General features: G+C 31.5%; 3 protein-coding genes across 5 annotated transcripts; 1 reads left to right on the plus strand and 2 right to left on the minus strand.

The window, feature by feature from the left end:
• Positions 1-1,544: 1,544 nt before the first annotated feature.
• On the minus strand, positions 1,545-11,649 carry LOC145242273 (uncharacterized). Of its 2 annotated transcripts, XR_013862681.1 has the most exons (3): positions 11,298-11,649; positions 3,849-5,097; positions 1,545-1,976 (listed from the first exon to the last, which is right to left on the minus strand). XR_013862681.1 is itself a non-coding variant. In XM_080105289.1 (2 exons), the coding sequence occupies exon 2, from the start codon at positions 4,769-4,771 to the stop codon at positions 4,139-4,141; it is 633 nt and encodes a 210-aa protein (XP_079961415.1). In that variant the 5' UTR covers positions 4,772-5,097; positions 11,298-11,649; the 3' UTR covers positions 1,545-4,138. The 2 variants fall into 2 exon arrangements, 1 of the variants encoding a protein (XP_079961415.1); XM_080105289.1 differs by having other exon boundaries at positions 1,545-5,097.
• A 2,534-nt stretch (positions 11,650-14,183) lies between these two features.
• On the plus strand, positions 14,184-27,882 carry LOC145242269 (uncharacterized). The gene is made up of 2 exons (XM_080105281.1): positions 14,184-14,240; positions 24,394-27,882. Exon 2 carries the CDS (start codon positions 24,759-24,761, stop codon positions 26,037-26,039), a length of 1,281 nt encoding a protein of 426 aa, XP_079961407.1. The 5' UTR covers positions 14,184-14,240; positions 24,394-24,758; the 3' UTR covers positions 26,040-27,882.
• Positions 27,883-39,354: 11,472 nt separating this feature from the next.
• On the minus strand, positions 39,355-57,369 carry LOC145242272 (uncharacterized). 2 transcript variants are annotated; one of them, XM_080105288.1, is made up of 2 exons: positions 56,707-57,369; positions 39,355-41,957 (listed from the first exon to the last, which is right to left on the minus strand). In XM_080105288.1, the coding sequence occupies exon 2, from the start codon at positions 41,386-41,388 to the stop codon at positions 40,546-40,548; it is 843 nt and encodes a 280-aa protein (XP_079961414.1). In that variant the 5' UTR covers positions 41,389-41,957; positions 56,707-57,369; the 3' UTR covers positions 39,355-40,545. The 2 variants fall into 2 exon arrangements, with proteins under 2 accessions (XP_079961414.1, XP_079961413.1); XM_080105287.1 differs by having other exon boundaries at positions 56,698-57,369.
• Positions 57,370-72,089: the final 14,720 nt, after the last annotated feature.

Here is a 72,089-nt window from a genome sequence, read left to right on the forward strand (position 1 = left end):
TAGGGTTATAATCTATATTAATAAAATAGTAGATTATATGTGTGTCTGTGAAAATATTTAATCAATAAACTACTGATCACATTGCACTGAAATTAACAGAAAATAGTAATCATATACACAGGACGATTTATAATGAGTAAAATCTGTTTGGATGGTAGAAATTACTTCTGAGCTAATGATATAAACAATACAAAAGTTGTGGCACCAAAGATGCATAACGTTATACACACGCTTTAACATGTAGACATTCAGAACCCAACACATAGCAAGTAACATAAGACAAGTAATAACATGACTCCTGTATTTTTTTAACATCTATTTCTGTGTAGTTACGGAATCAAATGTGATCAGTACTCTCTCTCTTGCCTCTATACTCTTGAACATTGTTTCAAACGTGCTCTTAAACACCTCTCTCTCCTTTTTATAGTCTTTTTCTTTTTCCTTATCATGACGTTGTTTTCCACAAAGCTCTGTATTTGCATGTGTATTTGTATTCTGTTACAAATGCACTGAATATGGTTTATCATGGTATCGTAATGTTTCAAACGCTCAAAAAGAATATTGAGATGTCTTTAATGTTCAGTAAGCACTTATCAGATTTAGTTGGGGGGCAAAAATTACAACTGTTTAAAGAAAGAGCAAAATCTGAAATGAGCGATAAGGTAGTGATTGGAAACAGAAGTTGTGTTCAACTGATAGAAATATCCAGCATATGCAAAGTAAATACCTCGAGGGTTTGATGAGGGGCAAATAATAGATTGCTGATGCCTTGTAGCGAAATTGCAAAATAATTCCTCCAAATGCTGGAAAGCAAGTGGCAATAATTGCTACATTCTTTTTTTCTGTCTCATTGAAATTCACTTCCTTTGTCACTTCCAAAAGCAAATAAATTTTCACAGGAACGTGTTAACTAAAAGTATTTTCAATGAATGAAAATCATCTCAAAAACCAAAGGTAACATGGCAACACACAGAGAAATATATCGGCAAGTTGAAATGCAAAATGTTCATTTCAACTTGCCGCAATATTTCTATTACTTTAGCACATGCACAAATTTATTCATAGCTTGAACAAAGGTTTTCAAATCAGTCTATCTGTGAAGTCGTGTGAATGCGACACGGCCAATAATGTAGAAAACTTTTAATCTAAGGCGAATATTACTTTGTCTGCATCACTCATATCAGTAAGTTAGAAAGTTTAGAAGTAAACAATTAACAAAGATAACATTAGTCTCTCCCTTCTAAGTCCATTCTTTCTTTCCAAATAAAATTTGGAAGAAAACTCAACGCACATCTGCTTGTGTCTTTTCTGCATGAAGTATTTTATTTGTTTTAGTTAAACAAAGTACTTAAAATTCACTCATAAAACGAAGTAAAAGTTCATAAAAGACCAGCACATAAAAGACCCACGCATGCATGTATAAAGTCTTATTTTGTTACTGAAAATATAACAAAAAGAGAAAAAAGAAGACCAGCACATAAAAGACCCACGCATGCATGTATAAAGTCTTATTTTGTTACTGAAAATATAACAAAAAGAGAAAAAAGAAGTCGAATCATTTATTAGATGTTTTTAAGTTTGTGAACAAAATGATATTGATAAAATGACGAATTTGCCCCCCAAACAATGTTCAAAATCGTTTCTGTGCATGCATCCACCAAAATTAATAAAAAACAATATTTTGAACCAATCAAAGAACTTCATGCTTGTGAAATATAATGTGATTTCCATGATAAAAATCATTTTTAAAAGTCATACGTTTTCAGATGATAACAGCTTTTAATCATTTCAAAATATTATTTTCTTAGAGTGACTGTTCATTAAAAATGATCTGATTTGAAAAATCATTAAATTTTGGATTGTATCGTATCAGAGCATTCACTCAGGTTTACCCGGAACATGATGTCTACTGCTCAGGTTTGCTTGCAATGTGACATAAGACGCCACGCAATGAGCAGACGACTTTTGGATAAATACTGGAAGAGAAAAAAAATAAAAATAGATGTTACATTGAAAACATAGAAACTAATAACACTATGAATTTATCATTGTAAGACAAACAACTACAGATGCCCAAAGTAGTAGTTGTTTTTTTGTCAAAATAAGAAATTAATTGGATCCTAAAAAGAATTGCATTACATTTGATGTTAGATGCATCATTGCAAAGAGATGCATTACTGCAAACGATATATATATATATATATATATATATATATTATATATGGTTGGCGGTGCACAACCCTTTTAAAACTTTCTTTGACAAAAAATAAATTAAAAATAGCAATTGAACCCTTTTTAGAACCTTTCCTTACAATTTCATTTGAATAAAAAAATATAATTTGTTTTGAAAAAAACCCAAACTTTTGTTTGCTTAATATTATCTATCAAAAATCAAAACAAAAATAATCATAGTAAATCGCTCTCTATGCATAAACAATGTTTACCATGAAACATTAAAATGAATATTAAAACAAAATTACAGAACGTTTCGGCCAATTAGAACCCTGGCTTTTGTCAGGTGGTAAACCGCAGCAGGATAGGAAAGTCGAATCGTCCAACTACATCCACAGCAATTACTGCTTTCCATAGTTTTTTGCCATCTCACCACGGAAGGCAGTAATTGCTGTGGATGTAGTTGGACGATTCGACATTCCTATCCCACTATGTTGGATAGCAAGTTTTTATCTTTGATGCTGAAAACAACAACTCAGCGGTTGCATGCAAAGTTAGGAAGGCACACAAAGGAACGACACAGAAACAATGTTCGCTCAATTTAGACATTTTCTTGCTATACGCAGAGATAGAGGATGACAGGTTCTGATGTTCAACTACTACCATGTGTTTTATATAATTACTAGCGGGGGGAGGGGTACCCGGCATTGTCCGGGTATTTGTAGGTGTGTGTGTATGGGGGGGTAATTAATAATCCTGCTTAAATATTATAAAAAAGACGATGTAAAAAAAACAAAACCAAAACGAAAAAAAATGGCATAAATAAACCTGCGTATGGGGGGGGGGGTAAACTAAAGAATAAGCGAATTAACAAAAAAAAAAAACGTTTGGTCGGGAGGAGGGACTGAACCCGGAAGTGGAAAACAATACCAAATACTTAACGATCTCAACCATGAGTACGAGTAATAGATTAGCATGTTAAGTTAAAGCTTATAAAGCTAAAAGAAGTTTGATTGACAGGAAGACGCTAAATGAGGTCATCGCACAATCGTTATTTTTAGTTTTCACTTCCCCCAGATGACGATGGGAAGTGGAGGGAAAGCAACGAAAGAACGTTTTTCACTGTATTTATACTAAAATGCACGACAGAGGACAGAGCGAAATAGCACGAATCTCATAAAAGTCTACGTAAATAAATCTAGAGATGACCCGCGTTCACAAATCCTAGGTATTATGATATAGAGGGTATACAAACAGTTTTAAGCGATAGTAACGACCCCGGGAGCGTGTGCGAAAGAAGCTTTTGCGAGACATACACGAAATGGTCGCACACATTTTGTCTTTTATATATATAGATTTGGACTATTATCCTCATCTTCTAGTTCTTGTTTTCTACGACTACCGTGGTGAGATAACAACAACTACTGAAAGTAGTAATTGCTGTGGATGTAGTTGGAGGATTTGACATTCCTATCCTGACATGATTAACCACCTGACGAAGGCCAGAGGAATAATTGACCGAAATGTCATGAAACAACAACTAGAAAATGAGGATAATAGTCCAAAAATAATTTAAATAAATTATGCAAATTACTCATCTCAGAAGAATTCCAAATTAATTCATCGAAATTAGTTTTGTTTTTGCTTTTTACAATTTCAATTTTTCTGTTTCATACCATTGTTAAGATTTGATCATCAGTGACAGTCGGCATAGTCCGGCAGGGTTGATGTCATGTTCCAGGTAAAGCCAAACAGACTTTTATATACGCCTGCTTCAAAATCTGCACAAGTATCAAACGTCCAATTCAATTGTTATCATATATCCAGCTGATAGAAATCTTCAGAGAGAGGACATTTTAAATCTAGTCTTGCCAGTTTTTATATTTTCTTGTAATTTTTATTTCAATTTGTTTTTTTGTTTTGGGGGTTACGGTTTCAGTCGTATGTGCGGTATCCTGCTGATGGCTCATGCTGACTCATCCTTTTTGATGTGAATAAACATGTGCTTCTGTAAATGTTCTTTCCTTGCAAACGATGAGGAACAGACTTTACAAGAAAACCGTTTGTCGCCAGCGTGTATGCGCATGTGCACCGTTAAGTTACACTTTTCTGTGAATGAGGAGCCACACACTTCACAAGCAAAGGGTTTCTCTCCAGTGTGTACGCGCATGTGGATCTGCAAATATGGCTTCTGTGAAAAAGCTGAGCCACACAATTCACAAGCAAAAGGCCTCTCCCCCGTGTGAGTTCGTATGTGCCTCTTTAAATCAGCCTTTGTCGTGAATGATAAGATGCACACTTTACACAATGGACAAGCATAAGGTTTTACCCCAGTGTGCACTTGGACATGCCTCTTTAAATTCTGGTTTGTAGTAAACGATGAATCACATACTTGACAAGAATAAGGTTTCTCTCCCGTGTGAATCCGCCGATGAACTTTCAACTGAGATCTTCCTTTAAACGATGCACTACACACTTCACAGGAAAATGGTTTCTCTCCAGTGTGGATGCGCACATGAACCTGCAAATCAGATTTTGTTGTGAACGATGAACCGCATGCTTCACACGGATAACGTTTCACAACAGTGTTTTTCGGCATGTTTTGTTTTTCTATTTTGGCATTTAATATTTTGGGATTAAGGTGTCACACTTTTTATGTGAAAAAAGATTTATTAAAATATTTAAAAAAGAATAAAAAGGACCTTCTTCTCCGTGGATATTTTGTGAACAAATTAGATCTGTAGTGTACATTCATATCTCTGTTTAAATTAGAGTTTGTTGTACATTATAAGCTATACACATTACAGCAATTTGTTTTTCTGCTGTGTTTGTTGTGAGTTCATGTTTTTTGCTTTGCATTAATTTATCAAATAAAACGTCAGTAGAAAAGCAAGTGCTGGAACCATTTTGTATTTTTAGTTTTACCTGAAAATAAATAAAATATTCAATTTAGCAAATAATACATTAAAATAAATATTAAGTATATGTTAAAACAAAATACAGAAATTTCTATGAATTCAACAGTTGAAGAAGCTTGTGACAAGGTTTGGATAATAATGAATTATAATCGACAGTGGCATGACTAATGTATCGGAGCATATTCATTGAGACTGAGAAGCTATTCTAACATAATATCTCTTAAATGTTTCTCATTGAAATAAATTCTATAGCCATAAACTTTGTTTTAGGCCTATCTAGTGGGAATACCTGGCGTTACTCGGGTGTGAAGAGATGGTGTAGTAAGGAGAAAAAAAACAGAAAAAAAAAATAGATGCAGCCTCGGTGAAGAGAGGTGTGAAAAAAAAAAGTTTAAGTGAATGGTAAAATAATTCAGTTTTTGTTTTAAAAGGAAAAACATCCCATTATGTAAGCCTCGAAATAAGAAAAAAAAAAAAGAGTAGGCAGGCAGGCTCGAACCTGTAACATGAAGGCAGAAAAAAGGTGAAAAAAAGCAAACCGCTTAACCTCCGTGGCCACCATGACATATGACTTCACTGCCATTCAAATTAAGGCTACTCATTGCAAGTGCATATGATGACTTAGCAAAAATGTTGGTGAAATTGGACAATTTTTCGATATTTGTTGTCCAAAGGATTGAGCTTGAAAACGTTACCCATCTTGTGAGGATCCATTGCGTGTGTGGAAAGTTTTTGTGAGACATACACACAGACAGACACATTTTGCCTTTTATATAATAGACTAGCGGGGGTACCCAGCATTGCCCAGGTGTTTGGAGGTGTGTGTGTTGGTGGGAGGGGGATGGATAAAAAACAGAAACCCTGTTTAAAATAAAAAAAAAAAAACCTTGCCCTGGTGTTTGGATGTATAAAAGAAAAAAAGTTTTGATAGGAAGGTAAGTTCGAACCTGAAGCCTTGACGTGAAGGTGGAAAAGAAAGGGAAAAACCTGACATCTAACCTGCTCAGCCAGCAGGGGAGAGGAAGTGAAAACTGTCTTAATTTAAGGATTATAAAGTTAAATTGACAGGTGCGCGAATGAGGTCAAACATAATCGGCAGTTAAGTTTTGCTGCGTCAATGCAAATTTACTCATCCTTGTAAATTCTGGTTGTAAAACGAGTATTAAAATGAAATAAGAACCATTAAATACTTACAAACGAGTATTAAAATGAAATAAACATTAAATACTTACAAAACGCTTTACATAATTATGAGAAAATTAATGGTTCAAAGATTTTCACAACTTTAAATATTTTAGATAAAATTATAAGATTATTTTCTGCAAAAATTTTAAGGGTATTTTATGGGTTCATCATATCAAATGATTATCTCATTTACATACTTAGTTATGATTGGTTGGTTGGTTGTTTTGCAGCATATCAACCCTTTTCAGGTTATTTAATGCCGAATCCAAAGATTTTGAAGAAAAAATTTTTAATAGAATATATTTGTTGTTTTCAAGTCGGTTTCTATTTAACCCATAGTTGGAACCCTAACAGGTACTACCACTCCGGGTCAGAGTGGACCTGGGGGCAATGGTGATTAAAGGGTGGTTCCACACTCCCCAAAGCCCACAAGCCGGGGCCTCACCACTGGATATAGTTTAAGGTCATATCCAGGACCAACTTAGTTATGAAAATCTACATTTTGACAAAACAAATTATGCAAGAGATATTTGATTTCATAGGAAACTTAAAATCAAAATGTTCTGCAATTTAAGTTTCATACAAAAACTGAAAGATGTGACAGATAAAAAGTCCATCTTCTGGTTTCTAACCTTCCTAATCAAACACCTTGTCTGCTATTAACCTTTTTATAAAAGTGTGAGAATAAGCTTGTTTATATTTTCCATTAATTATCGATTCATGTTTCATTCTCTCAAAAACCAAAGATGGACAATTTATTTTTTTTAGACTGTATAATGGTATGTTGATGAGTTGGATTATTTTGATAATGTATGGAGATCTATAATTTATTTTATTGATTTGAAAAATGTTTAGCTGGGAATTATTTTTATTTTGACTTCAAAGAAAGAAACTAATGTTCAAATATTTCTAACTACATAATAGCATTACTTGCCTCACCATGTTGTTTGTACTGTATTAAACTACAGCAGCACAAAGCAACCACTACATATTTAACAAGTCATCAAAATAAGGTTCATAAATTACAAAAAGATACATTAAAATAGTGAACATTTTATGTTGCCATAGTGTAAAGAAGATGGCAACACAATCATCTTTGGTGATATTCAATTTTTTTGCTCATGCATCTATCAATAGATTGTCTGTCATGCACCAAATGGTCATTATAAAAAAGTCACATAAATATATTTTGGGGGGAAAATTTTATTTTATTTTTTTTATTTAAAAATTTGCTGGAATATTTGCTGCTTGTACAGAATAGTGAATTTGGAAACAAACTCATTTCAGCTGAAAACATTATTACATACTTGCTTCATGTCGAAATTAGTATAAATTCCAAAAATTATGAAAAAATGATCTAGTAGAAAAATAATTAAATAAAAAAAAAAGAATTTATGAAGTTGATCGATTTATAGAGTTTTGTCATGTGTTTTAGTGTCAAAAAGGGTCTCAAAATTCATGGAGAGTAACTGCGCTAGATCATTTTGACTCTAAGTTATTTCAAGATATAACATGCCGGACCATTAATGCGGACGATTTTCTTTTAAAATTTGAATATATGGCGCTATGGAAGTATAGGTTACTCTAGATCCAACAGCACAGATGGCAGGTGAAAACCCTGATTTGAAGAAAGAATGGTCCGGTTACTAAATCAGACTTCTGGTTTCATTGTAAAACAAATATACAAATTGGCATAAAAGAAACCATGAAACGTTTTTGCACAATTTTATTTTTTACATATATTTTACAAAACTAAGTACTACTTGATTAAATTTTGCATAAAATAATAACTAAAATGCTTCTGTCTTACTGTCTACGTTTTTTTTTTTTATAAATGGAATACAATTTTTTTTCTAATGGTTTGAATTTGTTTTAGTATTATAAAAATATATTAGTTTATTAAATATTTATTAGAAAAATAGAATAGAATGTTTTTGTTAATTTTTTTGTATTATCATTGTTTTTTCTTTTTTTTAAAAAAGAATACAATGTTTTTCAATGGTTTAGATCTGTTTTAGTATTATAAAAATAGATTACCTAGAAAATAGAATACAATTCTGTTTTTTTTTTTGTATTTGAGCAATAATTTATTCATTTATTTTATTGTGTGTGTGTGAACATTTTTTTTTTTACTGAAATATTTTTTAAGTAAAATACTTTTGTGTAAATAAAAAGAAACATTTAAACATGCCCACCAGCAAATTTAAACTAAACAGGACGTCTGGTCTGGTAAGCAAAACAATTATACATCAGTAAGCAATTTTCAACAAACACCAATCTAGGTCGCCCATACTTCTGTAATGCCGAATTGGCACATCTTCTACCGGATTATTTTTTGTAGTTGTTGGAATTTATACTAATTGACACATAGGTATGTAATAATGTTTCCACTTGAAATGCATTCATTTCAAAATCTACTGCTCTGCACAAGCACCGATTTCTTTTTAAATAAAAATTAAATAACAAGAAAAAATCGATTTTCACTTGATTACTGAGAAGTAAGCAAACATGGGCGGATAAAGATAGAGGGACATAGTTTTGAAAGCCGATTTATCGTAATTTTTTTGTAGGTTTCCGACTACTTTTTGATTGTATTTGAAAGATTAAAGACTAAACTTAATTTCCAAAAGGTAAAAATATTTGTACATTTGAAAAAAACGTTATGAAAAATGTTTTCACGGCGAGCTAGATTTTGAAGTTAAATAAATTAATTGTAAAAATCCTTTAAAAGATAAATATTACTTTTCTGGATCTATTTCAAAGATAATTATTGAATTAAATTTAAAAAAAAAACACATTGTTTATGCAAAAAATAATTTAATTAGCCTTCAAAAAGCAAGTAATTCTACCATTCGCCAAAAACGCAACAAATAAAGGTTTGTAAACACGATTATACGAAAGCCCCAAATTACAGCCAATCGAAACGTTTTTTCAAAATGAAGTCATGATAGTAAAAGGAGGTAGGGGTGTCAAATTTCTTTTTTTCCCCCAGACGTGCATCCGTACATTCCTATTCTGAACGTTTGTATCAATTTTTATCATTTTTTTAATTTAATTATTTTTTATGTTCTTGTTTTAAAATTTTTTTTTTTTTAATTATTGTTGGAGATTATATAAAAATTATGTTACGCCAAAAGTTTCACATTCTTGCGAGCAAGGAAATTATTAAAATCTTGCATATAAAAATTATGCGAAATCTGTGAAAAAAAAAAAGTAGAAATTTTTTTTGCTATTATAATTTTTTTTGTGAAATATTAAATAAACAATGCTTAATTCAATGGTAATATCGATAGTTCGAGAAATACATTTTTCTTCAAGTTATATCAAATTCATAAATACGGACTTTAGGGTTTTTTTCATAATGTTCCTGTAAAAATTATTTTATTTCTTTTTTTATTGTTACAAATTACGATGCTTTATTTATGTAAAAAAAAAGCAAAAATAAATTCTTGCATTTTTTATTTACTACTGAAAACCATAACTTTAATAAAGGTATTTTTTGTTTAAACAAAATAATACATTTCCATTAAGATTTCAATAAAAATAATTAGTTCATTATATTCTGCGATCATTATTTGATAAATACTGAAAATTTCATTAAAAATCGGTTAATTTCTTGACTTTTGGTGAATAAAGTAAAGGGAGAGGTCAAAATGTTTATACACTTTGAACATCGGCATTCATTTTGCCCGTACCTACTGAGAAGCATAAAATAATTCAGATTGAACAATAAACTGTATTTTTTCAAGCAAATAATTACTTTTAATGTATAATCATTTTTATCCGTTTGAAATAGTCTAACTTTAGCTTAAAACGTTTAATACAAGAAATGAAATAATCCACCGATTGGCAGCTCACGGCCACAAATTCGGAATAGGGGCGCATGAAAAAAGAATTCAATATCGCCCACAGTTTTAACAATTTTTTTTTTTTTTTATCAAAATAGTTATTGTTTTACTTAATGCCGTTGTACACAACATAGTGTTTATATCAGAATTATGAAACATTATTTCAAAGATGAAATAAAATTTTGGGTTTGTATTACTATACACATAGATTTGAAAAAGTTGTCAAAAAAACAAATATATAACAAATAAATGTTATCAAAGGCAAGATAACTTACTTTTCTACCTAACTGGATATGTTTTCAGTGTTTTTAGTCAATGTAACATGTTTATTCAGCTCGAAAAACATATAGTGTTTACCGATGTATTGGAAAATTCAAGATGGCGCCTCATTTCCTCTTTAACACGGTAAGTTTTGGAAAAGGTGTTATAAATAAAAAACTAGACAAAATACTATTAAAAAACCCGCCGAATATATGTCAACCTATGTTACGGTAACATATATTGAGCGAGTTTTGACAGTATTTTATCCAGTTTTTTTATTTTATTTTATTTATAACACCTTTTCCAAAACTTACCGTGTTAAAGAGAGAGTCAGACGCCATTTAGAATACATCGGTAAACACTGTAAGGCTTTCGAGCTGAATAAATATGTTACATTGAATAAAAACACGAAAAATATATCCAGTTAGGTAGAAAAGTAACTTATATTGCCTTTGATAACATTTATTTGTTATATATTTGTTTTGTTTTTTGACAACTTTTTCGAATCTATGTGTACAGTAATAGTATTACTGAGTAATACAAACCCGTTTTATACGAATTTTCTATTTTTTCTTTGAGTATCGGTTTTTGAGGTGAAGAAGCGTTTCGTTTCTCTACCAAACGAAAGTCGAATCACTCCTTTAACGCTGAATTTACCGATCGAATGAATCGATAAACAAAAAAAAATTATTATCAATTAAATAATGCTATTATTATTATTATCATTATTATTATTATTATTATTATTATTATTATTAATTTGAAAAATAACATAACATCTAACTAAAACTTCTTGTTTTATTTACCCAAATAATTTGAGTGAAATGAGTTTTGAAATTACGTAATTACTCACAAACAACTTATTGTTTATTTAAACTGTTTTAGTAAAAAAAAATAATTAAGAAATACTTACTGGTTTTAGAAACTGGTGATGGAGTAGAGTTTAATGAACTCTCCCACTTGATAAGCCAAAGAAGTTAGCTACACGGTGTAGCAGTAGCACAATATTTATCTCGTTTCCTGCACGAAATATATCGACTCGACGTTGTTTGAAGGTTCGACCATTTTATAGTTACGGTTGGAATTAAAATTGATAATCTTAATTTTTAAAATTCCCGTTTAGAATAAAATTAACAGCTTATCTTTTTTATTTATTTTTTTTTTTTTTTTTAACTTTTTTTCGCTTCAAAACTAGATGCATTGCCACTAAGATGTAAAAGGGTAGTTAACTACTAGTAATAAATATGCATATGGTGTCAAGAAAAAATAGAAACAAAAGGATTAAATGTACATATTTCATTCGCGGTTCAGTATTGAGAGGTAATAATCCTTCCGGGTTTCGAAAACGTTGTCAAAAAACAAATATATAACAAATAAATGTTATCAAAGGCAAGATAAGTTACTTTTCTACCTTACTGGACAATTTTTAGGGGTTTTATTTAATATAAAATGTTGGTTCAGCTCGAAAAACATACTGTGTTTTTAAATGTATCTGAAAAATACAAATGGCGGCGGACTCTGTTGAACACGTCAAGTTTGGCTAAATGAGTTAAAACTAAAAACTATACAAAATAATGAATATATGTCATTGTCAGCCTATGTCACGGTAACATATATTGAGTGAGTTTCTAACAGTTTTTTGCATAATTTTTTAGTTTTACTTTTAACTCATTTTCCCATATTTAACGTGTTCAACATAGAGTTCGCCGCCATTTGTATTTTTCAAATACATCAATAAACGGATCAAGTAAAGAATAGATGCCCTGTAGCAAAAGATCAGCGCACATTTCAAGTGATACCGGTGACTCGACCAAGCACATGTAGAAGCGCATGGCGTTGGTTGTTTGTAACGTCAGTAAAAGTTTGCGGTAAACACTGGAATATTTAGACTTACTGTCTTTCTAAGCTTATAACTTCTTGAAAAATGTAATGGCCCCTATTTTGTTTTTTTTTTGTTTTTTTTTAATTAAAGGAGCAAAGACCAACATTTATAAAAATGACAGGTTTAATAACAAATTATGCAATATTTACTTTTTAAATCGTTTTTCCTTAAAAAAGATTTAAAAAAAAACCAAAAAAAAAACGAAATTTTACTTCCTTCGATTATAAAAAATATATATTAATTCCAAAAAATTACTTACCTATAAACACTAGTATTCGATGAGTAGTTCAATTGTTCATTGTTAAGAATTTATCCATATTTATGCTTATATTCCATGTCCTTTTTAAATAAAATACTTTTTTAAACAAGGATTAAAAATAAACGCGAACTCACATTTTTTTTTTTTTAACTGTTCAACTAAAGGGAGACAAGTCTGATTTTATTCGCCTTTATAATCTGGTGCCTTGAAGGGAAATAATTTATATGTCTTTTTAATGCGTGCTGTAAACCAAATTTAGTATTTCGGTCCTCTGTACTTAAAAACCGAACATATTCACTTATAAGTTTTTATTGTTAAACAAAAAACCAGTTGGCCGATTTATTATTATTATTATTATTATTATTATTATTATTATTATTATTATTCTCTTAATAAAATACATGAGTTTTTGATTGATATACTTTAATAGTTCTCTATCGGCTGAATTTTTTAATTTTTTTTATATATATTTAAGAAAAGAAAACATTGAATGAATGAAATAGAAAAAAATGTTGTAAGCATCCCATATTTACTTGACATTCTACGCGTAACATAAGCTTCCACTTAAAAAAAAAATAATAATTCAACGTGGTTTTAAAAAAATAGGTTTTACACTTTGGACTTTACAGGTAAATTTCTAAAATACACTGTTCTTTTTTTGTTTTAAATTAGAATATTTTAATTATTGATCTGTTGTCTTCAATTTGTGATATATAAAACTTTGGTACATAAATTAATTATTAAAATTTTAATAGACATTTAAAAACGAGGGGGGGGTGAATTAAAAAAAAAAACGTTTGTCCAAAATATTATATTCGGTTTATTTGAAAGAGCATAAAATTTCACATTGACCCTGAAAATATCGTAAAAATTGAACCGATAGAAAAATTTTGATAGATTTTTAAAGTTTAAAAATTGAAAAATATTTAACTCGTAAAATTCAATTGATTTCATTACGTACCACCCGGCGCCCGGCCCGATGTAAACAGAATCTTTGTGAAAAATTAAACAGTTCTTCTGCTCGGTGTATGTCGGCGCGTTACTTACGAAAAAACGGTAAATTAAACTGCAGAAGCACCTGTTAAATGTTGTACAAGTTTTATAATTGAAAAAAAAAAAAAAAATCCAAAAAAGAAAATAAATAATAAAAAATTAAAAAAACGAAAAATAAAAATGCTTTTGTAGACCGCTCGTGAAAACTTAATTTTTTAGATCAATTTAAAAAAAAAAAGCAGCAAAAACTACGTAACAGAAAAATGAACCACATTTTTTTTTTTAAAACTCTCTTGTTATTTTAAATGTCCGCTAAAAAATTCTTTCGCAATGTGACAAGTCATCTTACTACGCGCGTTCATGCGCGGACGCATCACGTAAGAATAGCATAAACGATGGCGGTGAGTTGGCACAAAGTGCGAGGGTTCAGGGGTTGATACCATGCAAACGGTAAATTTGCGACGAGTTTAAATATCAGATTCGTTGTCAGCGACCCTGACCCTCCCCCCAAAAGATTTTATTGGTCTATGTTCTGTTGTAGTTAAAGTAAACATTTGCCAAATCAGTTTCTCACAAATAAATCACGAATCGTTTAAATTAAAAATATTTGTTAATTTCTCTAACGAAGAATTTTGAGAACCACATTATCTCCCTTGATCGTAGCTCTTTTTTCGTAACTATGAGTAAGAAGTTTATCCGGAAGTCAAATTGTTGAAAATAAGGTAAATATTGCATGGAAAATGTGTTTTACTTATGTTGTATTGTTTCAATGCTAAAAATGCTACTACTACAGTTTATCGCCGACAATGGGGACGCCATTTTTTTCCGGGCACCTGTCGTCAAAATAAGAGGGAGAAATTAGTATTTTAAACTATGACCGAGGCATGAAATAAATAACAAAAAAATAAACTAGATAATGATTACTTCCGGAAAGAACTGATTACTACGTGAAACACCTCTAACATCCCCATGCTTTTAGAACAGGTTTCTGAATAAACACCATCCAACCTCGCAAGCCATTCTTAACATGGGGAGGTTGGGAGTGTTTATATTACGCTGGTCGCTGGGTACGTAGTAATTAGTTCTTTCCGGAAGTAATCACTATCTATTTTATTTTATTTATTTATTTATTGTTATTCATTTTTATTTGTTATTAATTTTCTACCTTATCGATTTTCGTAATTTTTGGATATAATTATCTTTAAAATACGAGGAATACGTAACGTACATGCCATTGTTTTCATGTGGAATTCAGTATTAGGATTTCCGAAATTTCGTCCCAATAATGTAGAAGCGCCCCCCTTTTTTAAAATTAAATTGTTAGATGGAAGCACAGAATAGTTACAAAACACCATCCCTTCCTTATGTTAAGAATGGCTTTCAAAGTAATAAAATTATTATTTCAGCACGGTAATAAAAGTGCATAAGTTCCAACATTAATGTTTTTTTTTTTTTTGTATTTGTGGAATGGTAGACTAAATGAAGACATACAATTAAAAAGTTAATATTTAGGATATTCGGATCTTGAACGAATATCACATTTAAAAATGCCACTGGCAAGTAGTTCATTTTCCGATGTTTCCCTCTCTATATATGGCTGGAGGTTATCAGTAATGGGATTTCGTTAACCAGTTTTAGTTAGATAGGTGTTCACGCCAGTTTTGCTGTTATACTTTAGGGTGTTTTGTAAGAAGATAATTATTTTGGGGATGAGCCAGATTCAGGGAAATATTTTCAGTGAAAAAGACTTGCAGGTTTTATATTCAAATGTGAGAAAAACGAGAGATATTGTCATACATAAAAAAAAAGGAAAAATAATGAGGTGAAAAGAAATAATTTATGCATGTTTAAAATGGAAGGTTTAAAGCAATAGGAAAACAGAATGTTCTTGAATATTTTTAGAGTTCTTGGAAAAACAAGTGAGTTCATTGCCTGTTGTCCAGTTGACTATAATTTGGTAGTTTTCAAGTCCGATGTAAACAAATTCTTGATGAACCGTCCTCTTAAGTAATCTAATTTATCAAATTTCTACTACTAATGAGTACTACGATATGATCCTGTTGACTACTGTACACTCATTAACCTTTATCCTCGAGTTGCCTCCGGGCGTTGATAAGTGGGGACTCCTATGTAAAACACACTCACACACACACACACACACACACACACACACACACACACACACACAGGAAGTCTGCATCGTGAATTTCAGGAATCAGGAAAATTGTATTCAAAATTTCTCTGTTCATTTTTATTGTCATAAAAAGTGATGCATGGCACTTTTCTGCGACCCTCTGGAAGACCTGGAGCAAATGAAATGTTTGTGAGATTGTTATTTCTTTTTATGCTTGGTTTTGCCATTATGTTTGACTCGTTTGATTGGATAACTTGGGTATAAAAAGTCACATAAACAGAGTGAAGGATGCGGTTAATCATTCTGAAGTTGAGATCAGTGGAGATTACATCTTTTCTAACATTACCAGACCGACGAGGTTATACCATTTATTTTTCATTTTTATTTTTTTTTACCTATGGCACAGGTTGCAAGAAACCATTTTTGCAAACCTTTGACAATCGACGCTCCACAGTGGAAAATTACCATATTATAAATTCTAATTCATTGACAGTTTTTTTAGAGAGTTAATGGTCTTTTGTTTTTGCGTTAGTAAAATATTTTAGCGAGAGGGATAGGATACATTTTAGGTACGTGCAAAATGAATGGCCAATCTTTAAAATGCATAAACATTTTGACCCCTCCCTTCATTTAAAAATTCACCAAAATTCAGGAAATCAACCAATTTTAATGAAAATTTCAATATTCATTAATTAATAATCACAGAATATAAGGAACTCATTATTTTTTAAAACGTTTAGTGAAAATGTATTATTTTTTGTAAACAAAAAACACCTTTGCTAAAGTTAAAGATGAGTGGGGCTATGACAAGAGAATATTCTTTTCATTATTTTGACTCTTGAGTATATATCAGTTAATATCTTATATGTTTTTAGATACAGTGAAGTGGTTCTCGTTTGATTAACTGTGTCGGATATATACTCGAGAGTCAAAACAATAAGAATATTCTATTGTCATAGCCCAAGTTATAAATACTAAGAAAAGACGCATGAATGACTCTTTACTTTTTTTTAATAAAAATATGGTACTAGTGCAGAGAGTGATCCGGACGTAAATAATAACGTTATTATTTAAAAAGCCATTCTTAACATGGGGAGGGGAGGGTGTTTTGTACCTATTTTATACTTCAACCTTACAATTGAATAAAAAACATATAAAACTTTAATTAAACTTGGAAATACGATTTTAAAAATAGTGTGGATCACTCTCTGCACTAGCACAAAAAATAAAGTATTGTAAATGTTAACAATTAATTTTTTTAATATTTCAGGAACATTTTGAAAAAAGCCATTAAAGGACGTGTTTATGCAATCATTATAACTCAAAGAAAAATTTAATTCATCGATTTATCGATATTATTAAGCATTGTTTATTTAATATTTTCACCAAAAACTAATATAATTATAAAAAAAATATTTCATGTGATTTTACTGATAACAATTCTCACAAAAATTTCCAGTGTAATATTAAAATATTTTTCTTGTACGCATGATGGTGTAAACATTAGCATAAGAATTTTTTTTTTTTCTAATCCTGAAAAAAAAAAATTGAAATGAAAACATTAAGATCCAGGATTACTAAGAAAAAATGATTAAAAAATGGTATTATTTTTAATAACGATTACTTTAGACAAATAAGGATGAACAAAATTGTAACAAAAAGGAAACAGACAGGATTTGCCTCCTACTTGCCGTTTTCTCATTAACCATTATTACATTGTTTTTGCCTATTTTTTCTATGGATGAATTGTTAGTGGTATAATCAATTATTTTAACTGACTTTTTTCACACTTTAAATACACTTTTACTTTATTTTAAAAAAAGATTGATTTATCGTTACAATACGTTTGAGAATAAATCGATTCATCATTTAAAAAAGTAAATATATATACATATATACATAGTGTAGGTATTTAATTATTATAGTAAATAATATATATATATATATATATATATATATACAAAATATATTATTCACTATAATAATTATTAAATACCTACACTATATATATATATATATATATATATATATATATATATATATATATATATTATTTACTATAATAATGAAATACCTACACTATTAGCAGTATCAGAATTTTTGTAGGAATTTTTGACACCCCTAACACGAAACTGCGAATACAATATAAAAATCTCGGAATTTCTCTGTTAAAAGTGGGTTATTTATTTTCTTTATGGATTATACTTCCAAAATAAACTATTACAGTTGTTTTAAAAGTAATAGAAATATTTTTTTTTAAACAGTAATGAATTTTCCGAACTCAATATTTTTCAATTTTTAAACTCAATATTTTTCAATTTTTAAATTTTAAAAATCTATCAAAATTTTTCTATTGATTCTATTTTTACGATATTTTCAGGGTCAATGTGAAATTTTATGTTCTTTCCAATAAATCGAATATAATATTTTAGACAAACGTTTTTTTTTTAAATTCACGACCCCCCCCCATCCCAATTTTTAAGTGTCTATTAAAAAGTAAATACTTAATTTAGTAACCCGATAGTAAATAATGAATTTACTCACAAATTGAAGAGAAAAGGTCAATACATAATATATTCAAATTAAAAAAAAAAGACATAGTGTTCTTTTAGAATTTTACCTGTAAAGTTTTAAGTTTAAAACCTTTTTTTTTAAACCACGTTATTTGTTTTTTCTTTTTTTTTTAATGGAACCTTGGTCCTTGCTCCTTTAATTGAAAAAAAAATTAGGGCTTGAATTACATTTTTCGAGGAGTTATAAGCTTGGAAAGACAGGGGGTCGAATAATTCACGCCTCCCATTTTGTAAATGTCTAATAATAATTAATTTAGAACCCGATAAGTACATAATTATTTACTCACAAATTGAAGAGAAAAGGTCAATACATAATATATTCAAATTTAAAACAAAAAAACAGTGTTCTTTTAGAATTTTTCCTGTAAAGTCCGAAGTTTAAAACCTTTTTAAAAAAAAAACACGTTTTTTTTTTTTTTTTTTTTTTTTAATGAAATCTTGGTCCTTGCTCCTTTAATTGAAAAAAAAATTAGGGCTTGAATTGCATTTTTCGAGGAGTTATAAGCTTGGAAAGATGGGGTGGAATTATTCGCTATTTTCACGAAATTTCTGACACTGCTACTACACTATATATAAACATGAATAAGTTGTTTTACTATAATAATTATTAAATACCTACACTATATATATATATATATATATATATATATATATATATATATATATATATATATATATATATATATATATTACCTAGGAGTACTCACTTATCAAAGCTCTGAGGCCACTCGAGGATAAGGGTTAAAGAGTGTACAGTAGTCAATGGGACAATATCGTAGTAATCGTTAGTTGAAATTTGGTAAATTGGATTACTTAAGGGGAACGACTCATCAAGAACTTGTTTACGTTGAACTTGAAGTTGGCCATATTGTTGTCAGCTGGAAAGCAAGCAAATAGAAGAGAGTTCCACAGGTGTGTAGTTCTAAAAAAGAATCTGTGTGCATGGAATCTACGTTTTTAGCACAGATAAAGAATAAGGGAAATTATTGATAGTGTTTTCAGCTGGACAAGTGTTTCTCGTGAATTATTCTAATTAAATAAGCATTTTCTTTTTATTACAACAAATAGGATTACCTTAATTGATGAATATTTTTCATAATCTTCAAAACAACAGAAATTAATGAATATAATAATCTTTCAATTTCTCTATAAATTTAAAAATAGACTTTTTGACATTTGGGGCTTCTGTAAAACTTATGCGCCACACGTTTTCATTTGTTTTGATTGTGCAAAGCCAAACTTGTTACTAATCTCTCACTTTTGATGGCTAATTAAGCATTTTTTGTACAAACAGGGTGTTTTTTTTATTTAATTCTATATCTTAGAACTTTACTAGTTCACTTAATTTTGAAATAGTCCCAAAAAACTAATATTTTTCTGTCAAGGGATTTTTACAATGTAGTTATTTAACTTCAAAATTTAGCTGAACTTGTTACTTTCCAATGTCGCCATGAAAACATTTTTCATTATAACTTTTTTCATGTGTAAAAATATTTTTCCTTTTGGAAATTAACTTTAACCTTTAATCTTTCAAATACAATCAAAAAGTAATCAGAAATCCGCAAAAGAATTATGATAAACCGGCTTTTAAAACTATGTCCCTTCATCATTTTTCCGCTATTAATACATGTACCTAATATATTTCAATGAATAAAGTTTATATAGATCTACAGACGACAATTTCGGTGGCTTGTGTGTTTGTCTGTGTGTTTGTTAATGTTTGTGTGCATCTGAATGGAGACAAATGTTGCCAATAGAAGTGGCCTGCAACACCGATCCATAGACTTTGGTTGGCTGAGTTCCACTAATTTATTGAAAGAAATTCTGACCCCTTTATAGGGGTTAGGTGGCTTCCAGAAAGACCATTTCAAATAAATTCAGAAAGTTTTCTGATTGCTCTAAAATATAATTGTTTTTATTTAGGATAATGTATGCACGGACAATATGTGTACAAATGCGTTTATGTATTTGGATTTTGTACGTTGATGTGTTAATGTCAACCGCTATATATATTACCTTGTTGCCATTTTAATATTGTTGTTTACAAAAAACAAGTCAATTTAGCCTCGTTTTCGAAAATAAGTCGACCCGGTTTCGTTTTTGATTTTCCCAAATTTTATTTTAGGTGGGGGTGGGGAACTGCCATTGGAGAGGACAACAAAATTTTTAATTGTTTTTTAGATGCATTTACTCGCTTTACCTCCATAATTAAATTTTTTGTTTCATTTGATTTATAATTTAATTGGTGGGGGGGGGGTTGTAATATTTTAATCCCCCACAAAACAAAAAAACGCACATACAATGTATCTCTATTAGTTAAAAAAATTGGTTATATACTCTTAAAACACTATTTTTTTTTAGATAGATGATTGACTAGAAATGGATGAAACATTTACTTATGTACAAAATTAATTTTTCTCTCTAAATTCTGAAATAATTGTTGCTTTTTTGCAACATGAAATTGCTTGATAAAGGAGAATCTCGTTTTGGGGTATTGGGATTTAGCTGAGTGTACTCACATAAAAATTAATCCGCAATTATTTAAATACTTAGTAGGGCCGGCACTCAGCCTTGCCTGGTTGTATATATATATATATATATTTAAATATATTTTAATTCTTGCAGATTTCGTATTGATTATCACAGAGCCAATATATTACTGATTTTGAAAATTAAATTAACAAATAACTTGTGTGCCATCAGTTAGAATCAACATTTAGCATTCCAGCTGTGTTCTCTACTGTTTGAACTATTGAAGTATAGATAAGAAAGAATTTAAATGATACCACTTGAAGCTGTGAATGAATATGCACATGCGCAAAACTAATAGAAATATGTTGGCAAGTTGAAATGAAGATTTTGCATTTCAACTTACTGACATTTCTGTATGCATTATTCATAAATCCTCTCTATCTGGCCCAAAATATACTCCTATTTTCTGAAATGCAACCATAAATTGTACTCTACATGAATCCTTGATGTAGCTTTCACAGTATCAGGATTCCAGGAATCCTGATTAGCAACAACTATATATTAACCAGTTGATGGTAATTTTTGTCATTTCTATTATTGTTTTACTGAAGATTCAATTATGTAATCAAATAAATAAAACGGTAATTGTTTACCTTGTTTCCACCTTAACATGTAAAATGATTACTTTTATAGGTTTTAGGGTATGCTGAAAACGAATATCGCATTTAAATTTTCTACAAATAAGTAGTTTTCGGATGTTAAGCAATGTCTTTTCTTATGTTATCACTGATGGCCATCTTGGTACATGCAAGTGCACAAATGCAACCCCGAGAAACTATGCACAAACGTGCATACTAAATTGGCCACCAGCAATAAGATAAGAAATGACATTGCTTAATATCCAGAAAGCTACTTATTTGCGAAAAATTTAAATGCGATATTCGTTTTCAGCATACTCGAAAACCTTCAGAGGTAGTCATTTTTAAGAAAAATGTTAAGGTGGAAATAAGGTAAAAATTTAAAAAATGCATCACAATGAAATTCTTTATCGGACCACATAATTATTATTATCATTATTATTTAGATATACTCGGTTAAAAAAAAACGGGTTTGTTTTACAGATTTGAAAAAATGGTCTTGACAATGAGTTAAACATAAATTCAAGTTTCGCAATATTTTTTTTATTTAATTGTTTGGTGAAACTACAGAATAGTTAATAAAACACCCTTCCTTCCCCATGTTAAGAATGGGTTTCTAAATAATAACGTTATTATTTCAGCATGATAGCATAAGTGCACAAGTATATTTTTATTAGTAACTAGTGGGGTTAGCCGGCATTCCCCGGGTGTTTTCAGGTGTGTGTGCTGCGCGGGGGTGCAAATAAAAAAAAAGAATAAGCAAAGTAATAAGCCTGTTTAATAATATTTTTTAAAAAATGTTAAAACTTCTTAAAAAATGGGGAAAAAAACGAATGTGATGCAAATGAACGATGTTAAAATTTCTTAAAATCGGAAAAACAAAAACAAAAAAAGAAAACGTGATGGGGGAAAAAATGAAAGTGATGCAAAACAAACGATGTTAAAACTTAATTTTTTTTTTTATTTATTGTGGACTATTATCTCTATCTTTTCTTAGTTGTTTCACAACGTTTCAGCCAACTATTCCTCTGGCCATCATCAGGTGGTAACCGTGATAGATAGGAACTCTGAATCTCCTGACTGCATTCACTGCAATTACTGCCTTCTGTAGTTGTTGTCGTCTTACCACGGTTTGGCCAAGTAAACCTTTGGCTGGCTTTTGAGCAGGATTAATAATAAAAATCTGAAAAATAAAAACAAAAAAAAACAACGTTAAAAATGGCATAAATAACCGTTTCAATATAGTATTGTTTCGAAATCAAATTTGAAAAACTTGAAAATAATTTTTTTAAAATTGACAAACTCAGAATAAAAATAGTCTAGCAAACAAAAGCAGAAAACAGTCTAGCAAACAAAAGCAGAAAAACAGCCTAGCAAACAAAAGTAGAAAACTAGTTTTCTATTTTTAAGAGAATACTTTAATCAGCTCAGTGCATTATGTTAACATTAGTGCTTTGTGAGCCGTTTTTCTGTTAATTTCTATAAAAGATAACATTTTAAAGAAATTTCTGCACAATTAATAATTATCAAATATTTACATATTATGCATGAAAATAATTCTGAAACTATTATCTATATGAAAATGGATGACATATGCAGATTTATCTTATCACTTTTGAAATATTCTCCGTCAACTTTGCTCTGTCGTAACTTTGCTTCCTGTGGTTGTAAAAATCAAAATCAAACACCAGTAGAAATAGACTTCTTTGTTTATATAACCTGTAAAATTTCAGCCATATCCAACCAAATTTGATCCCGTGCATATGTATCCAAATGTAATGTATAAAATGTAAACATTGAAAAAACCTTTTCCCTTTTTGCTGCCGTCATTTTTTACTGTTTTTTCATTTTTAACTTAGAACATAAAAATATTGAACGCATAAAAGAAAAATAAATTAACATCATTGGAATGTTTATTTAAATCTCTTTTCATCAATTTAATTCTTTTAATTCTTTGACCAACAAATAAAAAAGATAACTTATTGAAGCACATTAGGTATGTAATATTGCAGATGTCCACAAAAATACAGCGTAGGCTTGTAATGCTAGAATAGGTAATTGTATCGAAATCAGGAAAAAATTTGGAATCGTCCCATAACTATATATATATATATATATATATATATATATATATATATATATATATATATATATATATATATGCATGCGTGCATACACGTGTGTTCATTTCCTAGATATATATTCTTATATACACGATTTAATAAGACTTCTCCAAGGAAATATTTATATTAAAACATGAATAAAGAGTGTAACAAAAAAATATAAAAAAGAAAAAATATCCCCTAAAACACTTGGTATTTAACTGTATCTCCAATTTTCCATGCTTAGGTCCATGCTTAAGTAATTTATATATAGTATTGAGCAATATTTTATAAACATTCGAGTTTAATAGGTTGGATATCTAGAAAACAACAACAATACAATCACTAATATATATATATATATATATATATATATATATATATATATATATATATATATATATGAACATGTGTTATATCTGTAAAACCTATCTAATATTTCTGATAAACTTGTATGGTTATGTATTTTTAAAAAGTTAATGGCCTGTTTGCTTATTGAATACGTATATAGGTAATTCCATGTCAAATGATACAGAATATTTAAAGAGTATGACACCTGTGTCCTTAGATTTTGTTATACCTTGCATCATAGACATCATAAAAATTAAGAAATCCTGAAATTTTGGGTATGTAACTCCAAGTGACTCAGTTAAACTAAGTATTATGGTACTTGATGCACAATAAGTATGTATTAGTATTTAATGCAACAATGAGTACAGATTTAACTATATTCAACCATCAATTTTACATAAAGAACTCATTCTAAATTAATCGATTATGATCTGTACCCGTTATAATCGGCCAAAAGTGTACTAACAGTACATTGTTTGAACTAAAAATATCTAAAAAAAACTTTTCGAAAAATGAAGATGAATTTCTGAAAAAAATATTTGGAAATTTAAATAAACATATCAACATTTGAAAACTATATATCGTTGTTTCCTTTTGTTTTACAGATTTCAAGTTGGAAAAGTACAATTTTACAAACGTTTATATATATGAAGATTTCTTAGAAAGACTGGAAAATTGACAAGTGACAAATGTAGAAACTTGTCATTGTTAAAAGGATAATAATTTCATATTGAAATATATTCCAAGACATTAAAATAAATACTGATTTTTCCCCAAAATTTTAATCTTGCTTAACACTATCATAATACATCCTTGCAGCATATGGTAATATATATTAAAAAATCTATTGATCATAATGTCAAAAATATTAATTGACACTAAAAAGAAATATCGTTGGATTGATACACAATATATCCTTTGATACAAGCAATTTCTTTTAGACAGGAGGTAACCCACATTCTGCTAAAAAATGTCAAAGATGAAGGATCATACAGAGATTGATGAAACACATGGAAGTACAGTTTTACAGAAAAATAATTTAAATCAACATATACAAGCTGATACAAGAAAGAAACCATATTCTAGTGAAATATGCAATAAATCATTTCCACGTGATTGGGATTTAACACAACATATCCGAGTTCATACTGGAGAGAAGCCATATTCTTGTGATGTGTGTGGAACTTCTTTCGCATATAAAGGCACTTTAGCAAGTCATATGAATGTGCATACTGGAGCAGGGCCACATGTTTGTCAAATATGCAGTAAAACCTTTTCAGCAAAAGGACTTTTAAAGCATCATATCCGAACACATACTGGAGAGAGACCTTATTCTTGTGAGGTTTGTCAGGCTTCTTTTGCACGTGATTCATCATTGGCAAGACATATGAAAACTCACACTGGAGAGAAACCATATTCTTGTGAAATATGTGGCCATTCCTTTATACAGAAGACACACTTGATAACACATGTTAGAATGCACAGTGGAGAAAAGCCATTTACCTGTGAAATATGCAATAAATCATTCTCACGGACAGTTTACTTGCAAAAGCACGTCCGAGAACATACTGGAGAGAACCCATATTGTTGTGAAATATGTGAAAATTCCTTTACAGAGAAGTCAACAATGAAAAGACATATGAGAACACATACTGGAGAAAAACCATATTCTTGTGAAGTTTGTGGGACTTCCTTTACACGAAAGTCATACTTAACAAAACACATGCGAATACACACTGGAGAGAAACCATATTCTTGTGAAATATGTGGCCATTCATTTACACGAAAGTCAAACTTAACAACGCATGTCAAAATACATAGTAGAGACAAAGCATTTACTTGTGAAATATGCAGCAAATCATTTCTGTATGAAAGAAATTTAAACTGCCATATTCGAACTCATCCAGGCGTAAAGCCTTATCCTTGTGAGGTGTGTGGAACTTCTTTTAAAATAAAGTCATACTTGACAATACATATGAGAATACACACAGGAGAAAAACCATATTCTTGTGAAGTATGCAGTAAATCCTTTTCTCAGTTAGGTACTTTACAAATGCATGTCCGACGGCACACAGGAGAAAAACCATATTCTTGTGAAATATGCAATAAATCTTTTACTGAAAAAGGGCAATTAAATATTCATAGTCGATCTCACACAGGAGAGAAACCATATTCTTGCGAATTTTGTGGGATTTGCTTTGCTCATAAAACATCCCATACTAAACATATAAAGGAGACACACTGTGGATGAAAATAGCAAATGTATGCATGTGTATATTTGTGCAAAAATATTTAACCAATAAATTCTTAAATTATTTGTCACATGATACAGAAATTAACAAGAAAATGTGATCATACATCGAGGATGGTTTTATAACGAGTAAAATCTTTTTATGGTTATCCAAGACATATTTCTGTATGCATTATTCATGTATATGAATTATGTGTACAAAAGAATATGTTAGGAAGTTGAAATGCAAAATGTTCATTTCAACTTGTCAACATATTTCTATTACTTTAAAACCAAACCTAGTGATATGAGACAAGGAGAAATACACAATCTTAATAGAATTTAGTGTCGCCAATAATGATGGGTTAAACAAAACTGAGAGGGAAAAGATAATGAAATCCCAGGGTTTTTTTTATACCACATGAAAGAAACTAAAGGAAGATCTCCATTATTTTAGCAATTTTAGAAGCAATGAGGTTCACGGAAAAGAATTTTCAAAACTATCTGGTAAATATACCTGGGGAATCAAGTATCAGAGACATTCAAGCAATTTCACTTAAAGCAATGGTTAGAATCTTAAAACAATCTCTTGGAATGTATGAGATAGCAGGTGAATATCTGACATCTAGTAGGGTGCCCCATTCTAATCTTGAACAAAATAAGAAAATTCAAAGAACGGAGATTAAGCCATATTTTAACACACAATAGAGATGAGCAATCTTGTTGCAAAATGATTGATTATTTTTGAGAAAGAGTAATTAACTCAACATATCCAAAGTCATATGGAAAAAATGGAATTTTAAGAAGATCTACATCATTCCAGTAATTTTGAAGTAGCCAGAGTAACAAGAAAGAGTTTCAGGAGCTACCTCTTCTACTTTGAGCATATGACATTCGCATGTTTCCAATAATCCTTTTGCAGTGAATGCACTAAATTCTGCATGCGAGTTTAGTTTTAAAACATCTATTACGTTTAAAGCTAGTTTCTGTGTACAATGGCAGTCGCACGTTCAGAAGTGCACGAAGGCTGGCTGTTTAGTTTCTCTTGGAATTTTTTTAAGAGTATGTAGTTGTCTATAGCGAGATTTAACCGATCTGTTAACTATGATGCTATATCAGATGCATTCTTTTTAAACATTGGGTGTTGGAGTAGTTGTGATAAGAATGTTCAGAAACTGTTCCAGTCAGCCATCAAGTATTAGCACATTGTTTGATGGAGAGTTATATTTGGTGTTTTGTTATTCTTTGTTTTTATCTTTATTGAGACGACAGAGTGATTAGAAGATCCTAGCAGAGAAAGAATTGAGGATGAGCCTAGTTCATGCCATGTTCAAAAATGATCTAAAAGACTTGCAAATTGTTCATCAACATTGAGTACCCGAGTAGGTTTGTTAAATATCTCAGTCAGGTCATACGAGAAGAGGAAATCTAACAAAATCTCCCTTCATCATCCGTTTTATTTGAGTGAAATAGCCATTCAACATTGTGAACATTAAAATATCAACAGACGTGGATGTTGGGTGAGGGATGAGCAGATGGTATGATCAATGTGCTTGGCGATACGGCGATACTCTCAAAGATAGATACTTTATTGTGAGGACGGTATAGGGCAAATATAACTGCTGTGCTGTGAATAAGCGCTACTTTAAAGTACATGTAGTGATGTTAGAAGTCTTTCTTTGTAAATGTCCCTGCTACATTGAAAAGTATCTTTGATGTAGGCACATATTCTATGGCTATGGTCAGTGTTATATATATGAAGGACAGTTACTGTGGACTTTCTTTTTTTTTTTGGACTTCCAGCTAGTTCGTGGCCGCGTCTTTCAGTAGTGGCATTCTTTGAATAAAAACTTATGTAAACATTCTCCGGTGTCTATCTTCTTCCTTTTACATGTTGTAAAGACATCACCATCTCTTCTTTCTTTCAAGAACAAGTAATCTCATCTCCCAACGGTAAGACTATTTATTTCATCTCCATATTACTCATGAAGAGATGAACCTTGTTTATCACAATGCCGTCACATTATCGCGTGTTCAACAACGTATACTACAGTCGGGTTTGGATATGAAGTTAGAATAGCTTTTGATGTAGAAATTTGCTAAGGAAGCAGTTGAATAAATACCAGTTTCAGACAAGAACAACTGGTCAAGTTTGGTAACATGCAATTGGATTTCAACTTCTGAAAGATCGGAATATAGACCCCTGATGTTAGAAGAAACCTTGTAGTTGGGGTCTACATTGGAAGTTTTGGTTCTGGGTTTCCTCTTGATTTGTTAGTTGGAATTTTTCATAGTTTGTGGAATTTGTGGAAGAGGTCAGCAGAGTTATTAAAAGCAGGGCAGAAGCAAGAGAGAAGGGAGAGAGAGAGAAAGAGAAAGAGAAGGGGAGGACGTGATGAAAGAATTAGTGAAGAAAAAAAGAGTAAATTATGGAAAAGGAAAAGCCGTAGCAGTTCCCACTAAAATGGCATCGATAGGCCTCCCCAGAAACTACTGCATGGTCCAGACTTCATTCATAAAATGGCAATGGCTGATAGTTTGTTATATTTCTGTAAATTTTGGAAAGCTTCCTTCAATAAAGACAAAATTTATAGTAACTCAAATTATATTACTCCTCATATTGTTTTAACATAATTCAAAAGATGAAATATTTCGATTGCTGTGGGATACTTTGTATCCGATTCATTCAAATACTTTTACATCATTTAATTTCAATCGATTTCTTACCTTTTCATATTCAATCCTGATCAATATTTTATTTAATAAAAACGGCAATAGAAGGAATTTTCATCCTTTATTTAATATGTTTCTTTATTTGCTCTATTGGAAAATGATTTAATAAAATGTCATTTCAGATAATCACTTTTTCATTATTACTTTACTAATTTCATGTTTCCAATGGACACATTCTTTGTTGCTTATGTTTATTTTTTAAATTAACTTTTTTTTTACTTTTCTTTTACATAATCATACGTTTTTATGAAAAGATGTTTAAAACATTTTTTGATATTCCTTTCTTTTTCGTTTTCTTACGTAAATAAAAAAACAAATCAATTTTTTGGCAAGTAATATTTTTAAACCCTATCTGTCAATGTATACAGCTGTACAAGAAGATGGGCAAGTAATATTTAATTGCAAATAAGATTTCTATTTTATATCAATTCTACACAACACTCATCTTTTCAGTATCTAACGACACTAGGCTTCAAGTTGATTCAGCCACAGAATCCTTCTATCTTATATAACGTAAATAACCTTTCAATGTTATGTAAATGACTGTTGTAGCTTTTTGAAATATTTGTTAGTACAAAAACTTATAAGAAGAAGGGTCTGCCTGGGTTGGTTTCGGTAGAAAGTCACAAAAATAGTGTATCCAAACAAAAGAACGATTCTTTTGTGTGAATGTAGAGGGTGGAACGATAAAATTGTCGCCCTACAGAAAAGAACACTACAGATTTATTTTTAAAAATTTCATTTAAAAAATCAATTCAGGTAACTTGATTATGTAGGAGAGCTGACATCTATTCGTCTTCAGCCTCAATCACGGCCTCGATATGGGTCCAGAACTGGGAGCATGCATTTTCCACAAGTGCCAGCAAGAGCTTGATAGATATGCGGCGTGCGGCGATCAGGTTGACTTGGGGGGGGGGGCGTGTTGGTGATATTCTCAATATATGATCAAACGAAGTAGTCCCGCGGTTTCAGATCGAGGGAGGAGGTGGGTCAATGAGAGAAGAGTACAAAGTCGTAGCACTCCTGAATCCAAGCCTGGGTCTCTTTAGACTTGTGGGCCAGCAGTGAGTCATGCTGCTACACCTAGAAAACCCAAAATAGTCCCAGAGTCCAGTGGTTCTGGTTCATACCAAGCAAATGGGAAATTTTTGACAGGTTTCGGATTCGTTGTCAACGACCTCGAATACGCCTACAAAAATTAATTAGAACGGTCGGTGTTTTATTGTGATATAAGGTAATATTTAACAAATTTTTTCCTCTTACAAAAAATAATGAAATTGGTGTTTACATAATTGATGCTTTAAAATAACGTTCCCATGTGGTAAGCATTCCGAATGTGAAAACATAACCGTGTTTAATAAATCTAGCCGGATCAAGTAAAGAATAGATACCCTGTAGCAGACGACGCCGCCTGGCGGTGGCAAGCGCACAATTCAACTAACACCGGTGATTCGACCTTGACATTGGCACAAGCACATGGCGGCGGTTGTTTGTAAACACGTCAAATAGCAAACATGCTCGAATATTCGCCAACAATTTTTTTTTTTAAATATATTTACAAAACTTTTGAAGATTTAAAAGAAAAAAATATATTTACAAAACAGTTTTTTAAAGTAAGTAACAAAACGAACGTATTTAAATAAAAGATATTTAAATAAATGGATGTCTTTCTGTTTCGGATTTTTTCGATCCAGATTAATATTTATGTACCGTGTTTTTTGTTGGGGGGGGGGGGTTCTATATGCGTTTTTAAGACAATTTATTATTTTTTTTTATTACATTTTCACCCCAAACAAGGCGTATTATTGCCACTTTGGTGTAGGGGGATACTATCAGGGACAACAACTACTGGGGTACTATGCTGGGATTTGGGCAGCAAGATGTCGGTTCACGTTACACTTGAACTTCTGCATGTCAGTACAGTTGGGGAAGCAGAATCACTAAGCAGTGGCCTGGGATGGAATTACAGAGTTTAATTATTCTTAAAAACATTACCTTCAGCGGCAATTAATATATTTTTAAAATGATATTTTTAAATATTAAATTTTGACGAATATTCGCTAGCAAGATTTTTTTAAAAATAAAAGATATTTAAATAGATCAGTGTCTTTCTGGGTGCGTTTTTAATATATTTACAGAACTTTTGAATAACTGTTTTATTCTTTTTATCAAACAAAAATAGAACTTTTATAATGACATATATATATTATGGACTGTTTTTCAAACATCGAAATTTTAAAATTAAAGTTAGTTTTATTAAAAAAAAAGACGAGGTGTTTTGTTTTCAAAATTTATTTGAACTTTCAACAAACTTTTATAGACATAAAAAATAGACTTATAGATATTTTATAATAATTTTTTAAAATATATTTAACAAAAAGTGTTTTTTTTTATCATTTCATTGTTGAATAAAATTTAAAAGTGATAAATGGCGAAAAAAAAATATCTCGAAAAAAAACAAAACACCTCGTCTTTTATTTTATTTTTTTAAAATAAAACTTTAATTTTAAAATTTCGATGTTTGAAAAACAGTCCATAATATATAAAAGTTCTATTTTTGTTTGATAAAAAATAATAAAACAGTCAATAAATACAAAAATAAATAAATAAATAAATAAAACCCAGTCCATTAAGTTCAAATAAAGACTGAATAAAACTTATTAAAAAAAGGTTCATTCTATACGGTTTGGGACATTTTTTTTTCTGTGTACGTTTTTAATACAATTCAATATATATTTAAAGTGCGATGTATGTCGGTGGTTAGTGAAGGAGAAATAATTATAGGCCGAGGCAATTTTTATGCATAATAAAATCACAAGTATAAACAATCGAGATTTTAAAATATATTTTATTCACATATCTTTTTATAACTTTTATTTTTATAAAGATGAATTCTAGATAGAAATCTTTGGTACTGGTCGCGATTTGAGTTCCCTGCCGAACACCATAAAAAAACACTGACTTCTCTCTACGCATGAGCAAAGGACATGTTTTAGTTGCCATAGTAACTAAACGATCATGAATTTTTATCGACTTTTTATAAGTTTACTGTTTATGAATATTGAAATAAAAGAAATTACTACACATTTATTAATAATATCTCACTTTTATCGCCTTTGTTTTTAATCACTTTTATCGACTTTTTTTTTACTGTTTTACTGTTTATGTGTCACTTTTATCGACTTTTTCTTTTCTATTTTAAATAGCATTTTCTTTTTAAATGACGACGTTTTTACTGTTTATGAATATTTAAAGAAAAACAATTACTAAACATTTATTAATAAAAAAAATGGGTGCTAGTGCACTTGCACTTATGATCCGCGCTATAGTTTAAATCGTATTTCTAAGTTTAATTAAAGTTTAATGTTTTTTTTATTCAATTATAAGGTTAAAGTAGAGAATAGGTACAAAACACCCTCCCCATGTTAAGAATGGCTTAACCTTACAATTGAATAAAAAAAAATTAAACTTTTTTTTTTTTTACATAGGGATCACCACATTATCAAGGCCAAGAGGCCACTCAAGGATAAGGGTTAAAGAGTGTACAGTAGAAATTGGACATTATAGTAATCATTAGTAATGAAAATTTGGTAAAGTTGATAACTTATATGGAACGGCTCATCAAGAACTTATTTACGTTAGACTTGAAGACAACCATATTGTAGTCAGCCGGAAAGCAGGAAAACGGAAGACAATTCCACAGGCGTGCAGTACTGCAGTTCTAAGAAAAAAAGCTTTGTTCATGGAATCTACGTTTAGGTTTAGGCACAGATAAAGAGTGGGGGGAATTATTGATAGTGTTTACAACTAGACGAGTGTTTCTTGTGAAAGTTTGGCGAGGGGGGACCATAGATTGAAGCTCATTCGAACACTTTCCATGAAAATAACTTTAATTAAACTTAGAAATACGATGTAAACTATAGCGCGGAGTGCACTAGCACCCATTTTTTTTTATTAATAAATGTTTAGTAATTATTTTTCTTTTAATATTCATAAACAGTAAAAACGTCGTAATTTAAAAATGAGATGCTATTTAAAAAAAAAAAAAGAAGAAAAGGTCTATAAAAGTGATAAAAAACAAAGGCGATAAATGTCTTTTGCTCATGCAAACACAAGCCAGACTAAAAAAAAAATGATGCACATTTATTAGTGCTAAAATAATAAAACAGAACAAAACAAATCCTGCACTTTGGGGAAGTTAGTTGGCGAGTCCTTCACAACACAAGATGCGTAATATATATATATATATATATATATATATATATATATATATATATATATATATATATATATATATATATATATATATTATAAAACATGAAGATTAAATTTTTATTAAGGAAGCGTCTTCCTTTTCATTGCTGATGTTATTACACCTGGAACTTAAGTTATCATTATGCATAGCTCATTTCTGACACGTGGTGGGCCTGGTGGGGTTGAATTTCTGAAGGAATAATGACCTCCTCGTTTAGGGTTACAGTTTGTGCAGTTCTTTTTTCAATGAAAGGATGAAATCTTAATTAAATTTGCCTTTCCCACGAATTGTTGTTGTTGTTGGTGTTGTTGTTGGTGGTGGTGTCAAAAGTGGGATATCCACTTCTTAGTGAGGAGCTAAATTCTCTGATATATCAGCAGAAATTTTCTTCTGTGTCTTATGGTATTCGTGCTCAAAAAACAAACTGCTGCGCTTTTATTAAATTTTTTCTTTCTCCTCTCACAATGACCCTTCCTCTTAGTAACAGATTTCTTGTCATTTGATTAGTCATCGGCGTTCTAAATGAGGGTCTGTAGGGGACTAGGATATATAAATACCCCAATCCCGTTACAAAATAATAATGAAACGAATGGGAATTGAAGGAAACAAAGACACAATTAATGGATAAGATAAATGTCGTTTATTTGCTGTTAAAAGAAATGAACATTTTTGTTATAACATGTCCGCGCGTGGGAAGAGAAATAAATGTTGTAGGAAAATTGAGAATGGTAGTCCAGCGTGTAGACAAAGGAGAGGATATCAGAGTTGTCATCAGTTAGTAGTCAGCGACGCGAAGGTGTTCTTAGTGGCCAGTAGTAGGTGGAAAGAGAAAGGGTGAGAAAGCCTTTAGCTCGTGCTCCATACATAGTAGGAAGTGGGCGTGAGGTGCGCGTGCGCGCGCCGAAACGGCGCGCGGCTTGTTCGCCCAACCTCTCTAGTTGAGAGTTGGTTCCAAAGAGAAAGAAACAGCTTATCACCTTGTTTTTATACTCGTTTCCAGAGTGTATTTTGCGCATGTGTATTTCCTTAGAAAGCGGAAGTGACGTCGTCCATGTGCGTGATCGTGTTCGCGTGTGTGAGTACATGTGTGTACGTAAGTGTGTGTGTGTATATATACGTGAATTTGAGTGTATGTACGCGAACGTGAATAAGTGTACATGTGTGGACGTGGGCGCGTATGTTTGTGTGCGCGTATGTATATGACAGCTTGAAATATGAATGTGTGTTTTGTGTGAGACTTGAAAAAGGCTCGTACAAATACTCCCCTTCCTAGGAAAAAAAAAAAATACATGCAGTGTATATATTTATGTATATATATATATATATATTTTTTTTTTTGTGAGTAATGTTTTCGGCAGTTGATTTTTTTGTTCTGTTTTTTTGTTTTTTTTTTTTTTTTGCTGTTGGTGTGGTTGTTTGAAAAAAACGTCACAAAGGAACGGAATGTCAAAAACGGAGTTTGTTCGTAAAAAAAAAGTATTTACTTACGCGTGGAAAATGCGTTTACTCTTTTTTTGGGCTGACATTTGTTGGTTTGGTTTCTGTTGTGTGTTGACATGTGCAAAGCGTTGCTTGGACAGAGAAGTGAATTGTTCCATTTGGAAGGAAAATTTTTTTGTTTCGTGTTGACGGTGTCGTATGTGTGTGTCCAGTTGACGGTAGCTTCGCATGGTTCTGCGGTAATGTGTGCATCGTTTGGACGGGCGCTAGTCGCGTGTTTGTTCTTGTTGAACGGGGTCTGGTTACTGTTGTCTTCGCAAGTGCGTCTGCGGTAATGTGTGTACATTGTCTGTACGGGCGTTTGTTGTGTAGTCGTTCGTGGTTGCCGGCTGTCAACGAAACTTCCAAGTTTTGAGTTTATCCGCGTGCGTCGTGCATCTCAACTCGTATTGTTGATTCAACTTCTTCCTATGTGTTGATAGGGATGTCCTGTTTCTTTGTTGTTGCATCTGCTTGTGCGGGAGGGAATTGCATAGGCCTATGTGATTTTGCTCCTCGCGTTTGTTGCAGGGTAATGTCAGGAAACTGAAAATGTTTGTCAAGCTCGAATTTGTTTTTAAATTCGATATGAAAGTCGACAACTCCGTGTTCGTTTTTTTTCTTTTTTTTTTTTTTTTTTTTTGCAGAGTCTGACGAGGGTTCGTCATTGTAGTTGGTAGTAGCTATTCCTGTGGGTAGTGGTTTGGTTCGCTTGGTTTTCTTTGTTGAGAAGTTCGTTTTTTTCTTTATCAAATAAAACGCGCGTCTCGCTCAAAACAATTAATCTCAAAACGGTAGGGTCGCCATGCTTGTTCGTTCCAAGTCAGTCGGGCGCCAGTTTGTTGTGGACTTGTGGCATAGGAGGAAATGCGTGCTCCTCTCGCGTTCCGAGGGAAAATGAATTGTCTCGAGGAAGAAACGAACGACATGTTAAATTGAATTAAACGAACAGGAATGTCTTTGGTGAAAGAAACAAGTAAAAGAAAGGGTACCACACGTGGTTAGTTTTGCGTGCGTCTTTCGCTGTAAGCTGGTGAGAAAGAAAGTTTATAGCTTGGCGTGCGTCTCTCGTTAAGTGGTGAAGAGGAAAAGTTTATACCTTGGTGTGCGTCTCTCGTTAAGTGGTGAAGAGGGAAAGTTTATCTTTGTAGAGAAAGAGTCTGTGTGTGTATGAGTGCTTCATTCAACCTCATCCATTTCATTTAAATAACGGGGTCACCAAATTTGTAGGGGACTAGGATATATAAATACCCCAATCCCGTTACAAAATAATAATGAAACGAATGGGAATTGAAGGAAACAAAGACACAATTAATGGATAAGATAAATGTCGTTTATTTGCTGTTAAAAGAAATGAACATTTTTGTTATAACATGTCCGCGCGTGGGAAGAGAAATAAATGTTGTAGGAAAATTGAGAATGGTAGTCCAGCGTGTAGACAAAGGAGAGGATATCAGAGTTGTCATCAGTTAGTAGTCAGCGACGCGAAGGTGTTCTTAGTGGCCAGTAGTAGGTGGAAAGAGAAAGGGTGAGAAAGCCTTTAGCTCGTGCTCCATACATAGTAGGAAGTGGGCGTGAGGTGCGCGTGCGCGCGCCGAAACGGCGCGCGGCTTGTTCGCCCAACCTCTCTAGTTGAGAGTTGGTTCCAAAGAGAAAGAAACAGCTTATCACCTTGTTTTTATACTCGTTTCCAGAGTGTATTTTGCGCATGTGTATTTCCTTAGAAAGCGGAAGTGACGTCGTCCATGTGCGTGATCGTGTTCGCGTGTGTGAGTACATGTGTGTACGTAAGTGTGTGTGTGTATATATACGTGAATTTGAGTGTATGTACGCGAACGTGAATAAGTGTACATGTGTGGACGTGGGCGCGTATGTTTGTGTGCGCGTATGTATATGACAGCTTGAAATATGAATGTGTGTTTTGTGTGAGACTTGAAAAAGGCTCGTACAGGTCTAACTCATGAGATGTTCCCACCCAATGTCAAGTTTCTGCCCCTTATTTTAGACTGGCATAAATTAAGGAAACATGTTTGACCTGAAAATAAAAGAACTCTTCTTTTTCTTCCCTACCCCGAATTACCTTCCCTGTTTCTCTTTCCTTCTGGGAGACAGTAGTAGCAGCGATCGGCCATCTTTCTTTCCCTTGTTTTTTTTTGTTTTTTTTTTTTTTTTGCCGGCGCTCTTTTTAGCTGAATAAAGCTTTATACAAGCTATATAAATCTTCAGTCTCATTTCGTCATACATCTACACAACAATGTTTGTAGCAGCCGACACTCGCTACATCACAGGCAGGAACTACTTCTCTCGACGAGATTTGAAATCCATTTTCTCCCTGGCTTGTCCAATCACAAGCAGCTCTCTATCACATGATAGAGTATATAAAAGGCGAAATCTGAAACCATTAATCCTTTTTTTCTCACTGCTTGCCCAGCACTCCAGCAGTACACATCCCCTGGGGCTTTGGCCCCAGGCTGAACGTGAGTGCAACAATCTAGCTATGACTCTCTTCTAACTACCATTTATTTCCACACGAAATTTATTTATCATTTTACAGGACTACTCTCGTCGATACAACTCACACTCCCCCACAACAACACGCAAACACACAGAAGACTTTGCCCTTTCTTTCTCCTGTAATCGGCTTCCTTTGCCCCGAGAGACGGCGTTTCTCTTTCGAAGAACAGGGATCAACAATTCGTCTCTGTTGCTAATATGTCACTGCCATACAGAAGTGCCAATTTTCGTCCTAATAGTGTAGAACCACCAAAGTTTTTGTGTGTATGTGTTACATGATAGGGGAAAAAGAGGATGTCTCCTTGATTGAAAATTGGATGGTTATCTTCAGTCATTATATCTTGCTGGATTTTTTTATGGCACAGCCTTACGAATGCGTGAAATATATTGAATAAATCGACCCCTGTCTTTCAAAGCTTATAACTACACGGAAAATGTAATTCAACCCCTATTTTTTTTTTCAATTAAAGGAGCAAGGACCAAGGTTTCATTTAAAAAAAAAAACCCAAAAAACGTGTTTAAAAAAAAAGGTTAAATTTCTAAAAAAACTCTACTTTTTTGTTTTAAATTTAAATATATTATTTATTGATCTTTTATTTTCAATTTGTGATATATAAAACTTTGGTGTGTAAATTAATTACTTTTTAATAGACATTTCAAAATCGGAGGGGGGGCGTGAATTAAAAAAAAAAACGTTTGTCTAAAATTTAACATTGACCCTGAAAATATCGTAAAAATTAAATCAATAGAAAAATTTTGATAGATTTTTAAAGTTTAAATTTTTTTAAATACTTAGCTCGTAAAATTCAATTAATTTCATTACTGTTTTTAAAAATAATAATAATATTTCTATTGCTTTTTATACAACTTTAATAGTTTATTTTGGAAGTATAATCCATAAAGAAAATAAACAACCCACTGTTAAAAGAGAAATTACGAGTTTTTTTATATTTTATTCGCAGTTTCGTGTTAGGTGTGCCAAAAATTCACCTAAACTTCTGATACATCTATGGCACAGCCTGATCTTGTTTGTACTGGGGTCTCATTTGGCTGTTGGCTTCTTGCTTCCATCTAATATTCCTTGTTTATTTCTCTGTCTTGTGTAAGACTTTCTGTGTTTGAGTGATTGTAAGTGATTTCTGTTGGTTGTTACCGTGGGATGTTTGGCACAAAAACCGACGTTTGTGTTGGCATGGCTGTCTGTTTTTATTCTCAACTTTGTACAATCGGCCAGTCATTTATTTATTTATTTTTGTGGCTTCCTCGCACTCTTGGGTGAAGTTTTAGAAGCTAGACCCGAACATTATTGACCATGTGAGGTTTGTTCAGTTCTCTATCTCTCTCACTGTTTCATTTTCATTTTTTGTACCTTATCATATGAGTATGGCTAGTTGAGTTTTAGCAAAGGGGGTAATTTTCCGTTTCAATTTAAACAAGATGGACGCAATTTTTCACCTGCTAACACGATTAAAGTTGTTTTTTTTTCTTAATAATTCACTAATATAGTTAGTACCATTGATTTGTGCATCGGCCTAAAATCCTTTGTGTTGGCCAAATGTTGAGTCCTTCATTTAGTGTATTACAGAAGTTCAGTGGCCCAATAGTAGATTTTCTACAGAGACCTTTCGGTTCCGCATGAGGTACTTCTTTATTTCAATAACGTCTCTGCTGTACTGTTTGCTTGACTGTTTCCTAGGGATATTGTTTCATATGTGAATGCTCAATTTCTTTAAACTTTTTTAATGTGTCAGATGATAACTGTCTGCGAGAAAAGTGTCTGGTATCCCAAACTTGGCGAAATGGCCTCTAAGACAACTGATCATTGCATGTGAGGTTGAGTTGTTTAGTTGTCCACTTTAAAAAAATTGTTATAGTAGTTATCTGCAACAAGACATTCACTTCTATCCCATGAGAACATATCAGCAGTGACTCGCTGGTAGTTCTGTGATTATAAGAGGCATTGCTAGTTGACAATCTGCACAGATGACGAAGGTTTGTACACATTACTATATTTCAACAGAAATGCCTCGGCAGAACATTAGATCCCTCGCTGTTCTGAGGCAGGAATTTATGGGTTCAAGGTTTTCAGTGTCTTGGATCTGATCTCTGAAGGCCTGTGGTCTTAGATAGGGTACATTATCAAATTGTTCATTATGTCTCCTTATTATGAATGTATCCCGATCATCTGTCAACATCCTGATATACAGTCTCGACGTACGCACAATATAAACACCCTGAAATGTATACACACACACACACACACACACACACACACACAGATATACAGTTCGATATATATGCACACATGACTATCTAACACATTCAGCAAAGAAGTAGAAATTACAAAAAGTAAAACCATTTTTTAGAAAACTTTTATCTATCATTAACATAAATACATGTACAATCTTAATACTTTGTTTTAGTTAAACATTAAAAGTATGCAAGTCCATATATAATTTCATTATTCAAACAAATAAGACATTGAAAAAATAACACATGCTCACCTTGGGAAACATATTCCTTAAAAACTTATATTTCGACTGATTTTATTGAAATATTATTATTTCCTTAAATTGATCATCTGCAGATTTCTGTGTAGTGTATGGTTACAAGTTTAAGTCTAAATTATGCAATGAAAAAATTATGAAAAAATATTTCAATTAATGTGTTGTTTTAATCCAACCTCATGCAAATGAAAATGTAAAAATTAGTTTGTCTTTATATTGAAAAAAATTAATTCTTAAACAAAAAAGCAAAGAAGTAAAGGGCATTTTGCATAGTTTTACACCATAAAGAATTAAAACCTAAAGTATCTTTCATTGTAATATACTGACAATTCTGAGACGTAAATATCATTCATAAGATATAACAATAACCATGTCTTTTTTTAGAAACATCCAAATAAAATATAATTTATTATTTTCCTGTCTGTCTGCTTCATCTATTTATTGATTTGAAACAAGAAAGCAAATAAACCACTTCTTGTCTTCAATGGTTTTCATTGTCTTGCTAGTACATATTACAAAATATCAAACAAGTATTCCTTTTTAAATATTGTATAATTGTCATAAAAAGAAATATTGACATAAAAAATGGTTCAATTTATAAGTTCTTTTATTCAAACGCAATTCAAATCAAAATATAAAAATTGGTTCATTGTTACATTGAAAACAAGTTAATTTCGAAATTTCAAACAAATCAACAGGAGCCATTTTAGATAATTTACAACACAAATAATAAAAACTTAAGCTATTTTCCCAATGTAATATGTATGCTGTTTCTTTTTTGTAGCCAGTATATTTTTATTTATAAGAATTATTATAAATGTAATCATGTAATATGCATGTGTAATAACATTAAATGCTCATATATAAACGTAAAACATAAACTATGAAAATGTGTTACATGGGATGTTGAAAAAGTTTACAATAAGTATTCAATGTAAATATAATTTCACACACTTCAAAAAATAAAAGGGACTTCTCCAGTATATGTTTGTCTTTTTTTTTCCTGAGAATCCAAAGAAATTGATTAAATGAATTTATTCTAGAATTTGTAATTTTTAATTGAACTGAATAGCATTTGTTGGGATTCTTCACTCATATGAGTAAACATGTGCTTCTGTAAATCCCCTTTCTTTGCAAAGGATGCATCACAGACTTCACAAGAATAAGGTTTCCCATCAGTGTGGATGCCCATGTGTCTGATTAAATTTGGTTTACCTCTGAAGGCTGTGCCACATACTTCACAAGAATAAGGTTTCTCTCCAGTGTGGATACGCATATGCTTGCTTAAAGTTGGCTTCTGTGAAAATGCTGAACCACAGATTTCACAAGCAAAAGGTTTTTCCCCAGTATGAGTTCGGACGTGCCTCTTCAACTCAGCCTTTGTCTTAAACGAGTAGTTGCACACGTCACACACATGGCAAGAAGAAGGGTCAACTCCAGTGTGAATTGTGATATGCCTTGTTAAATCTGATTTTGTAGTGAACGATGAATCACATACTTGACAAGAATGAGGCTTCTCTGCAGTGTGGAAACGCATGTGTACTTTTAACGAAGAACTGTGGGCAAACGTAGATGTGCACACTTCACAAGAATAAGGTTTCTCACCAGTGTGGATACGCTTGTGTTCCTGTAACTTAGCGTTTGTTGTAAATGAAGATTTACATACATCGCAAGAAAAAGGTTTCTCACCAGTGTGTATTCGCATGTGTACACGCAGATACGGCTTATGTGCAAATGATGAACCACACACGTTGCAAGTAGGACGTTCATCCGCGGTGTGAGTTTGGGCGTGTTTCTTTAAATCAACCCTTTTCTTAAATGATAAGCTGCACACTTTGCAGGAGAGGCGAGAGAAAGGTTTTGCTTTAGTGAGTTTTGGCATGATTTCTTTTAGATTTAGTACTTTTTAATTAATGTGTAACATGTTTCAATCTTCTGTATGCATCACTGAAAAATAGTTTTCCGTAAAAAAAACTGAATAAATAAATGTTAAAGTGCATTTTCTTCTCCATTTAAGAGTTGTGTCTTAAACGTGGGTTTTGTTGTGAATGAATAAATCTGCTCTGTAGTGTACACTCACATTCCTCATTAAATGAGAATTTATTTAAATTATGAGCCATACACTTTACACTGAAAAGGTTGTATTTTTCTGTTTGTCTAGAATTCAGATGTTCATGTTTTACATTATAAAAGTCTCTTTAAATTAGAGTTTGTTGTAAATTTTAGCCACATACTTTATAATAAAACTGTTTTAAAGAACTTTTTTTTTTCACCAGTAAGAGAGTGTTTCTTTATAAATTTTTCTTTATGTTGTGTTTGTCTTGAGGTCAGTTTCTTGTTTCACATTAATTTATTGCCACTTGTAAATGAAAAGCTGATGGAAATGTTTATCTGCCTAATAAAGCATTCTATTCCATATGTGCTCGAGCGATTTCCTTGTCTTATTTTCACCTGAAATTAAGAAAATATTTTATTTAGCAAATCATACATTAATTAAAATAAAAAGCGTTATATTTACTTGACAGTGAAAGAAACTTCTAACCTTGATCCTCAGCTGCGAGAAAAACTATTGAACTATTCTTGTAAATTATGATTTGTAGATGGATATTAAATTTTATATATGACTGTTAAATTGATTAAAGAAATAAAAAACGAAATTTTCTCAACTAACAATATTTTTCAGATAAAAATATGAGATTCTTTTTGGCAGAGTTATTTCCTGAGTTTATCGTATCTAATTATATTCATCTCAGTTACATAATCAGTTTTGAAAAGTGGAAAACCACATTTTGATAAAACTGAAGTTATATAAAGGATATATTAGTCCTTAAAAAGAAACAACACTTCAAGTATGACTAAAAATGTTCATCCTCCATTATCAGAATGCTGGGAAAGCATAACACTCGGTGTGAAAAACTTAGAGAACCAAATAATATAGATAAAATAAGTACCTCAAAGAAATTAACTAAAATTTACTAAAACATAAAATATAATTGAAGAATATTCTTGTTAAAATTATGTAAGGTATACAAAAATGTTTTTTTTTCTTCAATCCACACACATTTAGTTTTCTTTGGAGATAAATATAATAAGAGACTTTTTATCAGAGTCCAAGAGCTGTTATATATCTATATATCTACAAGTAAAATGTCTGTGTCCTGATTGCTACCTTACTAATCAAACACACATTGGCCATGATTAATTTTTATAAAAGAGTGAGAATAAGATTGCTTATATTTCCATTAATTATAAATATTCTTCTCTCAAATACCAAGGATGGCTAAATTCTTTTTTAAAATGTAAAATTCTATGCCCAGGAGTTCAGCTGATTGTAGAATAAACAATAGCCTTCGGCCAGAAAATGTTTTGAATAATTACAGATTTCAATATAGTTCTACTATAATAGTCTTATTTTAAAAACCAAAACACTTGAATTCCTTAATATACCACCAATTCGTCCGGAAAGAATATCCTTTAATACAGTTTTAGAAACAATAACCTACACGATATATTTAAGAGTTTGGAGCAAATAAAATGATGAAAATCGTAATGCTATTAAACAGTGACTTCAGTAACATTTTTTTGTGAACCCTGTGTCATTAAAAGCTTGGTACCATGTTTGTATGAGTAATTTCGTTATAAAATTTAGAAAAAGAAAAACATCAATCTCACTTATTGGTGAACAAAACAAACTAGTTCATTCGGTTTTTGTTGTTTTAAAAATAAGACTTGAGCATGACGTGTATTGAACATATTTAAAAAATATTTTTTGTACACAAACTAATAAGTAAATAAATATTTTTATTATTTTCCTGTGTTAAAATGATAAGTCTACCTTGATTTCTCTTTTGCTAGCAGCATTTTTAATTAAACCTTCTCCCCTAAATATTAACCCCTTTTCAATGAAAGTAAACAATTTGACTTGACCACTCGGTTATAAGCCAGAAGTCTGCAGCAGCAGTCACTGTCAGCTGTTTACTATTTAATCAACAATAGTTTTTGTGAATTATGTTTAAAAATTTAATAAAAACTGTTAACAAAAAGTTTAACATTAATGTGGTTCTCTTATAAAATAGTGGCTCCTTCAAGACATATTAGTTAAAAAATATTCTCAACTTTTGAACTTTTGTATTAATAGAGCAGTTAGTACTCCGAATTCTGTTGACATTTTTCTATGTCTAAAATTAATATATATATATATATATATATAAGAATTACCCTACCACTAAATCTGGCTCACCTCCTAAAAGTAATGCATGCATGCAGCATCACTGCGTTTTTTTTTTTTCGTTTTTTTTTTTTTTTACAGCATCGGTGACCACAGCCCTCCAAATTGTAGAGCCATAGTAATCTCAGAAAGACAAAAAAAGATGGTGATTTCTCGTTGCTTTCCATCTTGATTTGGGGGTGTATCTCCCCCCTCCCTCTGTGAGTTAAATGTGCCGCCAGATACCAACCTCGAAATTTCTATGATCCCATGCGGTACATTCAGTGCCTAGCCTTCCCAAATGGTCACCTATTTGATACTGGTCAGGCTCATCATTGCTTAACTTCAGTGATCTGGTGAGAACTAGTGTGTCAATGTGATTGTGCCGAATTGCATCCACTTCAAAATAAAAATCCTTCCATATCGTAAATCCAAGTGGAAAGCACCATTGTACAACTGTCTTAAAACCACACCATCCAAAAACAACAAAACAAGACTGATCTCTTAAGGAACACACACGATTTGTCTCTCATAGAAAAATAAATTGACGTTAGAATAACTTAGAAACAATAGATTATTTTACATTATACTTATATATGCAACTAATCTCCCACTCTAAAATAATTCTTTGCACTTTTTTATTGTTTTCAGGATGTCCACACATAATTGCCCTAGCCCTACAACTAACCCAGCCTCCTCTTCCTCCTACAAAGACCCTCTTAAAACCACACATAATCGTCTTAAGAAACATAGAGGATTTATTTCTCATACAAAATAAAATTGGTTATATATCCTAAAACGTTACAATGCCCTTGAAATCTATGACTATTTTACATGAATTTTATATATATATATTATTGGGACGATTAATCGGAATTGGAATCGGGAATCCAAAAAATTGGAACTTTTTGGAGTATCACAATCAGTAGCGGAATCGGAAGAATGTGTGCCTATTTTCCGATGCCAAAAATGATTCTTTTAATTGGCTTTTTTATTTTATTTTATGCAAAGAAAATTCTTTCTACTGCTTATATTAATACTAAAATTCTTTTTACTTTTCCACTAAAATTCTTTCCACTGCTTATATTAATACTAAAATAATGAATATCTATTGATAAGTCATTAGTAAAATAAAATCGATAGTTCATCCTGCACAAATATATCTTTACGTTTGAGAAAACATGTGCATATTTTGCATATGTTTTTTTACAGTAATTGTGAAAAATAACAACTTTATGGTTAAATATTTAGATATTTTTAAACAATCGGAATTGGGAATTTAACACAGAATAGGTAATTGAATCGGAAAAAATATTGGAATCATCCCATCCCTAATATATATATATTCATTTGTGTTAAGTTTTTCAGTGTGTTCATATGTAATTACCTAAGGGAGAATCACATATTTGGGGAGAACAGGTGGAGGAGATTTAGCAGGTGTTAATCTACAATAATACCAAAAAAATCTTGCAATATATTTATTTCTAAAAAATCTTAATATTAGATTTCAGTTTTTTTTACAATTCAACTTTGAATTCTCTAACTTATTTTTTTTAATGGATACATGGGATTTTTATGGTCTATTTATGTGCATTTACTGCAGATTACTTAAAAACCATTCATTTCTGGAGATTTTCAGTATCCTATTAAAATTCCTTGCACAAAATACACTTACGAAAATCTTCATTGCTTTATCTTGTGTGTTCAGAAAGATATAACATTTTTACTTAAAAAGTAGTGTAAAAATGTGACAAAACACATATTCATAAAAAGGGAAAAATATCCAAATGTGCAAGGTAAACAAAAAATAGTTATAACTTCTTTATTTTTAGTCAGTATTTTTTAATTCTCAAAATCTATTTCCTAGATTATCAAGCTGTTTCTATGTATACCATTACTGAGATATCTTAAACCATTTTAATGTTTTCATATGTATTGCTAGTATAATGTATGGGTATTGATTTGGTTGTTTTGTGGCATTATCAACCCTGCATAATTTTATACAGAATCATTTTAGTAAAAGTTTTGTTTCAAGTTCTCTTTGTCTTCAAATAGTTATTCATGGTGTTTGGATTGGATGTTTCAGATGGAAAAATTGTTTCATTTTTAGCTTATTTTTTTTTACACAGGCATCACCACATTATCAAGGCCAAGAGGCCACTGAAGGATAAGGGTTAAAGAGTGTACAGTAGAAATTGGACAATATAGTAATCATTAGTAATGAAAATTCGGTAAATTTGATAACTTATATGGAACGGCTCATCAAGAACTTATTTACGTTAGACTTGAACACAACCATATTGTAGTCAGCCGAAAAGCAGGAAAACGGAAGACAATTCCACAGGCGTGCAGTTCTAAGAAAGAAGCTTCGTTCATGGAATCTACGTTTAGGTTTAGGCACAGATAAAGAGTGGGGGGAATTATTGATAGTGTTTTCAGCTAGATGAGTGTTTCTTGTGAAAGTTTGATGAGGGGGGACCATAGACTTAAGCTCAGTCGAACACTTTCCATGAAAGTAACGATACATTAGAGATAAACTCGCAACATCTCTTCTGTGAGATATAGGTTGCAGGAAAGAGAAAAGGACATATACGAGGCTACGAAGTCTATTTTGAACTCTATCAAGGCAGGAAAAGTCCTTTCTAGCAGCTTGGTATTCATTCATCCATCCAGCACAGCCCTAGCTGAGATTGAACTCATTACATGAGTTTGTAGTGTAATTCAAATCTTGTTGGTAGCTGAATACTTGATGCTTCGCCAGGGCTATCAAGAGTATTTTTTATCATGATGCCATCACTAGACGGGGTGCCTACCATGACTTAAGAGAGTCCCATCTACCCACGAGAAAAGGATATACGGCGCCAGTTTCTCAACCTAGTATTTTACCTCATAGCACATACAGCACCTCACCTTCCCAAACAGTCACCTATCTGGTGCTGGCCAGGATAAACATTGCTTAACTTTGGTGATCTGGTGAGAACCAGTGTGTCAACGTGATTGTGCAGCTTCGCAAAACATGACAGAGTTTTTGAAAGAAAAAGGAAAAATATAATAACATGAATATTGGGTGTATTTTAGGTTAGGAAACCAGCATCTTCAGAGCCTGATCTGGTAACAATGTGCTAATGTATGAAGATGGCTTGATAACGTATAGAAATTGATTGATAATGCATGGAGTGATATTGATAATGAATGTTGAAAAATACTGACAGCAATGTATCTTCATTTTCAACAAATTGAATTTAATCAAAACAAGTGAAGTATGCATGGTCCCTGTGAAGACACAGTGAACGAGGGAGAAAAAAATGACTAAGTTCAGCATTGCCCTTCCCTCTATTTAGCCTCAAAAATCCCTAGGAGACGTCAAATTCTGGTGAAAATGAACAAATGGTGAAGTTTTAGGCCTTAACATATGTAAATTTGAGTTCTGCACCATGCAAAAAAAGAAATGACTAAGTCCATCATTTGCCATCCCCCATTTAGCCCCCCAAAATCCCCAAGGCCTTAATATATTTAAATTTGAGTTCAGCACCATACAAAACTGCTAAATAGACATACACAGAAAATTTTGGACAAATATGGTAAAATAGTTCCAAAAATGGAGTGTTTTTATTAGCCCTAAAAGAGTCTCTGTGGCACACCCAAGAGTTAGCACGACGTATAGACAAAGAAAATTATATAGAAACCAGTTAGTTACAACTTTTCAGAAAGTTTTATAAAATTCCAAGACATCAGATTTTTTTAATAAACACAAAAGTGTCAATTTTAGCCATTTTAATCCGAAAGGCACCCATAGGGAAGCAACCAGAGTTTTCCCGGAAAATCCATTCCATTACTTTTTTACTCCTATCATGTTAAATGTTTGTGCAAAATTTCAAAAAATTCCAAGGCGTAGTTTTTGAGAAAGGTGCGGACAGACAAACGGACAAGGGTGAATTTACAGGTCTACTCTCTTTTTGTCAGGGGACCAAAAATGCTATGACAATTGGAGTTCAGTTAAATATAAAACAAAATGAAGAAAAAATCTTCTGCTTTGACCTTTCTTTTTTAAGTTGCAATGAATGGTTATAATTATATTTAAACAACCTTATAGAGAAAAAGCAGAAAACGTCTTTCCAGTCATGTTGGCAGTAGAAATGATAGACATTAGCTGATTAGCAGAGGACATTAAAACATGAACTTTATATAGACCTAACCGATTGCATAAAAATTGTTTTTCAAGTAAAATTATTGAAAATGTTCACTCCATGATTGTCTCAAAGTATTAAAAATTTTAAAGTATGTTTCCCATTTTGCTTTATTCCAATAACATGAATACATAACTCATAGCAGTGATGTGTCCAAAATCTATTTCTCTGCTTATATACCTGAGATAAAAGTGACAGACAAATCTTGTTTATATTTTTATTATTGATTCCTGTTTCCATTTTTGTCATCACGGGGATCAATCAATTCTATTTATGCAGAAGTGAATGATTCAAATGAGCACCCATGTCTAACAAATTGAATTTATGGTGAAATTTCAATTATAAAATTATTTCGATTATTAAAAAAAACTATATTAGAAAATAGTTAATTTGATAATCTTTATACTATAAAGAAGTCCATTTTTTTCCTGACGACTTTCAACACGATAGCAAAAAACTATAGCAAAACACTGAGGCAATTCTTATACAATTCTTTTGCACTCACCATATTCAGAATATGCTGCAGTATATTTTCATGCAAAAAGATACACATTTCATCATCGTTTACTATACATTTCCTTAGTATTGTCAAAAATTATTATAAAAAAATCTAGGAAAATAACCTTCAGTGAGAATTTAAAATCCATCAGTGAAATAAAACATTTTTAATCTAAAATTATGAAAAAATAAATAAAATCTTTGCATTAAAAAAGCCTCTATTTTTCACTTAGTTTTATATTTCAGACAATCAATGCTTTTACTGGGAAATGTATTTTTAAAAAATAATTTAATTTATAAAACCTTAGAAAACATTAATCTTTTAAATTAGTTTAATATTTCAAACCATAAATGATAAATCTAGAATAGTATATCTCTTTAAAATCTCATATATAAAGACAGAGAAAACATTAATCTTAAACATGTGCCGTTATTTTTATGTATATAACTAAACAGAACATTATTAAAATCTAGTAGGGGTTACTCAGTGTTGCCTAGATGATTTCTAATTTATTTATTTTAGCAAAAACAATTGGTTTCCTACTTTTGTCACATTAAATTTTACAAATCAAATATGCAAGAAAAATTAATCTTCTCTCACACACTTGGGTGCAGAGCCTCTTTCCATGCATGACATGTCACTACAACCATACAACTACAGTTATGCAAATGATAATGGAGCAGTTCCTCCAAGTGCTACCAAAGAGGGCTTGTGTACTATCAGTCATAAAGAGCAGCCAGAAACTGTCAAGAAACACCACCCCTTGACTAGAGAAATGTCCCATTGGGAAATATCTTTTCACTTCCTGCTGAACAGTGCACAAATGAGACCACTGAATGGTTCAAAATAGCAATTGAAGCACATGTTCTCACACGAAAATTCTACAGTAAACTCCACTCTCCCCAATGGTTTACTCTACTTGTGCAGCTGCCATTGCTCAAAGGCAGCAGGCATACCGCAGATTTAATTGACATAATTTCAGTACAAACAGACAAAAGTTTATAGAAGCTAGACTATAGTTATAAATCATGCAAAACTTGAAAATGGTGAATGTTTGTATTGCTGGAGCGTAAATAAGCATTTTTTCATATACAGTTTGTAAATCGAAATTTTTGCTGTTGTACAAAACATAATTTTTTGGGAATGGGATGTTTTGACATCGCGGTTTCGGATTCACTAATTTGGCTGAGCTGATTTGACAGTGTGGCCAATTCAGTAGAGGAACAATTCGTCATTGACCATGCTAGTCACATGAATAAGTTTGTAAATCGAAATTTTTTGCTGTTGTACAAAACATACAAATCCACTTGGATTTCATCAGATCCGACCAGAGTCATGGAAAAGAGGCAAAACCTAACAATTTGCACCATCCCTACAGTGCCTAGCACATCCTTAACTAGCAGAGAGGTGTCATGTGGAAATTCCATCCCCTAGTGTCGAGGCAACCAAAATCAGGGACCTCCCCTTTCATACAACTCTAAAGGCCCTAACAAGTCACATTTTTAAAAAAACTTTTACAACTTTTAAAAAGTTAAGAAAAACAAAATGAAAATATATCACTTGAACTGTCTTTAAGAAAAAACATGTTTTTGCAAAATTCTTTTTGGTTAATTTTTTTATAATTAATTTTTTAAGGATTAAAATCTAAAAAAAATATTTAAAATTTTTTTTAAATTAAGAAAAACAATATGAAAATATGATTTCGTTGACGACTGGATGTTGTCTATTTTCATGTTATGCTTTAAATAAACACGGTTCAAAGTCTTTAATGTTTATATCAATTGAACGGTTTTTTAAAGGAAAAATTATGTTTTTGCAAAACTTTTTGGTGAATTATTTTATAATTATTTTTTTTAAGTATTAAAAGTGTAAAATATTTTGAAGTTTTTTTTAATTAAGAAAAATAATATGAAAATATGATCTCGTTGTTGACACCTGAGTGTTGTTTGTTCTTGTGTTGTGTTTTTAATAAATAATTATTTTTAAGTTCTTTTTTTTAATCAAATTAATTTTTTCTTTTAATAATTTTTATTTCAATTTTATTAAAAAAAATAGCTTCGTTTACTGAATTAAAAAAAATATAAATAAAAAACTTTGACTATAATGACTAAGTGTTAATTTGATGCTAAATAGGCCACACGCTGAATTGGCTATGCCTGTTCGCTGATGCTGAATCATACAAAACCCTACTTTTTCATAACAGAATTGTGAAATAATATTTTGAAAATAAAATACAGCTTTCTAAAACAATTTGTGACTTTGGATATCGATTTTTGAGGGAAACATTTTTCTGCCAAGCAAATGTCACATGATAAAAATCAATCAATAAATGAAAAACCGTTAAGATCAAAGATGTGTAAAGAAGGCAATATAAAATTATTTATTTACACATGAAATATGCAGAAAAATATTTTTTTTAAATACGTAAATATTCTAGTATTATTGGCTTATTTCCTACATGATGCCATATTTGCTAGGACCAGCTTCTGTTCTAATGTAAAACTGTTAGTATATTTTTATTATTATTAATATGTAATATATAAACTTATTTTAACTCAAATGTTCAAACTGTCGTAATAATAATAATAATGATGATAATCCACTATATCAATATTTGAAAAAAATCTTAATTCACCATCATTAATCCAGAAAATGAAATATAATTTTAAAAAAAGGGTATTTAGCAGAGAAGCCAACAAACGACTATAACGAAAAAGTGAATATATAAAAGAAATAAATGCTATCGTAGCCAATAAAAGTTACTTTTATACCTACCTGGCTCATTTGTTTTGGTTTTCAAGTAGTTTTTATTGCTTTTATTTAATCTCAAAAATTCAGTTTTTCCGAATGGATTTGAAAAAAAAAATGTCTGCATTTTTTTCTTAGGAAGAAGCAAGCCTCGTTTTGCCTTGAAGATTTACAGGTGCTTTGAATTCTTTTGGTATGTTTTATGAGAATATCAAGCATAGTATAAACACTCCAACCCCCCATGTTAAGAACAGCTTTCAAAATAAACACCCCTAGCTTCCTCATGTTAAGAACGGCTTCCGAGGTTGGGAGAATTTATTCCTTAAACCATTCTTAAGACCAGGGAGGTTTGGGTGTTTATACTATGCTGGGTAATCTCATAAAAAAAAAAAATACCAAAAAATTAAAAGTAAACCTTAAAGTCAAAGCGAGGCTTGCTTCTTCCAAAGAAGATGCTGCAATTTTTTTTTAATCCGCTTGGAAAAACTGAATTTTTGAGATTAAGTAAAGAGCAATAAAAACTACTTGAAAACAAAAACTAATGAGTCAAGTAGGTATAAAATTTACTTTTATTCACTACGGTAACATGTATTTCTTGTATATATTTATTTTTTCATATAGTTGTTTGTTGGCTTCTCTGCTAAATTACCAAAAAAAAAAAAAAAATGAACTTAAATATAAAAAATAGATTGATTTCCTATTTTATTTACCAAAATAACTTAAGAGTGAAATGAATTTAGAAATTAGCCTCAAACAACTTTTACTTAAACCCTATTTTAGTAAAAATTAGTACATAATAATAATGGTTGATAACTACAGGAAACACATATATTAACCTAGTCGAGCATGGCTTATGTACATAGAAGGCCATTTCACTAAAGTCACGTAACCTGATGATGTTGTAGAATAAAGTATAGACACAGCCAAAAAATGGAAAAAAAAACTAGTTTTTTTTTTTTAAATAAATTAAAATCTATTAAAATCCATTATTCTTGAGCAACTTTTTTTCAAAAAGATAAAAGCCTGAATTTTATCATATGAAAAGCAGAATATTATAAAACTTTTTCTATTTTTAATCGAATTTAATATTATAATATACGTACCTGAATTTCAAATAATTCCAACTTTTTATATCACTCTATAGAGTGAAAAAAAATTTTTTTTTTTTTATAGTTTAAAATAAACTACCGAGGGCTTGATAATACAAAATAAACTTCATTTAACCATGTATATTTAACGTATGATTTGTCGATTAAATGAAGGGTTTAATTCTTTTTTTAGAAGATATATTTGTTGCCTACATAACCACCTAAGTTAAGCAATGAGGAGGCTGGTCAGTACCAGATGGGTGACCATTTTGAAATGCGAGGTGTCGTATGTAGTGAAAAAAACTCATATATCTAGCATCATGCTTGGTCTACCATAAGTGAATTAACAAGAAATTATCGTATTTTTAGCCAAATGGGCAATTATTTATCGATTTTTGTTTTTTGGTACCGATTCTTCAAAGCATTTCCTATCAAATGGTATATTAGCAATATTGGGCTCACTAAAAGAAAATTATTAATTTATTTTTCAAAGATTTAGGTACTTATGCAGATATTGATCCAGACATAACTCAGCGTTTGCTCGGCTTTTCCTGGAGCATGATGTCAACAGCCAGATAATGTTGAGCATTGCCGATGAAATAATAACAATGTAAAAAAAAGTAAAATTTTATACGTAGTAACATCAATAGAAAAAAAAGCAAAAAAAAACTACTGTAATTTTTAATTTTTATTATTATTTATCGTGAAAAAAAAGGTGTTTTTTGTCTCTATTAGTTTTTAAGCAATTTTTTTTTCTTTTGAAAGGTATTTTTTACGACCTACCCCAACGTAGTATAAACACCCCCAATTTCCCCATGTTAAGAAGGACTTTCAAAATAAACACCCTCTAACCTCAAAAGCCGTTCTTAACATGGGGAGGTGTTTATTCCGAAAGCATGGCATGTGAGGTTACATGGGGAGGTTACATTGGGGCAGTCAAGTCGAAAATCATTGTACGGCATTGTAATTGTCCCAGCTTTATGTTACCTCAGACAGCAGCAGAATCCGAGTTGTTGACATCATGTTCCAGGGAAAACTGAGCGAATGCTGATTTATGTCTGGATCAATATCTACATGAGTACCAAGATTTAATAGTGGTTTTCGCAAAAATAATGAAAATATATATATATATTTTTTTGCTAATCTGAAAGATAATAATTATTATTAACATATTCAACGAATTTCACATTTCAAAACACAAAAGATGAAAAATTAAATACATTCAAAATTCTTATTTTCAATCTTAAAATCTGATACACACTCAGTTGTTTTCTTTTTTGTTTATTTTATCTACAATCCTCCCCCTCCCCAAAATACAATATATTTTGTTCAGTTTTGTCTGATTATCTTAAGCATATTGGTACCCATAAATAAAGAAGGGTTTTTTTTAGGCAAATATATATATATATATATATATATATATATATATATATATATATATATCGATTATAAAAAAAAACTACACTATTATAAAGTTTATTCTTCACTTAATAATTGGTGAAAATTTCGTATTTATTGGATAATTACTTGATTTTTGGTAGATTTTTAAAGAGAGACTCTGTCCAAAAATATTTATTCCTTCCTTCCATTTTGGCCGAGCCTAATAATGTACAATGGCCAGGGTTAGGCGATAAGACAACTATTGTGAGGATTATTTAAAAACCGGTACACTTTTAAATTAAAGTTGAATACACTTAAAAAAAAATAAAAAAATAAAACTTCACTACAATATTTTCCGGGGAAAAAAATATTCCCTTTTAATTGCACATATCCAGGTATAAAATAATTCTTTATCTTTTGAAAAAAAAAAAAAAATGCACTCACTTTTGGAGTAGTTTTATAAATCTTTTGGCGATGTTTTTTGAGAATTGGAACAAAAAATAACAATACTCGTAACAGTCGTCTATTGCCTAACCGTAGTCATTGTACTTTATTCTGCGACGTCAGCAGTTCACGTGACTTGTGGATCAGTCTTCTTTTTATGTAGCCTTTATTCAAGTAGATTAATACGCATGTTTACTATAGATGCTTGTTTTATTATTATCGACATATTTCCTGCATGAATCCATATTTGCAAAGACGAGCTATTGGTAATAAGTATATGTACTAATTTAAAAACGGTACTTGTATAGTTTAATCAAGATATTAAAAAATGAAACTATCGAAAAAAGTTTAAATTGTAGGTACCTGTTACGGAATGAAGTTCTCTGAAAAAGAAAAGTTTCACTTAATTTCATCAAGTAGTTTTTTTTTTTTTTTTTTAGAGCGAAAAAAACAATTTGTTATGATACTGAGCAAAAGATTTGATTTTTAGGAAGAAAAGCTAGTATTAAAGATGGGGAGGGAGTGTCGGCGCTTTACATTGAGTTATCTCCTCGTGGCGTGTTCAAAAAAATCCAAAATGTCTATCTTCAATGTGCTGTCATAAAAACGTATGTTTCCGCTGTAAAAAAAAAAAAAAGAAAAAAAAACTACTTGATCAAATTAAGTGAAACTTTTTTTGAGATCTTCGGTCCAAAATGTACAATATAACCTTTTATTTTTATTTTTCGATATTTTCATTTTTTAATGTCTTGATTAAAATGTACAAGTGCCTTAAAAATTGTTAGGTTTTTTTTTTTTTTTCTATAAAAACAATATAAATTTGATTTCAACTTCCAAGCGCTCAGACGGTTGTAATCTAAAGATATATTGCCAATATCCCATTAAAAAAAAAAAAAAAACTTAATCGGACTATACTCTTAGTTTAAGAAAATTGGCATCCATGTTATCGCGCTGAAATAATAAGGTCATTATTTAGAAAGCCATTCTTAACATGGGAAGAGAAGGATGTTATGTAACTCTTATCTACTTTTACCCAAGAATTTAATAAACAAAAATACCGTAAGCATTGAATTTAACTTGCAAAATAGCGCGATAAAATAGATGCACAATTAAAATTAGGCACCGCCAAAAATGGCCACAAAATCAAGTTGTTGTTGTTTTTTAAAACTAAATTACATTTATTAAAATCCATTATTTCTGAGTAACTTTTTTTTTTCCAGAAAGATAAAACCCTGAATTTTATCATATAGAAAACAGAATAATGTAAAACTTTTTCTACTATTTTTAATTCAATTTTAAATGTTAAATTTTCCCAAAAAGTTACCAATTGACATTTTTTGTCTTGCACAAAAAACGTACTTAAATATTTAAAAAAAAGGGTTTTTGAAATAATTAATTTATTTATTTATTGTCTAACTAAGATTTAGGATGATTTTCTAAGAGAATATGCAAAAATATTATAATATAAGTACCTGAATTTCAAATAATTCCACTTATTCATATAGGTAACCAGATATTTCGCGTCGACGTAGAGTTCAGATCGACTCTGTTTACGTTTTCTTTTGATAAGAAGAAAACTATGGAAGACCAAACACGCCAAAAAAACTTATTTTTCAGTGACGAAAATTTCAATGTATTATTAAGCTGAGGCTGGCCAGTACCAGATGGGTGACTATTTGTATGAGTTTGGTTTTTAATGTGTACGTGTGTGGGGGCCAGGCTCCCCAAAATGGGGGGGGCGGGGGCAAATTAAAGCAGAATAAAAAAATTATTTCAGCGCGTTTGGTCCACCGTAGTCGACAGGCGGCAAACGTTTTCAAATGGGATCGAAAAAATGTTATTTTTAACACAAAGGGCACAATATTTATCAATTTTTTTTGTATCGATTCTTCAAAGCATGCCCTGTTTAATAATGGTCATGCATTATTCAGCTCGCTAAAAAAACATTGTTAATTTATTTATCAAAGATTTTAAAATGGCTTTTTTCATATAAATATAAAAAAAATTTTTTTTTGTTTTGTTTAACTTAAATTAATTATTTTACTTAACATATTCACCGAATTTCACACTTCAAAACTCAAAAGCGGGATAATTAAACACAATCGCAATTCTGATATTCAGACGTCAAAATAAGGTATGCAAACATTTTTTTTTTTAAATCTATAATTCTGCCTCTTACAACAACACAATATGTTGTGTTCACTTTCAGATGATTATTTTAAGCATATTTGTTCCCACTTCAAAACAAGGGGGGGTTGTAAGCAAATATATATATATATATATAAATATCGTTTATGAAAAATAAGTACACTGTTATAAAGTTCATTCTTCTTCTAATAATCGCTGAAAATTTCGTATTGATCGGATAATTACCTGATTTTTGGTAAATTTTTAAAAAGACGGTCCGTCAAAAAGCACTGACCTGCCCCCCCCCCAGTTTTGGCGGTGCCTAATTAAAATGTTATAATTTAAATAAATAAAACTTTAAAAAATAAATACATTTCTATTCCATTTAACCAAATAATTTACAGTGAAATGAATTCTGGAATAACTACAAAACAAATTACTTTTACTTAAAGTTTTAGTAAAAGAAACAACAACAAAAAAGAAATAATTTAATAAAATAATAAATACTTACATGTTTTACAAACTCTTGTGATATGCTGTCGATAAATTACAATGAACTCTTCTACTTAATAAGACAAGAAATTGGTTACACGGTGTAGAAGACACTTTGTCCCGTTTTCTGCACGAAATATTTATATTGTTTAGCGTGGAAATTAAAACTAATAAGAAAATTGAGAGCTTCTTTTTTTTTTTTTACTATAACTTCAAAATAATTTAAACTCCTTATTTTTTTTCAATGTTTCAGTTCAAAAGCAATGTTATCTCTTATATTATTGATCCAGTGAAATGTTACTGCCGTTTTTAAATTTTTGTTGTTGTCTTTTTTAATTGGAGACTGACAACCGCCTTTCATCGAAAAAACAAGAAAACAGTCCAGCATTATTGCTGCTGACTAACATTGATTTATCGACATTTTTAATTTCACTTCACAAAAATGGATGACGATTTGAACATTTTATTCTTGTATTATTGTTGGAGCAGAGGCATGCGTAGTAATGTTTATTTTCAACCTTTATACTTCAATTAATAAGAATGTAATTCATGAAACTGTTCCAAGGCATAAACAGACTTTATTCTAGAGCGTAAATCAAATCTAAAAAGGCCAACTGGGCAAACGAGAAGAGGGGAAATAACTCTATCAGACTCAATTACCTCCCTTTGGCCGATCAGCGTGCTCGTTGATGAAGTGATGATGATGCGCTTTAAACAGACAAAGAAGAAAGACATAAACATTCTGATATGTTACCCTTCCTACACAATATAGATAAAGACGCATATTAACCTTATTGATCATGGCCTATGTAAATAGAAGGCTGTTCCATTAAAGACATGTAATCTGCTGACGTTGCAGAATAAAGTACAATAGGTACCTCCATGGCGAAAACGTTAGTAGTACACATTTTAATAATGACGTCATCATTTCGTGTGTGTTGTGTTAATTTCTATGGATAAGCGTTCAAGTTTTCAAGTTATAATTATTAATGGAGAACTTTTCCTTTTTTTTGCGATGGATAAAAAATAATATAAAACTTACCTTTTGTAAAACAAGTACATTTTTATTAACGAACTACACAGACTAGAGTTAATAATATAAAATTAATTTAACGTCTTCTGTTGACACATGTATTTAAAAATAATGTTCTTTACAAGCCTCCGCACATTTTTGAAAAGAAAGCGTCAAACATAAAGACCGCCCTCTATCAATTTAAATAATAAAACGAATTTTTTAAGGTTGAATTTGGATTTACAATTTTTATTATCTCAATAGTCTTATATTTTTTTATATGAATATATTTTTTTATTATTGGAAACCTGTTATTAAAAAAATCCATTTAAACTTCATATCGCGTAATATTTGAATTTAATATCATTTAAAACTTTTTAAAAATAATTATTTTTTTAGAATTTTTTTTTTTTTTTTTTGTAATTCGAATAATTATATTACCGAGAAAAAAAATTATCCAGAAAGCGTTGTTTTTTTTTGTTTGTTTCTTTCACATAATATTGAATTTATGTCGAATTTTATTTACAACTTTGAGGTAAGTGAAACAAATAACAGGATTATATATATATATATATATATATATATATATATATATATATATATATATATATATATATATATATATATATATATATATTACTATTTTTTAATTATTTGATCTTTTCAGCTTTAAAAAATGTTGAAACTTTTATCAAACCACATTTATTTTGCTTAGTTTCCGGACCATTAAATATAAGGGGGTAGAACACCTAAAAAAAAAATATATATATATATATATATATATATATATTTCTCCTGATATATTTACGAAACCTACTTTTAATATGTAAGTTTATTTAATAATGATTGAATATCGAAAATTTCAGGAAACTATGATTATTTTTTTTATTTTTACTAGATTTTTAAAACATGGGTTAAAAAACGTCACTGCATAGGAACGTTGTTTTAAAGCGTCGATAATGTAAACACGATTTTTGTCTCGCATTTTCATTATTTTTGTATGCTGTAAAAATATTTTTAAAAATATAAACAGTTTATTTGAAGTTTTTTCTATTAAATCGTAAAAAGTTAGGGTGATAATATTAAATAACAATTACATTGTGTTACATATAAAACTGTGGCGCGCGTTGGAGGTACCTAAAGTACAATGGCCATGGTTAGGCGCAAGACAACTATTATGAGGATTATTTTAAAACGGTTGTATTTTTAAGTAATTACACTTTAAAATTATTTTTACTTTATTGTACTCTAGTCTATTCAATAGGTTACACGTCTGTAGTGAAACAGCCTTCTATTTATGTAGGCCACGCTTGACTAATATTATGTGTTTACCATTATATGTTGATACCATCTCCATTTCTTGTATCTGGTGCTACCAGATCAGGCTGCCTATTGGCTTTCTGAGACGAAATGCACCTACATCGATTTCTGTTTTTGTTTTCTATTCTATTTTGTAAAACTTTATTATGTTCTACAAAAACAAAACAAAATCAACAGCCCCTTCCCTTCCTTCCCCCCCCCCTTTCTTTTTCCTTCCCTACTTCCCGGTCCTGGATATGACCTTAAACTATATCTGATGGTGAGGTTTGCGGGCTTTGGGGAGCGTGGAGCCACCCTTTAATTGCCATTGCTCCCAGGTCCACTCTGACCCGGAGTGGTAGTACCTGTTAGGGTCCCAACTATGCGTTAAATAGAAAGAAAAAAAAATACATTCTATTAAAAAATTATTCTTCAAAATCTGGTCAGATTCCACTTGACCCAGTGGTCCTGGATATGACCTTAAACTATATCCGATGGTGAGGCCCCAGCTTGTGGGCTTTGGGGGAGTGTGGAGCCATCCTTTAATTGCCATTGCTCCCAGGTCCATTCTGACCCAGAGTGGTAGTTAGGGTCCGAACTATGGGTTAAATAGAAACTTTTTTGAAAAAAAAAAAAAAATATTCTATTAAAAACTTTTTCTTTAAAATCACTGGATCGGCATTAAATGACCTAGAAAGGGCTGATATGCCGTAAAACAAAAAACAATCAATCAATCAAAAAAACATTTCTTGTTTGATTTGCAAGGATCATAGTAAATAAGGGCTACACAATTTGATAAAGCAGGAGTTAATGATCAAGTTATCAAAACTATTTCAATCATTAGCCATTATTGGAATTATTAAGAAGTCACTAACGGAGTGCCTTGTTATTGGATGAAAAACAACCAACCACAAGCTTCCCCTTTAGATCCTCAACACCAACTCCACGAAAGAGTTTTTGTTTTTTTTTAATTCTCTACCTCTCTTGCTTGTCGGAGCCTTAAAGACCAGATGCGTCTGCCAGCTTTCTCCAAACACGCGTGAGGATTTTCGACAGCACACAAAAACTCAAGGCTCCCGTTTTTTTTTTTTTTTTTTTTTTCTTAACTCGGCCAAAGCTCCACAGGGAACAAACATCGTTAACAAGACGAATCCTACAGATAAGTTCTGCAAATCACGACTGCTTTTGCAAGGAAACATGCTTTCTTCCTCCTCTTTCCTATCAATAGAAGTTTTTTTCATAACAATTTTCGGGTTTGTATTACTGTACACATAGATTCGAAAAAGGTGTCAAAAATCAAATATATAACAAATAAATATTATCAAAGGCAAGATAAGTTACTTTTCTACCAAACTGGATACATTTTTTTGTGATTTTATTCAATGTAACATGTTTATTCAGCTCGAAAAACATGCAGTGTTTACTGATGTATTGGAAAATTCAAAATGGCGCCCGACATTCTCTTTAACATGGTAAGTTTGGGAAAAGGTGTTATAAATAATAAACTAGACAAAATGCTATTTAAAAAACACCGAATATATGTCAACTTATGTCACGGTAACATATAATGAGCGAATTTCTAACAGTATTTTGTCTAGTTTATTATTTATAACACCTTTTCCTGAACATCGTGTTAAAGAGAGTGTCGGGCGCCATTTTGAATTTTCCGATACATCGGTAAACACTGTATGCTTTTCGAACTGAATAAACATGTTACATTGAATAAAAACATGAAAAAATATATCCAGTTAGGTAGAAAAGTAACTTATCTTGCCTTTGATAACATTTATTTGTTATATATTTGTTTTGTTTTTTTTTTTGACAACTTTTTCGAATCTATGTGTATAGTAAAACAACCCCCAATTTTCATTTGTGTTATGTTCCTTTCTTCTTGTCGACGTCACATTATTTTGTTACCAACTATAGTTGGGAAAATCCAAACGCTATTCATGTTAAATATATGATAACAATATGATTACAATAACAACAATATCAAAATCCAGTTAATGATCGTTACACACCACAGTGATCCATCCATCCATAGCATTGAGTCCCTGCAAAGGCATAGACCATTTACAACTTTGTAGATGTTTTTGCAACGAGGAGTTATTTTTTCAGGGTGAGGCTACTGGCCCACGCCCAACCTTCCCAGAAGGTACATACAGCACTTAGCTTTCCCAAATGGTCACCCATCTGGTACTGGACAGGCTCAACATTGCTTAACTTCAGTGATCTGGCAAGAACCAGTGTGTCAACGTGATTGTGCCGTACTGAGGCCGCCGAGATATTATTAACATAATGTTATCTTGGCGGCCTCGGCCGTACCCACATTGATGAAGCGTAGCAAAATTTTTCTCTATAAACAGAACTGTATAACTTTTCATTTCGTCCATGAACTCATATGACTACTAACCCATTTGTACACATATACTCATGAAGATAATCAATAAAGTTGTTTTTAAATGTCAGAACGAGACTGTGTCTTACTATTCTACGTTTTTGATGCCTCCCGACGCTATACAAACATACAACCTTAAATGGACGTATGTCGTCAGTTATTCTACATTTTTGTGACCCTAGAACATGCAGCTTTTGATAGCTTTGTTGGTTTTCTTTGTTTCTTTAATCTCTTTCAAAAAGTAAAAACTGTCAGTACCGTTGAGGCTTCAAAACTTTTAAATCAAGTAGATGCTCACAAAAACTAAGAGGAGGGGTTAACTTGTGATTAGCTACTGGCAATACTGGCAGAATAAAGACGGGTGACAGTTTTGGCAGCTGGTTTATCATAATTTTTTTGTAAGTTTCCGACTATGCTTTGATTGTATTTGAAAGTTAAAGCCTAAAGTTAATTTCCAAATAAAATATATATTTATACATGTGAAGAAAAAAGTTATAATGAAAAATGTTTTCACAGCGACATTTGGAAGCTGACAAATTCAGCTAAATTTTGAAATTAAATAAATTCATTGTAAAAATCTTTTAAAAGATAAATATTAGTTTTCTGGGTCTATTTCAAAGATAATTAGTAAATGTCTAAGATATTGAATTAAATTTTTAAAATATCTTGTTTGTGCAAAAAAGAACAGCTTAATAAACCCCCAAAAGTGAGTGATTCTAGCCTCACTTAAGCAAATGCAAATAAAGTCGTCTACGTGTGGATTCTACATAAGCACAAAGTGTCAGAAAGTCAAAAGGCTATCTGAAAATGATGTCAGGAAGTTATAGGGAGGTAAGGAATGCTAGGTTTCTATTTTCCTCAGCTATGCATCTGTATATTCCTATCGTGAACGTTTGTATAATTTTTACCATTTTTTTAATTTAATTATTTTTCTGTGTTCCTACTTTTAAATTAAAAAAAAAAAATTATTATTTATTTTTCAAGATTATATGAAAATTATGTTATGCCAAAAGTTAAACGTTCATTCAAGCAAAGAAAATATTAGAGTTTTACATATAAAAATTATGTGAAACATACAATCTAAAAAAAAAAGTAGAAGTATTTTTTGCAATTATAATTTATTTTGTGTGAAAATATTAAATAAACAATGCTTAATTCAGTGATAATATCGGTAGTTCGAGAAATTAATTTTTTTTTTTTTAGTTATATCGCATTTCATTAATATAGACTTTAGGGGCTTTTTTGTAATGTTCCTGGACAATTTTTTTTTAATTGCTACAATTTACAATGTTTTATTTGCATAAAAAAGCAAAAATAAATTCATTCATTTTTTACTATTGAAAACCATACCTTTATTAAAGGTGTTTTTTGTTCAAAAAAAATAACACATTTTCACTAAGATTCAAATGAAGATAATGGGTTCATTATATCCTGTGATCATTATTTGATAAATACTCGAAATTTCATGAAAATTGGTTTATTTCTTGATGTTTGGTGAATATTTAAGTAAAAGGAGGGTGTTATGTTTACAGGTTAGTAGCAGAATGAAGATGACACAGAACTAAGTGTAATCACATCTTTATTGAGCGGCCATCTTACAATGAGAAGTCCTCCTTTTTATAGGCGCGTTATGTAGAAAAGGGAGAGGGCTAAGGAGGTCAGTGGTAGGGGAGTTGGTTATACGTAAATTTCCCTCTGTCAGGGAGGGTGCTCGTTCATTTTGTTTTTTCCTTAGGTGGAAGGGGTAGGGAAAGAGTTTTGAATAGCAACATGGGGGAGTGTGGATTGAAAAAGCACTCTGGCCTACAAAAAATGCCTTGGGCGGTTAGCAATAAATTAACCCTTTCCCAAAGAGAAGCTTGGGAGGATGGCCCTCCTAAGACTGCACAAGGCCAGCAATGTAGCGCAGTCAACAGGAAAAATAAACATTACAGAATGGCATTGATTCTGTTATCTTTGCGACCCAGGGAAAATCAAGAACTTCTTTTTTACTATAATCTTGTCATAAAAGAAACTCCAATTTTTAGATGTGTATTTCAAGGGAAATATTATCTCCTTATAATCTCAATGCAGTGAAATAGAAAGTATCCACTTGGCGTTGGGTGCAACATTTTTTTTTTTTTTTTTTTTTTTTGGAGATTGACAACCGCCTTTCATATATAGAAAAAAAAAAGGTTTTACACTAAGAACTTTATAGGTAAATTTCCCAAAAAAAAAACCACTTCTTTTTTTTATTTTAAATTAGAATATTTTATTTATTGATCTTTTATCTTCAATTTGTGATATATAAAACTTTGGTGAGTAAATTAATTATTTAAATTTTAATAGACATTTCAAAATGGGGTGTGTGTGAATTAAAAAAAAAAAACGTTTGTCTAAAATATTATATTTGGTTTATTGGAAAGAGCATAAAATTTCACATTGACCTTGAAAATATCGTAAAAATTGAACTAATAGAAAAATTTTGATAGATTTTTAGACTTTAAAAATTAAAAAAATATTTAACTCGTAAAATTCAATTGATTTCATTACGTAAAAAAAATGACTGCATGAAGGCGCGCCGGCACTTTGTAAACACTGGGTTTTTTTTTAAATAAAAAAATAATTTTTTTTTTTTTAAACAACTTTAATAGTTTATTTTGGAAGTATAATCCAAAAAGAAAATAAACAACCCACTTTTAAAAGAAAAATTACGAGTTTTTATATTTTATTCGCAGTTTTTTTGTTAGGGGTGTCAAAAATCCCCCCCCCCCAAATTCTGATACACCTAATGCATTAGCCAGGAAAAATTCCACACCACGAATTTCTCTAGTGCCATCAAAGGAAACATCATTTCTTGGGAAATATTCTGTATTACGGGGTGCCTTCAATAAGTTTCCAGACTTTTTTTTCGTATGGTCACTTTTATTGATAGCACACACATGAAACTCTAGTCCAATTTAAAGTAATCTCATCCGGCTTCAATGCACTTGTTGTACCATTGCAACAACTTCTGGAAGGTCCCTGTGGAAGTCCTCTTGTTTGAGCATGTCAATGACGTCACAGCTTCTTTCATCTCCTCAATTTTCTCATAACAACAGCCTCTAAGGATTTTCTTGAGCTTAGGGAATAACCAAAAGTCAGAGGGAGCAAGTTCTGGACTATAGGGAGGGTAAGGAACTGTCTTGATGATTATCTTGGTCAAATAGTCTGTGACAAGGATAAAGTTGTGGAATGATTCACGCAAATTTTCCGCATTTTTAGCTTCTTGCAAATAATTGTGTGAGTAGTTCTCACACTGACATCAAACTATGCATTTATTGTGTCTATTGACGCACAAAGGTCTTTACCCATAAAATTCTTTATTCGGCCAATCAACTCTGGTGACCTGATTTTCTTACTCCTCCCACACCTCTAATCATCCCTAACATATTCCATGCCTTCCTTGAATTTCTTAATGTCACTCAAAAACTGATGCTTGATTCATGCAAGATGGTCCAAAAGCAGTCTGGAGCATCCTATACGTTTCTGTAGCATTTTTCCAAGTTTAAAACAGAATTTTATTGCATATTGTTCTTCTAAAGTATCCTCACGTCCAGATTGCATTTTTGAAATTCCCCAACTGTAACAATCAGGCTTTAGATGGGTGTAGTCCAATTCCTGTTGTAGCTGCTCTATTTGAACCAAAAATCCTAAAAATTGGGTAGTTATTTCATAAGATGTATAACAATAACATACTGAATTTTCAAGAGTTTACAACAATTTTGAATGCTTGTACAAAAAAGTCTGGAAATGTATTTAAGCATCTCGTAGGTTCACTCTGTTATATCGCATATCCCTCCATATTTCCATGAATTAGCCAGAAACCAGCAGGAGCAGCGACAGTGATAATAATGGTGACGCGAAGACAAAGCCTGTTCATCGATACAACATAAATGAACACATTAAACACACACAACAACTTCAAATCCCATTATTTTATGTACATAAAATATTCAACAGAATAACTCGTGTTACATGATAAGGGCTGACCCCTTTTCATGTAAGTAAAAAATAGAGAATTACTTAAATGTAAATATGAAATAGGATAGTCAAGGATTCGAACTTGTGAAGCTAGACTTGGAATTCCGATCATAAGTTAAAATAAACACAGAATGTTATTATAAATGGAATGTCCAGTAAATTGTTAATTCTGTTAAAATATTTAATAAATACAAATTTGGCTGGAAACTACTCACATTCTTAGAAAGAATACATAATAAAAATATGGGTTACAGAATTAGACAAGTAGGTTAAATTCCTTTGTAAAATAACAAAGAGAATGGGAAATTTCCTGGTCGTCAGAAATGGTTTCAAAACGTGCAAAGCGTGCATGTTGGAAACACGTGAGTTGTGGTCACGTTGACCAGACATACATGTGATTTCTCAATATAGGAAAGAGTTTGAATTTAGTTAGGGGGAATCAGATCAGTCAGATCAGAGAAGCAGAGGAGATCAGACCGATTATCCGTTAGAGTCAAGACTCCCTCTGGAAGCGAGAGGGTTTTAGAGATAACCATGTAACAACTTTGAATCCCTGAAATACATCATCATTTCCGACCGGTCGGAGAATAAATGATCATCATGTTTTTTATAACTGCTGTCTTCTGTCTTCTGTGTTCATCATTATAGCGAGAAAGGTAATGTGTTTATATTATATGTACAACTGTCAACGTGAATGTCAAACGCACTATCTCTCAGTCTATCTATCAAGATATTCAAAAATCTCTTCTAGTTGAATTATAGGCTTGGTGCTCCTCTCCTTATATGTACCCTGTCTGTCTCTTATATATACAGAACTGTCTCTCTTTTTATATATACCTGTTTATGTCTCCAATATGCTATGTCCACAAAGATGAACATATATATGAACACTCACAATGAATATGTATAATATGAGCATCTCACAACATGATCACACTAAGACTCTTACAACATGAATAACAACAAATATATAAGTCGTCATCTAAATAATAACAACGAAACATACTCTTATATTTGGTACTTCAAAAGTAACTCTCACAACGTAATACTCACATCTCACTTCAACAAAGAAAACCGCCAGAGAAAGCTATACATCAAAATCAAAATCAAAATACAAAACACAAACATCACAGAAAACACAACTACGGCAGCATATAAACATGAATAATTATTTCACGAAACACTGCAACAGTACAACACCTACCAGAACACATTCACAACTTTTTTAGCTTTAAATCGATATAACACATGTATACAAACACCAAACAGATGACTCCCTACAATACATTAAAACACGAAAAACAAACACAAATAAAAAGTGAAAACGATGACCAAGCGATTAAAGCCGCTTTTTGTCTACTACTATGTCTGCATCGCGAGTATAAAAATGACAGAATTTTCGACAAGCGAGCAGATCGGCCCCTGTGTGTCAAGCTGTGAATCTCGTTCCGTCAACAGCCAGCAGCAGTTAACCCCTCGCCAGCAACATCAGCTATTGAAATTGCTGCACCATCACCACCGCCGCACTGCTGCCATCTCAGCCGTGATACTGGACAGCAAACCTTGAAGATTACCCCTCTTCCGCCGCTACTGTCATAGTCAGATCACCCCAGCACACCAGACAGCAAGATTTACCCGCCAATAGCAGGAGCCACTCTCACCAACTCTGCACAGCGATACCTGCTTATAGGATTACTTCTCTCCCGCCATCGCTGCACCCATATCCGACATACCAGAACATTAAGCCGCATTCCTGTCATCGCCACAACCACACACGTATTCTAGACGCCAGAACACACAAGCCACATTCCTGCCATCACCACCCCTCACCTCAGCCTGACAATAACTTAAATCGTCGCCGAGTTCATATCAGCACCTGACCAGCATTCCTGCCGCCGCCCTGTTGCCGCCGAATTATCCTGACACACCAAACAGTTCATTTCACGATTGTTTAGATTTAAATAAAAAGTTTAAACTCGACCTTTTCGTTTGTCACATTATTGCTTCCATACTCTCAGTTTTGTAATATAACAACTCTTAGTATGGTTTTAATATATTCAAATTTTGCTAGATTTTTTATGCTTATCCAGAATTAAACCTAACTAGAAAACAAAAATGCAAAAAAATGTGTGTGACAACGCTAGTGGCATTCACCTTAGGTGGGTTGAACCGGCTTCCATCTGGGAGGAAGTTTCAAGGGAATATTAAGTTCACAAGTTATCATCAGTCACATATATATCCCGATTAAGGGAGATGACAACACGAGGCTTTGGCAGTTCTTGAAGGGGGTGTTGATACCCTCCTGGATACAGTGTCTGGTATTCCTAAATGATCACCCATCTAGTACAACCATCAGGCAAAACCTTGCTTAACTTCAGCCATCTAACGAGAAACGGTGTGTTAACATGATTATGTCATATATCTTTTTGATGTACATACTCGTCACTGAATGAAAATGTCATATCCCAAAAATTCATGCAAATTGATCAAGTATTTTTTGTTTTAAAAATATAAGTGTGAACGATTATAATCGATTAATGTAAAATCGTTAGCTTTGCTAGGATGATCTCGCAAGTTTGATTTATTATGGTGTCATCACAACGTAATACTCACACCTCACTTTTTTTAGATGGCGATGCAAGACAGTCTCTTTTTGTTTACTCATAAAATTTAATTTTGTTAAAATAAAACTACTTGATCAATTTATATGCTTTTTTGGAATACGACATCTTCATTCCATGATGAATACCTACTGTATTGTACTGAAGTAGTAATCACCCTATGTCGGTTGAACCGGCTTCTATTGAAGGAGGAAGTTTCCTTGGGAGTATGAAATTCACAAGTGGTCCAAGTCACACATATATTCCTGTTAGAGGAGATGACAACGTTAGGCTTTCCCAGCTCTTGCAGGGAGGTCCAGTTTCTCCTATATTCAGTGCCTGCTTTTCCTGAATTAACCATGCTCACTGTTGCTTGCTTTCTCTGACCCAACAAGACCTAGTGTGTAAACATGATTATGCTATCCATGTCGGGTACTTACATCATAAAGATATGTTTCTATATACATTTTCTTAATTAGATTAAATTCTGGATTTACGCCAAATTTCTATTTGCAAAAAATCTTTACACTATATAAATTTTCTTTAAAAAGAAAACTACTTAAAAATATTTTAAAACCCCACAAAATTCCAATTATGGAAGAAAGTTTGATTTGGTCTGGGTAACCCGGACCATAAGGCACCACATTTTTCATCAAAGTGAGTTTTCATGGACAAAATATATTTGTGATATCTTGTTTAAACAAATAAGAATCGACTCATGATGATCAAAGAAGAATGTATATTTTGTTGAATATTTTGAAAATTAGGTTAGGTTTCCATAACATTTAGTCATCTGGGGTAATAGGCACTATCCGTCCAGGCATTTAACACTAGAATACTGTACTCAATAATTACACGATTCCTCAATTTGGAGGTCTATAAGGTGTTGATGTTGGTACACTGTTGTGATACCAGGAATTACAAATGTTAATGCCGTTCATCAGCTCTGCAATATTCCACAGAGTCAGTATTCTGCGATGTTGATAGTGGGCTTCTTCATCATGGTGGTGATGATGTCCTCTGTCCTGCTGTTCTTTTACCTCTACCTCTCCCCATTCTGTTTCCTCTGCGACAACCTCTGGATGCGATAGCAACCTCCTTAGCAACAAATATCTCCATAAATTTGTTGATACTTTCATCTGTTGAGAGGTTCTGTTGTTCTCCCCATGTCCGTATTGCTGAATTGTAGCTGATTTCCCTTTTGCTGTAGATTGAAATTTGGGAATCAGTTGTTTGGAAAGAAGTCTTTCAGTGAGTCAGACAGAGATAATGAAGTTAGTAAGGAAACAGACATGTCTGCGGATGAATGTCCTGGACAGGAGACTGAAGATAAGGGTCGTGGAGTGGGGAGCAGTGTATATACTGGGGAAGCTGGTGCAAAAGAAGACGTGGACAGCTCTGTTTGAGTAGTGACATGAAGCTGACTTTTCTCAGTGACCATTTAAGCATTGAAAGGACAGATGCCTGTAAGATAGTTGATGGTTCATCAAAGTGAGTTTTCATGGACAAAATATATTGATTATGAGGAGAAATACATATGGAGAGAGAGAGAGTGAGAGAGAGAGAGGGGAGGGGAGGGCGAGAGAGACTATATACCAATAAAGAGAGAAAAACTATTTATACTGATACTAAATATACTAAAGCTGTGTTTGTCACATTATTTGAAGACATATTTTTATACTAAGAAAACAGTTGATTATGGAGTTTGAAAATTTGATTTTGTTAGTGCTCTCGTAGCCTACTCATGTAAATTGGTAATCTTTCAAACATTTCAAACATTATTATCTACTTATGTGTCATGCCAAAATTAGTATAAATCCACAAAATGCGGTAGGTCTCTTGGAACGTTGTACATGCTAAATCCAAATATACTCAGCATTGTAAATACAGGTGGTATGTTTTATAATAAGATTTTACTCTTATTAAGTCTTACATTGAATTGAACAGTGCTCAATTAACAAGATAGAATATATATGAAAGCTTAGAGAGACAAAGAGAGAATAAGAAAATAGAGATGCAAAGAACAAATAAAACAAAAGAATGGAGGTGGAAAGACAGAGAAGTAGAATTAATTGTGTATGTTTTTCTTTTTCTCGTTTTTATGTTTTATATTAAATTTTAATCAGTATTTCATAAATATAATTTGAAAAAATGAGATTGAAGTTAGAAAAGATTTTTTGCAATGAAAATGATTAACTATTTCAGAATTACCTTGGATTTATTTTATTTGACGTATATTTTGATGCACTTTTAAAAAATGTTTAGTTGAAAATTTGTATTAATTGCAGCATAATAGTAAAAATTTAATTTTTTAAAGTGCAACAAAATGCGTGCAACATAAAATAAATCCAAAGTAATTTTTAGATTCGATTTAAATTAAATATTTATACCTTATTTTGTTAAGTTTATAAAAGTGCACTTTGAAAATTGATAAATTTTGAATTAAATCTTGTACCTTCATTTTTAAAGTTTAATAATAAAAAAATTCTGTCTAACCATTTTCATGCCTTGTAATAAATGCTTTTCTGAGATGTAGTTTACATCTTGATTTAAAATATGTATCTGGAAGAAGCAAAACTCTAATTAAAAACCTGGTTTATACTATCTGCCCATTGCACCGACTGAGATTAGCAGTTCTACCAAAAAGTGTGAATGGCTCCACACAAAGACTTCATCACTATAACTAAACTATTTGTATGGATTGCTGTAGTTTTGTGGCAGACCCATACTTTGAAATCAATAGGAGTAATAGGAGTATTCATCACACACACACACACACACACACACACACACACACACACATATATATATATATATATATATATATATATATATATATATATATATATAGGTTTTATAGATTGGTTTCCTAGATTAAATTAAACCCACATAATTATTAAAGAATGCTCAATGCAGGACAGAGCTGGTATATAGTCTGTTAATTATACAAATATTATTGGTTAAATATGTTGTGCATACATGTTTCAATGGCAGAGGTTTCTTTGAATTGGGATTCCAGAGAAACATGTATACACATATTTAACCAATAATATTTGTATAATAAACAGAATATATAAGATAGCCAAGTACGTCCAAGAATGGAGAACTGCTGCTACATCTGGGCAGAAGCTGCTAAGAACAGACTATCCTGCCTTGACAGAGTACAAAATAGACTCTGTGGCTTAGTGGTGGATGCCCTTTTCTTTTCCCTGCAACCTCTCTCCCACAGACGAGACGTTGCAAGCCTGTTGTTGTTTTATCGTTACTTCCATGATAGGTGCTTGTCTGAGCTCCAATCTCTGGTTCCCCCCCTCGCTAATCTTTCACGATAAACACCCACCTAGCTGAAACCATTGTCAATAATTTTCCCCACTCTTTATCTGTGCCAAAATCAAATTGTAGATTCCACAAACAAAGCTTCTTTCTTAGAAGTGCACGCATGTTGAACTCTCTTCCGTTTGCCTGTTTCTTGGATGTCTCCAAGTCCAACATAAACAAATTCTTGATGAATCGCTGCATTAAGTAAGGAACGTTATCAAATCTCCAATACTAATGATTACTACGATCTATCCCATTGATTACTGTACACGCAATAACCCTTATCCCTAAGTGGCTTCTAGGCCTTCATAAGTGGTGACTTCCATATATATATATATATATATATATATATATATATATATATATATATATATATATATATATATATAATTCCAACACTACCGTGTTTGAATATAGGGTTAAGTGTTAATTTTACTCATTTAGAACTGCTATAAAGCTTCACTGCTCACTCATTTTGCGACCAAATTTCAAACAATTTTTTAAATTCATAGATCACCTTCTCAGCTATATTTTGAAAAAAATTTCAATTTTCGTTCAGTAAAACAAAAGTTATAATAAAATTACTGTGTTAAAAAATTCTCAGAATCTGTAAGAAATGGAGAGACTTTTTTTTTTTAGATTGACTGTTGGTTACCATAGCAACCAAATCTGTTACGCTATTTTCAGATCGACGGAAAACGGCGGCGATGATGACGTAACAAGATATATATATATATATATATATATATATATATATATATATATATATATATATATATATA

Source organism: Euprymna scolopes, chromosome 21, assembly GCF_053919585.1.
Source record: "Euprymna scolopes isolate OS-2025 chromosome 21, ASM5391958v1, whole genome shotgun sequence".
NCBI lineage: Eukaryota > Metazoa > Mollusca > Cephalopoda > Sepiida > Sepiolidae > Euprymna > Euprymna scolopes.

Bases quoted from the DNA above. Each gene is read 5' to 3' on its own strand.
- LOC145242269 (XM_080105281.1), top strand. From the start codon at position 24,759: ATGTCAAAGATGAAGGATCATACAGAGATTGATGAAACACATGGAAGT.
- LOC145242272 (XM_080105288.1), bottom strand. From the start codon at position 41,388: ATGCCAAAACTCACTAAAGCAAAACCTTTCTCTCGCCTCTCCTGCAAA.
- LOC145242273 (XM_080105289.1), bottom strand. From the start codon at position 4,771: ATGCCGAAAAACACTGTTGTGAAACGTTATCCGTGTGAAGCATGCGGT.